Source organism: Humulus lupulus, chromosome 9 (assembly GCF_963169125.1).
Source record: "Humulus lupulus chromosome 9, drHumLupu1.1, whole genome shotgun sequence".
NCBI classification, from domain to species: Eukaryota; Viridiplantae; Streptophyta; class Magnoliopsida; order Rosales; family Cannabaceae; genus Humulus; species Humulus lupulus.
Genome location: NC_084801.1, coordinates 34,716,338 through 34,788,426, shown reverse-complemented (window position 1 = coordinate 34,788,426; position 72,089 = coordinate 34,716,338). Strand labels below are relative to the sequence as shown.

General features: G+C 37.3%; 2 protein-coding genes and 1 pseudogene across 16 annotated transcripts; 2 read left to right on the top strand and 1 right to left on the bottom strand.

Annotated features, from left to right (window-relative positions):
* The first annotated feature begins 25,673 nt into the window (after positions 1–25,673).
* On the top strand, positions 25,674–32,781 carry LOC133799607 (potassium transporter 11-like; annotated as a pseudogene).
* A 26,441-nt stretch (positions 32,782–59,222) lies between these two features.
* LOC133802118 (uncharacterized) lies at positions 59,223–62,610 on the top strand. 15 transcript variants are annotated; one of them, XM_062240378.1, is made up of 5 exons: positions 59,223–59,485; positions 59,634–59,685; positions 60,218–60,268; positions 60,417–60,470; positions 60,573–62,610. In XM_062240378.1, exon 5 carries the CDS (start codon positions 60,614–60,616, stop codon positions 62,489–62,491), a length of 1,878 nt encoding a protein of 625 aa, XP_062096362.1. In that variant the 5' UTR covers positions 59,223–59,485; positions 59,634–59,685; positions 60,218–60,268; positions 60,417–60,470; positions 60,573–60,613; the 3' UTR covers positions 62,492–62,610. The 15 variants fall into 15 exon arrangements, with proteins under 15 accessions (XP_062096362.1, XP_062096359.1, XP_062096364.1 ...); XM_062240375.1 differs by having other exon boundaries at positions 60,161–60,268; XM_062240380.1 differs by lacking the exon at positions 60,218–60,268.
* A 1,760-nt stretch (positions 62,611–64,370) lies between these two features.
* Positions 64,371–66,439, bottom strand: LOC133801926 (probable serine/threonine-protein kinase At1g01540). Its single transcript, XM_062240153.1, has 2 exons — positions 64,897–66,439; positions 64,371–64,813 (listed from the first exon to the last, which is right to left on the bottom strand). Exons 1-2 carry the CDS (start codon positions 66,140–66,142, stop codon positions 64,455–64,457), a joined length of 1,605 nt encoding a protein of 534 aa, XP_062096137.1. The 5' UTR covers positions 66,143–66,439; the 3' UTR covers positions 64,371–64,454.
* Between the last annotated feature and the right edge of the window lie 5,650 nt (positions 66,440–72,089).

The following is a 72,089-nucleotide window of genomic DNA, read 5'->3' as shown; positions in this document are numbered from 1 at the left end:
ACCCAAGTTCCAACCTGAACTCTAAATCTTAAAACCATGGTTCCTAGTTGACAGGGCGCTAAAAACGTCCCCTGAGCCCCTAAGCGGCCTCCCAAGTCAGATTCCCCGAGCCCCTAGGCCTAGACCTAATAATCAGAAAACTAGCATTTTGGGGCCTATGGCGCGGTCACGCCCCTCAACTCGAGCCCCCAAATTGAATTCCAATTCCCCTCTTTTTGGGACACTAGCACAGTCGCGCTAGGTTGCCAGAAACCAAAAATATGCCCAAAACATGATGTTCATCCCCAAATCGAAAACCCAGTGATTTCTCAATAATTCCAGACCCCAAATCGACCCAACACAAAGTTTCCAGTGGGTTTTTAGCCTCAAAAAGACTACACTAAGCTTAGCCAACAAAACCCACTACTCCAAACATCCAAAACACCCATAAACATGCAATTTAGAAATCAAAAACCATAAAACTCAAGAACACCACTTGAATAACGAAACAGGGGAACCTCACCTTAGAATTTTGAATTCCTGGGGATGAGGATGATCTTAGCTGCTTCTAAACCAAATCCCAAGCTGCGACTCTTCTAAGATTGCCTTCAATTTCCACAAAAATCTATGCTTAGTCTTGCCTTGGAGTATCTTAAGTGAGCTCTTCTAATAATGCTCCCAACCAAAGAAATGTTTGAACGTGAATGAGCCTTCTCTTCAACCTTAGCCCCTCATCACACTAGCTAGGTGATCAAAAGACCAATCTACCCCTAGCACTAAACTTAGCCCTAAAGTATACCCAATGGCACTTTACTCATTTGGCATAATTCCTACTAACCTCAAATCATCTTATACAATCCAAAATGATCTATCAAACCAATGTTCATCAATTAATTCTCGTTACTCAATAATTCCTGCTAATTTACCAAATTACCATAATACCTCTAAGCTCACCCCGAGCCGAGTATTTTACCCCGTTGTGACTTTTCCGCTAACTAGCTCCCTAGGATTGCCTCGTGCCGAGTAACTCAAAGATATCTATTGCCACTTTTCGGGAGCTGGTAGAGTGTTCTAACCCTGGTCATTACTTCTGACCTAATTCTCAGCGCCGGATGGCTCATTAGATTACCCTGGAAGCATACTTACAAGTCTATCTGCAATCAATGACTCGGCTTATCAGGCAGTAATAACAATATCCCATGTCAACCCACGGTTCAAAACCAATTGAATAAGCATTCACATGCAATAAGAATCCCAATAATTCACACATATGTTGTTGTCGACAAGAAAAAGAGGAGTTCGTTATGTTGTTGTCGCCATCGACTACTTCACGAAATGGGTTGAGGCCGAGCCTCTGGCAACCATCAAATCAAAGAGAGTCCTAGATTTTGTCGTAAAAAATATCATATGTTGATTTGGGCTCCCAAAGAAGATCGTGTCTGACAACGGAACTTAGAGAGACAGTGATCTCTTCACAAACTTTTGTAAAAAGTATGGCATAACCAAGAGTTTTTCATCGGTAACATACCCACAGGCTAATGGGCAGGTCAAGTGTAACACCCTGGTTAGCCAAGACCGTTACAGTGTGTATTTTAAATAGTACTAAACTCTCTAAATAAGTCATTAGGCCATAAACGTGCATCTAAGTGTGATTACTGGTCCAGGTTAAAAATTTCGATTAAAAGGAATGGATGTTTCATTAAAAACATTAAATTGTACATGGGATCCCCTAATAACGTTCACAAAGATGTTTACAGTTCCAAAAAGGTCATTATAATTCAAAAGTTACAACATGCCAACCTAAGCAGCAAAAATAGGGTTACACTCTAGTTCCTCTGAGAAACCTTGGTCGTGGTGGTCAAGCGACCGCATATGTACACATCGCCACCTAAGCTCTCTAGCTCATGGCTGGTCCATCTTTCCTTTCCCTTTACCTGCACCATGTAGCACCCGTGAGCCAAGGTCCAGCAAGAAAACTTAATACAAGTGCATGAACAATATATATACATATTCAGATGTATGTCTAGCATGCCCAGTAGTAATAACCTACTCATGCATGCATACAGGTACAAATAAATGATTATGGAATCATTATGGGGCTCATAGCCCTAATCTAATGACCATAGAGTCAACCTGGGGTCCTTTGCCCTGAATAGATGACCATAGAGTCAACCTGGGTCTTTTGCCATGAATAAATGACCATAGAGTCAACCTAGGGCCCTTTTCCTTGAATAGATGACCATAGATTCAACCTGGGATCCTTTGCCCTGAATAGATGACCACAGAGTCAACCTGGGGCCCTTTGCCCTAGCTATGTGACCATAGGGTCAGCCCGGGTCCTTTGCCCTAGCTCTGAGTAACTACCCATAGAGGTAGTCAAGCGCGTTGGTTTTCTACGACCATTGGATTGAACGAACATGTAACACTCTCTTGATTAGATCTAATCATATCGACCAACGCTCACCACGCTATTGTCGCCTTTGATTCATAAGTCAATGCTTTACTACCAACGCTCAGTGCTATTGTTGTCCTTGACTAACAAGCCAATGCTTTTCTCAATATATATAATGTAAACAAGCATTCATCATATAACAAATATCCATATATAAAGCACTCAACATGCTTCGTCAATAATCATTGGCATAATCATAATCATGCGCATTTACAGGGACCAATGGCCAATCAAAACTTTATTCAACATTCAGGCCAAGCCCAAATCATGTACATCACGTCATGGGTGCAATTTTCTTACCTCAGGTCTGAGTATAAAATAAATTAAGAATGACCCTCGAGCACGATCTTGATTTGAGCCCTTAGCAGTAACCTAGTCACAACAAAGTATAAAATCTCGTCAATAATTAGTAAATAAAGGCTTCCGAACCGAATCCTAGCCTCCGGGATGTCAAATCCTACAAAACTGGGTAGTAGGATCAATCCCGAGCCCATAGGTTTTAGTTCCTGCACTCAAAACCTCCCTAAGGCCAACTTTCCCCTTATGCATCGCGTCCCCACGCCCCTTAGCCGCGGCCCGCCTCAAGACAGAGGCCCTTGCCTCTTTCTGCCTGCAATTCACGTCGCGGTACACCTATCAGGCACCGCATCCCTAAATGCCCATCAGCCAGGTCCTCTTCTTTGTTAAGTTTGGGCCACAGCGCCCAAGAACAGGGTTGCGGCCTGACCTGGAACCCAACCAAAAACTTATATTTTTCCCATTTCAAAACCCTCCATAAACCTATCCAAACATATTCAAATCCCAAAAATAAAATTCCTAATCATCTCAATGGCCCAAAACCATGAAAACCCAAGCTTCAAACCATTCAAAAACTCCTCTAAACATAGAATCAAAATTCAAAACTTAAGAAACTTTAGGAAATGGAATCTCGAAAATTCAAAGCTTAAATTACCTCCCATTATGTCGTTTCTCACTAAATCATCCACCTAATAAGCTTATAATCTTTCCTAGAATCGATATGACTATATCCTTGCTTGAATCCAAGTCGTAAAACTCGAGTTTTCTTCGAAAATGCAACGAACGGTAAGAAGGGATAACGAGAGAAAGTGTTTCTAACGTATATTTGTTTCTGTCAGGTTACTTCGAGCTTAAGTAACCTTAAGTAAGACCAAGGCTTGGGCTCCCAAAAATGCCCCCGAGGGTAAAATAGTCAAAATTTCTAGAATTTCTTCCTGATCTCACTAACTCCCAATATATCCTCAAATATTCATTCCCATTACCCAATATCCTGGTAATGTACTAAATACCCATAATACCCCTTGACTCACCCCGAGTCAAGTATTAATTCCATTGTGACTTTCCCACTAGCTTGCTCCCTAGGATCGCCTCGTGCCGAATAACCCAAATATATCCACATAATAATGTGGTCCCACATATATATCACATACATGCCAAATATACCCATAACGGGCCAAATTACAAAAATTTCCCTTCTAATAAGAAACGACCCCACATGCTTATTTAATACACCTAAACATGCATATCAAGTCATATTATAATATAACTCACATAATCACATAATCACACACATATATAACACATAAACATATAATTTCCATAATTTTCCATCCTGGCTCCCTAATCAAGGCCCTAAGCCTTATTAGGTAATTTGGGACGTTCCATCAGGACTGTAAACAAATCCCTAAAGGCGAGCTTAAAGAAGCGGTTAGATGAAGCCAAGGGATTATGGCCCGAGCAGCTCCCGCAAGTACTCTGGGCCTATGATTCCTCACATCGTACCTCCACAGGGCATACCCCCTTTTCTCTGACCATTGGAAGTGAGGCTATGCTCCCAATTGAGGCACTGGTGATGAACCATAAACATAAAACCTTTGATCAAGATCAAAACCATGAGCTACTCAATGCATCCCTTGATCTGATCGAGGAAAAACGAGAAGCGTCACAATTGCAGCTCGCCCATTATCAGCAGAAAATCACTCGTTACTTCAACTCAAAGGTAAAAGGACACAGACTCAAACTCGATGATTTGGTTCTCTGGAAGGTGTTTTTGGCAAGTAAATATCTTAAGGATGGTGTGTTAGGGCCAAACTGGGAAGGACCATACCAGATCGTGGAGATCCTACATGAAGTAACTTTTAAGCTAGCTCGGCTAAACGGAGAAATAGTTCCACGGACCTAGAATGCCATACACCTCATAAAAGGACATTACTTGAATGCTACTGCAGGTACATGTGAAGAAATGATCAAAAAGGTTGTATTTGCCAATTGGGAGTTCCTTACTATCAATAATTTAGTTGTCTTTAATGTTTCTGGTATTATTGTTCATGCAAAGCTTATCTATAAGAGTCACTTCATTTTAATAACAATTGGATTATTACGTAATCGATTTTGTCATTTTATTATCGCGTGCTCACTTTGTAAAAGCAACCTAGAACATTTATAAATTCTGGTCGCTTGGGGGGCACATAACCCAAGAGAGTTTTAAAAGAGTTTATATAAAGTTTGAAACTTAGAATTTGGAAATTTTGATTATTCAATGGCTTTTTAAAGCTTGAATTTTCAAAATAAATTTGAATACAAACTAAGTTGATAAATTTCTAAGAAAAAACAAAACCTAGAAGACAACTAGGAAACCCTGAATATAACCAGGTCTGAGGCCTGATTATTAACAAGTACAATGCTATTAAGTAGACTAAAACTCCTAGATACGACCAGGTCTGAGGCCTGATTCTTAATAGGTACAATGCTATTGAGCAGACTACAACTTCTGGATACAAACAGGTCCAAAGCCTGATAGCTAACAGGTATAACGCAATTAGGCAGAAAAAATCTTGGATACAACCAAGATATCGACTAAGGAATGTTAGTCAAGCCATCAAAAACCAATCTCGATAAAAAAAAGAAACCCTAAGATTTCAAGTGTACAAAAATTCAAGATTCACAAACACAAGAAAGCAATAAACTAAGGGGAACACAAATAAGATCGCAAATTAACAAACATATATTCAAAAGTAAATAGCCTCAATGATCTCAGAGGATGTAACCTCCTCACCGTCCTCGTCAGCAGCACCAGAAGCCTCAATGATCTCAGAGGGTTCCTGTGAGAATTGAATCTTGAATTTGGCAAGATAAGTCTCCCAAAACCCTAGCAGCATGAAGGTGAAATCCCCATCCTGTTTGAAAGCCCAACACCGGTAAAGCATCTCCTCCAGAGAATTCGTCAACCTTGCAATCTCCAACCTCGCCCTATCGGCCTCCTCCTTGGCTTTGGTCTCGACCTTGTCAAGCTTTTTTTTGAGGAATTATTCTTGGCCTACAGCTGGTCCAGTCATCAGCTCACTTCCACAACATGGTCTTTAGCAATCTACTCACTCTCCTGGGAAGTAGCCAGGGCAGCCTTTGCAGATTGCTCGCTCTCCTGGGAGGTAGCCAAGGCGGCCTTTGCAGATCGTTCGCCTTCTTGGGAGGCAGTCAAAATGGCTTGGAGCTCATCACTCGAGCAATACCACGGAGTTAATCCAAGACAGACTGCAAAGGGAAAATGCAAGTCAAGGTTAGTAAAAAAAAAAGAGGAAAAAGAAAAAGAAGTACTATAGAGAGGAATGAAGGTGGTTCACAGTGAGGTTCATCCCCATGGCAGACTCGAGAACATCTTTGGGAGTACGCTCCTCCATGGCCCTCAAATCCTTGACATTGGCTCTATACGCATGGCCCACCATATAGCTCGCCATCTCATATACAGTCCCTCGAAACGCTTCGTGAATCCTTGCCAACTCAAGTGGCTTTATCGGGATCTGAACAGATGGGACCTGAGTGGAGGGAGCTTCGCCTTGAATTACCTGAGGAACTAGGGGAAGTGCATGTCAAGGAAGAGGAGGAGGAGCCTCGAGGACGTTGACTACTGTTACCGGGACTGGGGGTTGAGTTTGTTGTTTCTGCTCCTGGGTGGAGCTGGCACCTTTCTATTTGATTGGAGACTCAGTGGAAGGTCCAGTTTTGGAGGCATATTTCTTTGGAAATCTAGGCCTTTTTACCACGGGCGCAGCTCCGGTCCCACCAGCCTTGAAGGCAGCTTTTAAACCTGAGGCATCTGGCAAATCCATCTCTTCACCTGAAAAGGAACAAGTAGAAGCTTCAGATACAAGGAATAGCTAGTAAAAATAATGCAAAGAAAATAACAGAGCAAGAACCCTACCCTCCAAGCTACGGGAGGAATCTACTACAATCAGCTCGGGGCTATGAACCAATTTGGGTAAAACCTCTAACTCTTGGACTACCGGAGGTGGGGGAGAATCTAGAATTATTACATCATGGGTCCTAAGGGGTTCAGGCTCTTCTTCCGAGCTAGATTCATCTACGGATTACCTAAAATCAGGGGAGAATACACCTTAACGCAAGGAAGGCCATGTCTTACAATGCGTGCCATATTCCTCAAAAATGGTGGACCTAAAGTGGAAAGTATTGTCTCCCATAATGGTGCATCTGGTGTGTAGCTATGGTCATAACGTACCACCAGATGATCCACACATTAAAGGAGCGTTGTGTTCAGATCTGGGTCAACAGGATGTCGACTCACGAGCTGATGGGGATTGAATTGAATTAGCCTAAAACTAGCAGCAGCCCGATCTAGTTCTATATATGGGTTACCTTGGTCGGAAGTGTCGGCTGCTACCCCGGACTCAGCTCGCTCTGGGTCAGGACCCTACCCATCCTCAGGAACTCTCCTCTTGCGCACTAGCGGCGACACATCCTCTTCCTCCTTGGTGTCTTCAATGGCGGGCAGGACTTCTTGAGGAGGGGGAAGCTCAGGAAGTACGGGAGGTGGACCTCGGATTCTAATAGCCAGCATCTGATCTTTGCGTATCAGGTTGCAGGCTACCATGGTGGCATTGTTCACCACCTTTCAGAATTCATTCTTTTTCGAAGGAAGATGGGACAACGTCTCGTATTGACCTCCAAGGGTCACATATTGCCCTGTCCTCTTGAATATAGTTTCACAAATAACAAACTCAGTTAGGAGGATTAAACTCAATAAAAAATGATAAGGGAGTTCGCATACAGAGTTTAGAATGTTAGGAGACTTATGAGGGTTGTTGAAGTATCGGTAATTGCAGTTCTTGAACCCATTCGACATAAGAACTAGTCCTTATAGTCATTTGGATGGCTGGGGAAGTCAATAACGAAGGCTGAGCTGGGGAAGTGAGTGAGGTAGTAGAAGTCATCACCTCGCCCCTTCTGATCAAGACTAGCCTTGAGGCAGAAGAAGTACATAATATATGTCAGAGTGGGGACCTCTCACTCATGCCTTAGGGGGAGCTGGAATGCGGCTAGTTCGACGTAATTCAAGAAATCTATGAAGTATTGGTTGAAGGGGAGAAAAGTACCTGCCTTTAGGTGCTCATCACTCCAAGCCCCAAAGTCATCTTAAAGAGGGGCGTAGCTCCGCTCTCCTTCCAACGGAGGTCAGGCAATAAGGCCATCAATCCCCATCTCGATCCTGGCTCAACAATATCTTGTTCCCTTTCCCCTGAGTCATAATTCAGAACACGATGTGCTCGGCCTCAAAAAGGTGTTAAGTTTGACAACAATCTCTCTTTCCTCCACTGGGCTGAAGTGAGGAATTGCCCTTATTCTTGTTTTAGGTAGAGGAGCTTGTGATGTTTTTCTTTGGTGGGGCCATGATTTAGCTCATCTGACGACAAAGCAGCATATTAGTGGTGGCCTAAAATAATGACAAGCTACGGCAATAAAGGTACAGTAACCCAAGGGTTTGAGTGTGTTTTATTTTTGGGGATTCAAAAATAATACGAGCTAAGTTATGTCCTAGCATCAATGCTTGTTTTCACGCACAATCCTAGGCCACGCGCTATAGGCTCGGTAAATTCCCTGGTACTTCGGGATTCGAGTGTCAGACCTGTCAGACCCACTACTTTTCTTTTGAAAGTGGTTTAATGCAAAACCGCTTACGGAATTGTGGCCCTTAAACTACCCATAGCCAAACTTAAAAGCCTCTCAATTTCCATATCCAAACAGGTATTTTAATCGATTCATCAACAACATTCTTACAAAACTCAGAGAATTTACCTAGTTTTCCAAACACCTTACTTCTAAAAAAGTCTAATATTGTTCTTTTAGCCTAAATTGATCCTTATTTGAACTCATACATGCCTAGAACACGAAACGATACTGAAAGTAAAAAAAAAAACAACATATTTTTCGAAGTAAAAAGAACTCATTAGAAAATAAAGAGTGAAAGATTCAAACTAGAAAAGGAGATACTTACAGTTTATACGACTACTCGATGCGAAATTGATACTTCCACAGGCAGGAGCTTGAGAGCTTCTGAGAAACGAAAGGGTGATGAAGGATTTTGGAAAAAGTTCGAGAAAAGAAGGGGATTTTTGTTTCTAAAAGGAAAGTTTTTGAATGTGAAGGTGGTGAGGTTCAAGTCTGATCTCCCTATTTATATGTAAACTTTGGGAATCAATATGGGCCATCCGATCGGGTCAACTTGGGATCTAAAGGCCAAAATTGAATGACCCATGCGGCTGGAAAAAGTTGACAGGACAGTTATCACAGTCCTCGAAACCCGAACAGGCGCCAATTATAGATGGCCACGTGTTCAACAATCGAGTAGTGGGCAGGAAAAATTTCACATGACAGAAGCCTAAAAGCCCCTACTGTGCGTGTCAGAAAATGATGACGTCAAGCACGAGCAGGAGCTTAAGGGAAAATAATGTACCCTAACAAGTAGCATGGATTCAACCACTCAACTAGGGGTATAGCTGGCAAATAAACACGTAGAAATATCAGGCGAGTAGAACATCTAGCTAGTGCTGATATGATTAGCTCGAGTTAGGACTTAACATCGCAATATGCAAGTGATCTCCAGATCGCCTTGTGGGACAGTAACCTAGTTCAAGATAGAAAATCTCGAAGTCACCTTTATGAGGATGTGAACTTCACCCAAATCTGAGTCCATACATTCTTAAATCACCAGCTCGATGAAGATGTTTAGCTTGTGGAAAGCTGATCATGACACACAGTGAAGGAACCCGAAAGACTTGGAAGTCATTTATACGCTCATTAATTTCCAGCTTGTATTATACATTTATTGCCCAAGATAACAGGAGTAATCTTCATAGGCAATCATATCCCTATGTAAATGGGAATTATCTTGATTAATTATATACCATATTTGTGCACACGGTTATCCAAACCTGTCCAAGAAATTCCAATATAAATATCAGGAATAATGGATAAGAAAAGGGACTGCTTTTTGGATTACAAAAACTCTATAGAAATTGTGAGAGAGTAACAACATTGTCTCGTGGACTAGGTGGATTTTAACCACTGAACCACATAAAGTTGTGTGTGCGAGAAATTGTTCACATAGTTTATTACTTTTACAAATAAGCACTAATAACTTTCTTATTAGATTTCTTAATCTACTGTTGGCAAAAAATCGTGTCAACAGATACATTTAATCATCAATACCAACAATGAAAACCATAAGAGAATGATAAACTACAAGATTAGGGTTAGAGAGATACAACATTTGTATTGAGCAACTTGAATCTTCAAACTTGGGGAACTTCTAAGGCTTATAAACAATATGAATATTGTTGTCCAAAATCTATATTCCAAGCCTTCCCAATCGCTTGAAGCTTCAACTATGTAGAATGAGCTTTGGGATTGAACAAGCCTTGAAACTCATGCAAGTCAAGTAATGCTTGATGACTTTCTTGGAGAAAACTTTGATCTTAGAAAGCTAGAGAGAGAATGAGTTTAGAGAGAGAGTCGGAAAGTGTGATCAAGGCTTTTCAACTCTAATAACCCATATATATAGTGTAGGGATCATCATTGGTCTAACCAAATAGGATTAGAGCATTTAAAACACATCATTTGGAGCATTTTATGTAAATTGTACGACCCTAAAAGACCGCCGAGGCGATGTATCGCCTGTCAGGTGATACGTCATCTACTAGCAGGCGATGCATCGCCTGCTAGGGTTTTTGAAGCCCTTTGCATTTTGGCGATGCTACGCCACTTAGAGGGCAACGCATCGCCACCCTCTCTGACTTTGGACCCTTCCAATGGTCCTAAAATTGCTCCAAATTCTACCAAACTTTTTGGAAATGTTTGGATACCTTATTTTATTACTTTAGACCCACAAAAGACATTTTTAGATGCCTTCTACACAATCTCATGTTTTCACTTCTCTTTAAATGAAAATTGTTAAGTGTTTTGCACCTCAACGTGTAAACATCTTAACCATTATATTTGACCAATCTCAACATTCCCCCACTTGGTCAAATATAACCCTCTCTTCTTAGCTTAACAGTTTTGGTGCATAAAATAAAGTATCTTTCGATTTGAACTTTATCTTAGTGAAAGTATTACAAAGGCTTATCGAAGTCATTGGTGTCTTAAAGATTGAACCAAGTACTCCTTAATGATAAAACTGGTAACACCACACACACCTCCACTTGACCATTCATTTTCCCCCTTTTCTCGCTTAGCACTCATATGGCCATATGCTCATATGTTTCATGAACTTTCTAGGGAGAAACTCCAACTCCCCAGGTGGCACCACCTCTAAGTTCACATAGGTGAAGTTCTTATAGAATATTTGCTACCTTTAGAGATGTTTTTTGCTCACAACTAAACTTCATTAAAATCCTTAGGCTTAACCCTCACTCGGTAGCAACCGACACTAACCGTCCTTGGATGGAACTCATGACTTGTTAGTGTTGAAATAATTCACCCAATAACTTATTCTTACCCATTGAACTCTTGCCCTTGATGTTCACAAGTTTGGAGTTGGGTTTCCATTATTGGTGAATATATTATTCTAGGAGTTTTAGTCCCATCCTTTTCGAAGTAGAACTTACTAACCTCTTCGCAAGAGGTTTTGTAAATGCATCCGCTAAGTTCTCACTTGTCATAACATATGAGATTCATATGATTCCTCCACGAATTAATTGTCTCACATATTCATTGTAACGTCCCGTAAAATCTCTTAACATGATTTGCGGAAAACATAAACGTTTTCTAAAAATAAGGTAACCAAAAATCCATATAAAAAAAACTTTTCAAAACATGCAATAGTTCGGAAGTATGTGCATACTTAAAAGTAAATTACAGTGTCAAAATTTTAAAACATTCAACAAGCCGAAAATAATTTCTTAGTTATCATATGAGCTCTAGTCCCCAAAACATAAATTCTCAAAAGGTCAGTCCACATGTACATCCTCGCAGATAAACTTCAATGCTCACTGATCCACTTTGCCTTTGAGCTTACCTACAACATGAAACAACTAGGTAAGCAAAATGCTTAGTAAGAACAACTTAACAAACATAACCACATAACAGAGCAAGAATTTAACTAACTGTAACTAGGAAGATAATCAACCAAGAATAGGATTCTGATGAAACAGAATCCTAACATACATTTTAAGAACATTCGAACGTCTTGGCAAACTTTGGTCATGCCTCATAACCAAAATTTGTATCTTGAAAGTACACCTGCACGCAGAAAATCCCAGAGCATACATACAGTCTTAACTGGTAACATACATACTTACTTACTCAGTCGTATCATAACATACATACTTACTTAGTCATTCGTATCATAACATACATACTTACTTACTCATTCGTATCTTAACATACATACTTACTTAGTTATATCATAACATACATACTTACTTAGGGTTCCGGAGGAACCTTCAACATAGCTTAACATATCTTAGCATAGCTTAACATATCTTAGTACCTGTTAACATATCTTACCATAGCGTCGACGAGTGTAAACTAGTTACACCGGTTACCCAGACTCCTAGAAGGATTCAGCATACTTTCTTAGTCATAGAGATTTGATTGCGGAATTAACTTACTTACGTGTCATGGAGTTTAACTAGACTCTTATGTCACAGGTGTTAAGCCGAACTTCTTACATATTGTGGTGGCCAACCGGCCTTAGTCACATAGTCATCGGTGGCAATTCATTTTCTCACTTCGTTCCCTAGTGGCTAGCCAGAGTTCATAGTTGTCACGGTAGCTAACTAGACTTGGAATCAACTTACTTATGTGTCCCAGAGTTTAACCGGACTCTTATGTCATGGGTGTTAAGCTGGACTTCTTACATATTGTGTTGGCCAACCGACCTTAGTCACACAGTCATCGGCGGCAAACCGGTTTCTCAATTAGTTCCCCGGTGACTAGTTGGATTTCATAGTCGTCGCGATAGCCGGACTGCTTACCTTAGTCATGAGTATGCGAACCCTCTCAGACCACGGTCTCAAGTAAACCTTCTAAGACTAGTTCAAATTAATAGTTTATAACTTAGTTATCTAAACTAGTCATTAACATGTTGTAGCCAAACATATCATAAGTTGTCTTACCCGAATTCCTTAGCACTTGCTTGTGGAAACCTTCTATCCAGAAGCGAGCCTTCACGCTTAGGTAACACTGTAGTGAAACCACACAGTGACTCAGATTAAACTATGGCATATTCTTATAGTTAATATTTCACAATAGCTACATTTAATAATGTTCTCTTAGAGACTCTATACAAACATTTCTCTTATGCACTTTACAGTGTATAAGACCAGATTCCGCTTTAAATAAATTTACAGTTTCCTGAGAAAAATCATCCTTACCGTAACATGCTCTTCGTGTTGTGCATTTTAATATTCTATCTCTAGAAGACTCTCTCAATCGTATTATGCGTATTTTGGTTACTTATAAAAGAAGTTTTAAATGACTCTTAATCTTAGAAGACCACCCACTTTCTACTCAAGTACGGAGTTACCGTTTTCCATTCTTTACCCAAAAATATCGCGTTTCGACCTTTTTAAATTTATTATCTGTTAATGATAATAATTTTTTATTTACAATTTTATAAAACCTAACTCCCATTTTTACCATCTTTAAATCCATAACCTAGGATCTCTATTACGTCATTTTCGAAAAGAAAGGGCAATTGGACCCTGAGTTTAAAAAATGGTAAAAAATGAATTCTCAATAACTTTAAACTAATTTGGGAATTGTTTGATATCCAAAACTTTAGCTATTTTTGAAAACAACTTCATTTCCAATTCTGAACCTAACTTTCTCACTATTCATTGTAATGTGATAAAAAAACCCGCTTTTAAGCTCATATTCAATGTTAGGTTCTCTAACCATAACCCTTTAAAATCTCATTCATGTATTATGCGTTGAATGATAGGAAATAGGCAAAATCTCACGTCAAAAATTCAATTTAGGTTAGGAGAACTAACCTCCCAAAACTTGTTTTTTTGTTAAGGTTTGAAATTACTATTTTTCCCCGTTTTTAGGTAACTTAGAAAAATTTCTACTCTTAAACTATGACATATTTTAATCTAAAATTTTACCAGGGGCTTAATAACTATCTTAAAAAATTTCTCACCAAGTTTCAAAAATTTTGGGAAGGAAAAATCCATTAAACCATTTAAAGAAATATGGGCAGTGCCTGCTGCCCAAGAGTTTTTTCTCAAATTTTTAGGGTTTTAGAAAAATTATTTCTCTTACATCGTAGCCCAGTTTTTTCTAAACTTTTAGCAGGATCTTTAATCATATATAATTTATATTCTCTCAAAATTTCAGAATTTTTGGGATAGGGGAACCCATTCAAAAATGTAAGACAATCTGGGCAGTATTTGTTGCCCAAAAATTTCTTTTTCAGATTATTAGGGCAAACTTTTAAAACCCATTACACTTTAACCATTTTTCATTTTCCTCTAAAAAATTTCTATGATCCTTATACATATTTAAACTAATAGTTTACCAAATTCAAAACAATCTGGGCAGTGCATGCTGCCCAGAAATTTTCCAGATTGCATCAAGATGCCAAAAAGTTAATAACTTCAGTTTGAAAACACCTTTTTTCGATTTTCAAAAGCCTAAACTCAAATAATCATCTAGAAATATGCAAGCATATCCACAAACAGAGGTAGTAGGGTACGATCTTACCCATTGGAAGTCAAACCACAAAAACTTGGCAGCATGCATTTTGTAATGACTCAACTATTTCTAAGACCTTGGACCATTAAAACTACTAGACATAGCCACTATTTTTGAGAAAACATACATAAGGAATATTCATAACTTTATTAAAAACTCCAAAGTAAATATTGAAATACATAAATGAGCAGTATTGTAATGACCCAACTAATTCTAGACATTGGACCATTAATGACTACTACCCATAGGCACTAATCTTAAGAAAACATACATACAAAATAGTCATAACTTTATTGAAAATTGTAAAGCAAAGGTAAAATACATAAAAATTCAGGGTAGGATATGGGATCCCATTTTTTGAAAATAAAACATAACTTAAATCTTAAATAAATTCGTTACAAAATCAGGTGCAGAAAATACATAGAAAACATAATTAAAATGACAAAAAACAACTTCGTCCTCGAATCGTTCACGCAGTCCACCGAATCCATTCTTCTTCAATACACAATCCAAAGCTACTAAGAATCTTACCGCCGCCATAACTATTTTCCTGCACATATAAAATAAAGGAATGAGCCTAATGCCCAGGAAGGAAAATCTACTACAAGCATGAAACAGAAACATAAACTATAAACATATAACATATACTATAAAAATATGACTATACTAACACATACCACATAAGACTACACTATTAATGTCCATTATGACATGTGATAAACCATCTGTGTCCCCTGTCTAATATTTGACGTAGGTTAAATCACATGGTAATATAAGATAACTCATCTAAATCCCCTGTCTAATATTTGAGGTAGGGTAAATCATAACTATAAACATTAAAAAAATGATAAGCACTAGGGCACTAAGCAACTATGAGCCCTAGATAAAACATAACATAACATAAAATTGACATAACATATTATACATAAACATAACACATAACATATAGAAACTATCCTATTTTCCTTACCAAAACCGGGATGTGAGAACAAGGACGAGATTTCGGAACACTCCTAAAACCAATAGTAAAAAGGTGAGTATTTCTAAAAGATGAAAAGAAATGGACTAAAACCATCAAGAAGAAGAACTTACTGAAAAGAACCTCAAGTTCAAAGAACTTAATTGCCTAACCAAGAATGGAAAATATTGAGTTAGGATTTGAGTAGAGAAAAACTATAAGAACTAATGAAATATACAGAAATGAACTAGGAATAGGAATACCTTTGAATGCACTATAACCGAACTACACCTCGATATTGAAATACACACTAATAACCTTACTTCCCAAGTGTTTAATAAGCTTAAGATGATAAAGCCTATAACCCCAACCCAAGTGTTTAACATTCTAAAGTAAACCTAGCTGCTTGAAGGCTTTGAACTCAACTTGAAGAATGAAAGAAATGGCTGGGTACTAGGTCCTATTTATAGAGTTCAAGAATAAAAAGATCTTCTTTTAGCTTGAATAAAAATAATGACTTTTTAATTGAAAAACATTTGAATAATTGTCCAGCAGAGGCTTAAGACTCGGTCAAAATATTTTGAGGCTTATCAAGAGGTTATGGAATAAAATGAGCTCGGTTTCAAAATTATTTGAAAAACTTGCACTATAGCCGATATATCGCCCATGGTAGGCGATATATTGCCTGGGCTTATATTCCCGAGGCTCGTCGAAGTGTTCGTGCGAAGTTTCGTGTTTTACGTATTCCCCGAGTGGCGATATATCACCCCCTAGAGCTGCGATATATCGGCATACGCTGAAATATTATACACGTAATTACACTTTTTCAGCCTAATTTGAATTGAGTAAATAGCTTTGATTGAGTCCTATAACGATTTCAAAGTTACTGGCAGACTCTAGGATTTTTAAATATTACTCTTAATAAACTATTCCTCAAAAATACTTAATTTCTCAATAAACATGCACATGACAAGTGTCATTATCTTATTGGGTCTATCTAAACCTTATAGTATAATAAATATCATCTTCATAATCAGCTATATTAATCAAACCTTATGTTATAATTAATATTCTTAAACTATAGGTTAAACTTATAAAATATACAAGTGTTGCTACGAGTGTCCAACTAAGTCCCGGCTTGAACCAAAATCCACAGTAGTAAACATACTATAACTACTACTAGCTATTACTATTACTACTACTATCTAACTAGCTAAGTAAAGTTCTTGGACTCTACAGGTATGGGATCCCATTGTTTTAAAATAAAACATAACTTTGAATTAAATGAAGTTGTTTACAAAGCTAAATGCGGAAAATACATAAAAACATAATTTAAAGAGACTAAAAATAATGTCGTCCTCGAATCGTCACGGAGTCCATTGAATCCCTTCATCCTTAATACACAAGCCAAGCTACCAAGAATCCTTCCGCCTCCATATCTATTTTCCTGCATCACATTAAAAATAAAGGAGTGAGCCTAATGCCCAGCAAGGAAAATCTACTAACACATATAAGCATAAAACTATATCATACTATAAAACATATGACTATAAAAAAAAAAAATATATCCCATAGGATTACAATGGCCATCATTCTTCTTGGGGCTTGCTAGCTAGGCAATCATATGCCCATAAATTTACAGGGCTTGTTATCTAAACAAGTCATATAAATTTATGGGGCTCATTATCTAAACAAATAATATGCCCAAGGAATATATTATTGTTATCTAAACAAGTGATATGCTTGTTATCTAAATAAATCATATACTCAAGGACTAAAAACATATCATACATATACATATCATAGCATAAACATATCAAAACATAAAAGCACATAAAATCTATCCTATTTTCCTTACCAACACCGGGATATTTGAGAACAAGGACGGGATTTGGAACACTCCTAAAACCAACAATAAGAATGGTGCGTATTTCTAAAGAAAATAGATGATAAAGAAGAGACCTAAACCACCAAGAAGAAGCTTACCGAAAAGAAACCTTAAGTTCAAAGAACTTAAATACCTAACCAAGAACTGAAAACAACGAGTTAGGATTTGAGTAAAGAAAACTAAAGAACTATATAGAAATGAACTTAAGAATAGGAATACCTTTGGATGTACTAGAACTGATCTACACCTCAATATTGAAAACACATTATATCTCACTTCCCAAGTGTTTATAAAGCTTAAGATGATAAATCTTTTATCCCAAACCCAAGTGTATCACTCTATAGTAACCCTAGCAGCTTGAAGAATGAGAGAAATGGCTGGGTACTAGGTTCTATTTATAGAGTTCAAGGAGTGAAAATATATCCTTTTAGCATGAATAAAATAATGAATATTAATTGAAATTTTTTTGAATATTCGTTCAACAGGTGCCCAAGACTCGGTCAAAATCGTTCAGAGGCAAGTCAAGAGGTTAAGGAATGAATCAAGCTCGGTTTCTACGAAGTTTGAAAACAGGCCACTGGAGCCGATATATCGCCTAGGGTACGCGATATATCGCCCCTACCAGTATATCACAAGCTCGTGTTTTCGTTCGTGCAAAGTTGACGTGTTTTTCGTATCTTCCGTAGGCGATATATCGGCCCTTATGCTGCGATATATCGGCATACGTGAATATATTAAACACATAATTTCCCTTTTTCAGCATAATTTGAATTGGATAAACAACTTTGACTGAGTCATAATATGATCCTAACAGCTACTGGAAGGTTCTAGAGCTTCTAGATCTTTCTTTTGAATTAAACTATTCATCAAAATACTTAAATCCTTAATAAACATGCACACGACAAGTGTCATGATCTTATTGGTTCTATCTAAACCTTATAGTATAATAAATGACATCTTTATAATCAGTTCTATTAATCAAACCTTATGTTATAATTAATATTCTTAAACTATAGGTTAAACTTATAAAATCTATAGGTGTTGCTACGAGTGTTCAACTAAGTCCCGGCTTGAACCAAAATCTACAGTAACAAACATACTACAACTACTACTAGCTACTACTACTAGCTACTACTACTACTACTACTACTACTACTACTACTACTACTACTACTACTACTACTACTACTACTACTACTACTACTACTACTACTAGCTAAGTAAAGTTCTAGGACTCTACAATTCTCCCCTACTAAAACGAATTTCTTCCTCAAAATTTACTTACCAAACAATTCCGGATACCGTGCTAACATGCCTTCCTCCAACTCCCACTTTTCCTCCTGTTCAGAACTATTACTCCATAGGACTTTGACTATCGGAATACTCTTAGACCGTAAACCTTCATCCCTCATCTAGGATGCTAACCGGACGTTCCTCGTAACTCAAGTCTTTCTGGAGTACTATCGTATCATACTTGAGGACATGAGATGGGTCTGACACATATTTTCGTAGCATCGAGTTGTGGAACACATTGTGGCTATCTGCTAGAGCTGGCGGTAGGGCTAATCTATATGCAACTGCTCCCACTTTGTCCAATATCTCAAAATGACCTATAAACCGAGGACTAAGCTTGCCTTTATTCCCAAATTGCTTCACAACTTTCATAGGAGATATCTTTAGGAAGACTTGATCTCTGACTTTGAATTCCACATCATGCCGCTTGGCATCCACATAACTTTTCTGACAGCTTTGAGCAGCAAGCATACGCTTTCTAATCAGCGCTACTGCTTCCTGAGCTTCTCTAACAGCTTTGGGATCAAGAAGTTGCCTTTCTCCTACCTCATCCCTATGTAACGGTGATCGGCACCTCCTTCCATAAAGTAACTCATAAGGCGCCATCCCGATCGTTGACTGGTAGCTATTATTGTAGGAGAATTCTATCAACGGCAAGTACTTACTCAATGATCCTCTGAAATCAAGTACACAAGCGCGCAACATATCTTCTAAAATATGTATGGTACGCTCGGACTGTCCATCAGTCTAAGGATGAAATGTCGTACTAAGATTTAACTTGGTACCCATGGCTTGCTGCAAACTTCCCCAAAATCTCGATGTAAACACTGATCCTCTATCGGATACTATTGTCTTAGGGATTCCATGCAGTCGTACTATTTCTTGGACATAAACGTCTGCGTATTGATCTGTTGTGTACGAGTCTTGACAGGCAAGAAATGAGCTGACTTGGTTAGTCTATCTACTACTACCCAAGCCGAGTCATGCTGCTTATTTGTTCGTGGCAATCCCGTCACAAAATCCATGGCTATTTCGTCCCACTTCCATTCTGGAATACTAAGCAATTGCAAAAAGCCTACAGGCCACTGAAGTTCTGCTTTTACTTGCTGGCATACTAAGTATTTATACACATACTCCGATACATCCTTCTTCATTCCTAGCCACCAATACAGTGCTTTAAGATCGTGAGTCATCTTGGTCGACCCTGGGTGAACTGAGTATGGGGTATTGTGCGCTTCTTCGAAAATCTTCACCTTAACCCCTTGATCATTCAGCACGCATACTCGATCCTTATATCTCAAGAACCCCTATCCTGATATCGAGAAATTTATGGCCTTGCCTTCTTTAACTGCATCCATATGTGCTACTAATGTGTCATCATGCCCTTGCCTAATCCGTATATCTTCTAACAGACTTGACTGGATGGACAAGTTAGCCAGTTTACCAATGACTACTTCTATTCCAGCATTGATCATCTCCTCCTGTAGTGGCTGTTCTATTCCAGCTAACGCTACTAGACTTCCATAATTCTTCCTACTTAGCGCATCAGCAACTACGTTTTCCTTTCCCGGGTGGTATAGGATTTCGCAGTCATAATCCTTTACTAGTTCTAACTACCTGCGCTGCCTCATGCTGAGCTCCTTTTGCTTGAAGAAATATTTTAAGCTTTTTTGGTCCGTATAAATCTTACACCGTTCTCCATAAAGATAGTGGCGCTAGATTTTCAATGTAAAGACCACCGCTGCTAACTCCATATCACGTGTTGGATAGCGTTGCTCATATTCCTTCAGCTGCCTTGATGCGTAGGATATTACCTTGTCATTCTGCATTAGCACACAACCCAAACCTTGCTTTGACGCATCACAATAGACTACAAACTTGTCGTTGGGTGTCGGTACACAAAGTACTAGTGCTGAGCATAGCTTATCCTTAAGCAACCGGAAGCTCTCTTCACACTTATCAGTCCAGTTGAATCTTTGCTATTTCCGGGCCAAGTTGGTAAGCGGAGTGGCTATCTTAGAAAAGCCCTCTACAAACCTTCAATAATAACCTGCTAATCCCAGAAAGCTTCTTACCTCTGATGTGTTCTTTGGTCTTGGCCAATCCTTCACAGTCTCTACCTTAGATGGGTCTACTGCAACTCCGTCCTTGGATACAATGTGGCCAAGGAACGCTACTTGCGAAAGCCATAATTCACACTTCTTAAACTTGGCGTAAATTTGATGCTCTCAATCGTAACAAGGTCATCCTTAAATGTTCCTCATGCTCAGCTTCGTCCTTTGATTACACCAAGATATCATCGATGAACACTACGATAAATTTGTCCAAATAATCCTTGAAGACCCTATTCATTAAATCCATAAACGCAGCTGGAGTGTTGGTAAGACCAAAAGACATAACTAGAAACTCGTAATGTCCATAACGAGTTCTAAAAGCTATCTTGGGAATATCCTATTCCCGTACCTTGAGCTGATGATACCTGGACCGTAAATCAATCTTTGAAAACACGGTCGCACCTCAGAGTTGATCAAACAAGTCATCAATTCGGGGTAGCAGGTACTTATTCTTAATCGTCACCTTATTCAGCTCGCGGTAATCTATACACATCCGCATGCTTTCGTCCTTTTTCTTCACAAATAGAACTGGTGCTCCCCATGGCGAACGGCTCAGTCTAATGAAACCCAAGTCTATGAGTTCTTGTAGCTATGTCTTTAACTCCTTGAGTTCAGTAGGTGCCATCCAGTATGGTGCCATTGAGATAGGCTCGGTGCCCAGTACTAGTTTGATTGTGAAGTCAATTTCCCAAGTCGGCGGTAGTCCTGGTAAGTTATCAGGAATACTTCTGGGAATTCTTTAACAATACGGACGTCTCCAACTTTTAGGGTGTTTCCTTTACCACATCCATGACGCTAGCTAAGAATGCGTGACATCCTTTTTTGTCATCCTCTGCGCTTTGAGAGATGAAATAAGAAGTGTGCATAGTCCTGAAACTTGTCCCATAAAACATAGTCTCTGACCGTCAGGAGTCTCGAATATCACTTCCTTGCGTTTGCAGTCGATGATTGCACCATGCCTTGCTAGCCAATCCATGCCTAGTATCACTTCGAAGTCTTTGATCTCTAATTCTACCAGGTCTCCTTCTAGTTCTACGTACTCAATTTTGATCAATACGCCTCGTACTATCCGTGATGATAGGACTACTTCACCCGAAGGCAACTCTGTTACAAACCTAGTTCTAAAGCTTTCACAAGGTTTGTCTAGTTTTTCTATCATTCCTAATGAGATATACGAATGAGTGGCTCCCGAATCAAATAATACTAAACATACATTATTGAGGATAGGAATCTGACATATGACCACTTTATTGCTAGCTTCAGCTTCTCCCTAGGTTAAGGCAAAGACTCTGGCAGAAACCATCTTGTTGTCTCTTTTCTCCTCCTGCTTGAGCTGGTGCCTCCTTTGGTGACCTTCCTGACCACAGTTGAAGCATCCCTTGGTGTTTGCATGACACTCTCTAGGATGTTTCTTTTGGCACTTAGATCATTGCGGGTATTCTACATAACTCGTCTTATTGCCTCCATTGGTTTTCCATGCTTTTTATAATTGTCGGACTGCTTATTGTTAAGATGTCGTCTCTTCTTACCATTAGTGTTTTTGGACTGATGATTGTTGTGGTTGTTCTGACCATTCTGAGGTTGACTCTGTTGTTTTGGCTCAGTCTTACTAGCTTCCTCCTTACTAACATTCACCCGAAGCCTTTCCACTTCTAATGTTGTTTCTAGAACATCAACATACGTAGTAGTTCCTGGGTTTGCTAGCTTAACCCCTAGCTCAATCTTTGGTCTAAGTCCTCTAATGAACTTAGTAACCCTCAGAAAATCAGTTGGAACCAACTCTGGTGCAAACTTGGCTAATATGTCGAACTGCAGAGCATACTCTGCTACCGTCAAGTTTCCCTGCTTCAGACTAGCGAACTCCTCGACCCTTGAAGCGATGACTGCCAAGTTGTAGTACTTTTTGTGGAATAGCTCCACAAATCTGGTCCATGTCATGGTGGTGACGTCGTGAGTTTTCTGAACTAAGTCCCACCATATTCTAGCATCCTTCTTAAGCAGAGACGAGACGCAAGATATGCGGTCCGCGTTGCCGAGATTCATGTGCGCTAGGATCGGCTCTACATTTCTAAGCCATTCTTCCACCTCGAAGGGGTCGGTTGTCCCTTCAAAGTTTGGACCGTGTTGCTTATGAAACTACTTGTAGGTTGGCTCCATGTACTGAGCTAGGTAGGCCGCATAGTTCGCCATTGGCCATCCCCCATATGGACCAACTTGTTGGGGTACTGGAGCCATTTGCTGAGGTTGTGGTTGCGGCGGAGGCGAAGGCTGAGTCTGTTGTCTCTGTTGCTGCAGTAATTCCTCAACTTTTTTCGTAGTCTAGCAATTTATGCAGTGTTGTCAACCGGCGGCGGCGGCGGTGCATTTCGGTTGGCAGTAGCACGCACTCCCCTTCTGCAAACTAGAGGGGCTTTATTATTCTCAGGAGCAACGCTGGCGGCATTTGCATTGGTGCGTGCAGACCTTCTGAGCGACATCTTCCGTGGAGTTCTAATAGTTGAGAAAAACATGTTAAAACTTACCCTAATAGGCTCTAAGGCAAAAACTTAATCTAAGCAAATATAACTCGGACCTATTAATTATGATTTCTTATGAAAAATTATATAAGCCTTCTTTATCATTAGGGTGTGTTTCTATACTTAGAAAAATAAGCCATTTTTATTATTTTCTAAGTTAGTTTCTAATCATCCTATATGACTTAATTCTCAAGCTTGAAACTCGTCGTTGTTCCAAAGTTAACCATATTGAGGGAGGGCTAGGATCAGTAAAATTGTTCCCACTACTATGGCCCCCTAACTCTCAATATAGAACCTGGTTCATTGATTTGTATCCACCCTCACCGAACTTGGTCATTATTTATTAAATTTATTATTTATTATGATTATAAAAAAAATCAAACTCATACATGTCAACTAAAATAACAATGATATTTATTTGGAAAAAGGTTTTCACTAAGTACAATCATAAATGCAAAGATAATAAATAAAATAACAAAGAAACTAATCTAATCTAAAAATCAGGATCTTCTATATCCGACCCTTCATCTAACATATCATCATCTATCTCCTCATAATCGTCATTATCTTGAGCCTCAAAATTTCCTCTAGGAAGACTCGTAAAGATTCTATGTTTTTGCTCATTTGTGAATTGGAATTCCATCTTAGAGGTGAACCTAAGTATGAGAAAATAATATCTCATAGCTACCGGTAATTCATCTTCATCATCTATAGTCTCTCATATTTCTTCTAAAGCTGCAATTACAGTAGGATAATCTTTAAAAAGTTTAATCAATAAAACATATTGCTCCGTTGCTCTCATCATGATTTGCTTAGTTGTTTGGAGGTGAACTATCTCCCTGTGGAATAAGAGTAATCTCCGAGTGATTCTTTCTAGTAATCATACTGTATTTCTTGGCTCTCTAATTCTTTTCAAGGCCTTAATGGATCAGATATCCTCGTAGGTCAAGGTTCCATCCATTCTTAACTGAAAACATAAGGGCTAAAACGTTATTTATACATATAAACATAATAACTATAACATAAACACTTACATTGGCAGTTAGATTCGGAGCTTGAGCATGTGTATCAAGGAGAACTTCATGCAGATGAATCGTTGCTCTGATACCAACTGTAATGACCCAACTATTTCTAAGATCTTGGACCATGAAAACTATTAGACATAGCCACCACTACAACAATTTTTAGTATATATTACATTAAAAAATAACACTTATTTAAAAGTGCTATTAATAAGCAATTAAAAAAACACACGACCGAATATGTGAAATTTCATTTGGCGCCATATGAAATATATAACTAGGCGCCAAATGAAAATAAGAGACACGGAAGCACACAATAAACTAGTCTCAGCCGAACCCCTAAGCCTCCATTGAATCCCTAATTTCTGGTTTCGTTTCTTTGCCTCTCTTTCTTTCTTTCTTTCGTCTCTTTGCTTCTCTTTCTTTCTGGTTTCCTAGTCTCTTTCTTTGCTTCTCAGCTTCTCTTTCATGCTTCTCAGCTTCTCTTTCTTTCTCTTTTTTTTTTTCGTCTACACAACCAAGCAGAGCATCGCTCAACAACCCTTTTATTCAAACTTCACTATTTATTCTTCTATGTCGTCTAAAATTATGAAAAACCCGAAGAACCATTCTTTCAGGATCTGGGTTTTCACTTCCTCGCCTTTTTTCTTCATGGGTATGTCAATTTCTTTACTGGGCTTTCGTTTTTTTTCCATCTTCTTTATTGTGTTTTCTTGATCTTTTGTGCTCTGATGTGTTATGTATAGCTTTAGGTGAAACCCATTTGGGAATTTCACTGTTCAGGTTACATTTTTTTTCTTTCCTTTCTTTACAGCGTCACTGCATTTTTAAGCTCTTCAGTTTTTTTTTTTGGTTGAGTTTTTTTGAAATTGGACCAAGAGGTCTTGGGGGTTCTTAAAAGGTTCCAAGATTTGGTTTAGCTTTTCAAAAAATGTGAGGAATTTTTTTATAGGTGAAAGTAATTTCATTTTAATTTTGGAGCTGAGAAATTTTCATATTTGGCATCTTGATGCTTTCCATTCCTTAATTCCTTTAGATTTATTCTTTATTTGCTTGATCAGCCAATTTATGGTGTTACCTTTATTCAAGCTTATTGAATGCTAGTAAATTCCATGTCTTTATCATTTATTGACCATCACGAGTATTTACAATTTCTAAAGGTATGGTTGATTATTTTTGTCCAATATTTACATTATCAATCCTTTTATGCGGTAATTTACCTTGGTCTGTATGTTGAACAAGGAAAATCTCCATATAATTTTTTTATAGGTTAACATTTAGCTCAAAGCTGTTCCTTTAACCCTATTGATTTGAACTTGTTGAGTTTTATGGCTTTCAATATATGTAGAAAGCTGATGGCACAACCGAAGTATTGATGAAGAAAAAAACTTAGAGGTGAATTGGTTGAACTCTAAGGAATAGTTTGAATGATCAAGTTGAAAATTGCTACAAATATGACGACTGATCAAGGTCCTGATAGAAATGGTACTGTGTGGACTATAGATCAAAAGCTTGATCAACCCATGGACGAAGAGGCTAGAAAGCTTAAAAACATGTACACAGAAAAGGTATACTTGTTTCTTGTTCTTGGAGATCTCTTTCTCTTAGTCTTTCATCCTTTTGAAATACCTATCAAAGTCAAACTCATTATACCTGGCAAAATTTTTACTTCAAAAGCATTGGATTTTTCTCACAATATGGGAAATCGTCAAAATGGATATTACCGATATAGAAGGGATTGCTGCAATATAGTTGTATGCTTGTGCTCAGGGTAGATTACAATTCTCTAGGCCCTATTTTAATTTCCTGTGGGATGTATTCTGAAAATGGCGGGCAATGAGATTAATGAATTTGATGAAATTGAGCATATTATGATAGTTGCATGGTTCCTTTACTGAATTGCTTTTGTTTTGTTTAGAAAATATTAGCACTGATACTTTTGTATTTTTCACTTCTGAGCTAGATGTTATTTGTGCACATCTTACTTCATAGAAAGAATGTAGAAATACGCTTCTCTCAAAATTTTATTGTTGATTTGTATGTTCTACTTTAATTTGCTTGTGCGATGCATTAAAAATGGCCAGCTACTAGCCATGAGAGTAAACAAATATTTATAGAAATTTAGCATGTGATGCTACGTATTTAGTTCCTTTGTTGATTTGGTTTTGTTCTGTCTTGTCCAGAAGCTTTCAGCAGTAATGCTTCTGCAACTTGCATTCCAGACCCTTGGAGTGGTATATGGAGATTTAGGCACATCTCCGTTGTATGTTTTCTACAACACTTTCCCTGATGGAATTAAAGACCCAGAAGATTTGATTGGAGCTATATCTTTGATAATATACTCGCTTACTCTTATTCCGCTTCTCAAGTAGGTGCTAATTGTTTGTAGAGCAAATGATAATGGTCAAGGTAAAGTGTTCTCAACCTGGAAAGTTGATTTGCCGAAGTTAATCTTCTAATGCTTGCATATAAATTTTATATATTTCTTGTTAAAATAAATTGAAAAATGAAGATACAAAGAAAAAGGGATTATTTATGAATAGCATGATTGAAAAATGAAGATACAAAGAAACAGGGATTTAAGTATTTATGTTTCAGAGAAGAAATATGATAATCTAGATGTTGTTTATGTATTTTATGGTATTTTATAAGAAACAAAACTTTCATTAAATTTCAAAAAATTATGTATTTATAGTTACAAGAATGTGATGTAGTATCTTTAAATACAAGAAATCGAAAAAACTTAAACTCTATTTAAAGAAACCAAGTAAGAGTAATTAGAGAAAGGAGAAATCCTTGAATTTCATTTACTGAAGCTCAATGGTAAGTTGATAACCTAATCCTTTTCTACAATGATATCATATCTTTGATGACCTCAAAAGATGCATCATCACATTGTTCCACATTACAGCCACGATCTCGCTTTTACCAAAAACATATAGGTTCTCCATCTATACTGTCTCACATATTTTAGGTAATACCCAACATAATCAACTTCATTCAACAATTCACATCATAATGATCTAGCTTTGCTGCAATGCTGAACAGATGATCCAATGTTTCAGTTATGTTTATACAAAACACACCACAAAGGTGAGAGGGTTAAATGCAAACTAGTTCACAAGTACTAGTCTTATAATAAACTAGCCGAACAAAAGCGTCAACTCTGATTGGAATGGATGGTATTAAAATGCTAATAAAAATAAGGAGATTGCCAAAGAATATTAATGTCAGACTAAGATTTACAAGGATAAAATGCCCTGAATTTTCACATGTCCAACAATTTTTTATCTAGAAAGGATTCCCCAATGTAAAAACTTGCCAAAATATTCAGCAACAAAATTAAATTCCCTGTTTCTGTCGTTTAAATTATGGTTGATTAAATTTCCAGTTAGAATGCATTACTATTGAGTGTTTATGTCATTTAATATGCAATGGTCTGGATAGTATTACTGTATATTTTCTCTTGTACTTTTGAAGCCATTTGAATTTTTTTAATCTGTAAAAAGGTGGTAGGTTGTATTACTGTAGATTTTCTCATGTATTTCTGAAATTTGAATTTTTTAAAATTATTTTTAATGTGGAAAGGGGCTTTATGAACAGGTCATCTCTGCTTATGGAAATTGATTAATGGGAGAGTTTTCTTGAAAAAATAAAAATATGAAAGGGATGTTGTAGGAATTTGTGTTTCGTGGATATACAAATTTCTGGTTTCATGGAATTAGTCTGTTTTTGTTATTTATGGGAAATTTGGTTGGAAAGGAATAAGAGAATTTTTTAAGAGGTCTAATTTGATGAACTTGTTTGGATAAATTAAGAACAAGGTTTTCTTGTAAGTTTGTTCATTAGAAATAATTATATCTGTTCTATATGTAATATTGCTACCAAGGCAAGATAATTAGATCTTGGATTAGTTTCTTCTGCAATTTTTCAATGTGTCAGTCTTTGGCTTCTACAAAAGTTTAGATTTACTTTATCAAATTATTAACAATTCTATAAACATAGATATTCCTTGTAAGACAGGTATGCTCTCTGTTTGTTTTTTTCCCCGAATATTATGCCCCTTTGATATCATCTGCTTGTTTGATAATCAATTACATAGCAACTTACTCATTATGCAGGCGGAACTTTTGCTATCTATTCATTACTCTGCCGACATGCAAAATTGAGAACTATTCCTAATCAAGACCGAAGTGATTTGGAACTTACAACATATAGTCGTTCTACATTTAGTGAACACTCCTTTGCCGCAAGAACCAAGAGGTGGTTGGAGGGATATGCATTTATGAAGAACACAATGCTTATTCTTGTCCTTATTGGCTCTTGTATGGTAATTGGGGATGGAATTTTGACTCCAACCATTTCAGGTCTATATTTCTTTGTTCTGATTCTCTTCAGGAGAGAGCAGAAACCCATTTTAATAACTGTTTAAGGATACCTTCACTTAATTCCTTCTAATATTTTTGTCTCTTGACCAAAATTTATAAAAAGAAATTGATATAAAATTGTTGTCCAATCATAGTACCAGCTGTCAGCTTGCTGCCTTTTACTTTTTCCCTGAAAGCTCCTTTGCTATTAAATCTGCCATATATACCATACAGCTTTTCAAGGACCACAAGAGTGACAATTTGTATAGCCATGCCCATTCTTCCCCATATACATACACTATTCCATAGGCCACCTTTCAAAGCGTTTCACTTGACTATACTTGTTGATGATCTTCTTCCTACCCTTTCAAACAAGTCAAACTTTCTTGGTTCAATTAGAAGATACTTTTTCGATTAAAAAAATGTAATGTTTATGAGATACTTAATTGTAATGTTCTTTTGCAGTGTTGTCAGCTATTGGTGGGATTAATGTTGGCCACCCCATGATAAGTAATGGTATCTACATTCATCCGAGTTTGAATATTTTCTATTATTTGGTGCAATTCTATCTTTTCCAATTCTGAAATTTATTTTGTTTCCGTGTCAGACATAGTTGTACTTGTTGCTGTTATTGTCCTAGCCATTTTGTTTAGCATTCAACCATCAAAAAAGAGTGTGGAATAGATTAAAGGTTGAAAAGAAGTTTAAAACCTGATATTTTTACTGGTCTACTAGTCTGATATTTTTACTTAATCATTTTCAATCATGGGGTATCCAACAAATAATAATGCCAAACAAGGAGAAACTTGCATTATTTATATCCTTGGGTTATAGCAGCTCAAGATGACTTGGGGCCCTTTCTGAGATTCTTTTAGTTTGCTGCAATACTTAGCATCTAATGATGAAATTATGGGCTAACTGTGGTACAGGTAGAGCTTTATTTTTGGGAAGATGACACAAGCTCAACAGTTGACTTTTACAGTACCAGAAATGAGGTAGTTGCTTTGAATTCAATCAGTATTATGTGATCACATCAACCACTAGGAAAACATAATTCAGTCCAGTTATTCAAGTATTTAGAGATTGTTAAGCATAAAGAAATTCCTAGTTATGCAGTGAGAAAATATCATTCATCCTATGTATCAAGTTGTATTAAACTTTTATGACTGGCTAATTTAGCATAAGAGTTTCTCGATATGAAATATAGGTGAATGAATCCAAGGAAAATTTGTTACACATACCTAGTGATAATTTTTTTTATCCCCATCTCTATTTGGCAGTAATTCTTGATTTCTTGTTTGAATGAAAAATGTGCACCTGTGTTCTTTCTTTCTTTATTATGTTTTTCTCTCTCACTCTCTCTTGCCCCTAGCCCCTCTTTCCTGTGTGGTAACTTGTTGAATTTTTCAGTAATAAAAGAAATATATATATACCTCTGGCAGCCGAGCTACTGGTTTTATCTGTTTGAGACTTCCATCATCAAACCATCAATCTTCGATTTTTATTTCTTTTCCCTCAATCAATATTTTATTATTTTATATACTCTAGATCTTTAAAAGTTAAAATATATTGGATTTGCAGTCAAGTTACTAGTTTCGTTGGTCTCTTGGATTTCAATATCAAACTACCAAATTGTAATTATCACATCTCTGCATATTAACTTCGTTAGTGATTGACATTTGTTTTGCAGTATCAAATATTAGAAAAGAGGAACGAAATGTCCTCTGAGACAATGCTGTTGCTGTGGAGCATGAAGGAGAAGTACAATAATAATTCAAGATTTAAGAACTACTTTGACACGCTGCCAGAAGAATTTCATACAGGTGCTTAAACTTGTTGTAGAATGCTTAGATGCATATATGAAATTTCATTTCAACTTGTGATTATTCTTTTAGTTTTGTTCCTTTAGGAAAAAATATGATATATGGTGTCGTTACACAATATTTTATCAAATCCATTACTACCTCTAACATAAAGTAATGCTAAGTATATCTCACTGCAATCTAACCCAATCCGATCCATTCAACAAACCATAAAGTTGGTTGGCTTTTTGCTCCAATTGTGCTTCTTTGGTTTCTCTTAATTGGAGGAATTGGCATATACAACATATGGAAGTATGATAGCAGCGTTTTGAAAGCTTTTTCACTTGTGTACATATACCGGTATTTTAAAAGGGGAAAGAGAGATGGTTGGACTTCTCTAGGAGGCATTATGCTTAGTATAACAGGTAAACTAAAGTTTCTTGCAGTTGATGTGTTTCTCCTTTCCAAACCTAATTTTGGTCCATGAAACTAAAATAAAAAATCCTGACTGTTTATTCTGTACAATATACAGGAACCGAAGCTCTTTTTGCTGACCTATCCCACTTTCTAGTTTCATCTATACAAATTGCATTTACTGTAGTTGTATTTCCTTGCCTTCTTTTAGCCTACTCTGGACAAGCAGCATACCTTATGAACAATTCAGATCACATAGTTGGTGCCTTCTATCATTCTATTCCAGGTTCATTTTACTTTTAATTTTTAAAATTAAAGAACAGGAAGTCTAGGTTCTGCAATTTCGTGTTTTATCATGCAATATTAGTACAGACTCTTATCGTACTTTCTTTAGAGGCATTTAATAAAATCTTGCTTCTTGTGTTCGTCACAACACGAAGAGTACTTATCATAGGTCATTGCTCATTGAAGTTAGTTTCTCAATATTTAAATTTTGGTTCTCGCAGCCTTTAATCTCTAGAATAGTGGTAAAGGTGAAAAATGGGCGGTCTACTTGCCAACAACATTTTATTCAACAACCATAAAATCGATTTCCTTTTCATTGTCAAAAAAAATTAAATTCTATGTTATCCACTAATATTGATCAAAAAAATGATTGAGTTGGGTGTTGGGAAGTGTGTGTGTGTGTGTGTTTCTAGAAAGAAAAAACAAAGCAAAAAGGAAAAAGAAGGAAGAGAATTTATAGTATTGTAGGTTTGTACTAGTCAGCGTGCTTATAAAGATTATTTCATTATTCGTTTTGCAGATTGCATATATTGGCCAGTGTTTGTTATTGCAACTGCAGCTGCTGTGGTTGCAAGTCAGGCCACCATATCTGCAACTTTCTCATTGATCAAGCGGGCTCTTGCTCTTGGCTGTTTTCCAAGAGTCAAAGTTGTGCATATATCTAAAAGGTTCCTGAATCAGGTTTATATTCCAGATGTAAATTGGATCCTTATGATTCTTTGCATTGCTGTGACAGCTGGGTTCAAAAATCAAAACCAAATTGGAAATGCCTCTGGTAAGTCTTTTATATGATGAATTGTGAAATATGTTGATCCATTATCCATGGGACAACATATCTCTACTAGGAAAGCAGCATATAAGTTTAATTGATTCCTTGTGTCATTTTCCCATCACAGCATAAAATATACCCTCCTGATAGTTTTAATCTATTTATAGTATTAGCGTTTGGATGGTGATTTCATACCAATGGGTATTGTGCATATATTTGTAGATCCACATGTAGCGTAAGCTTATGATTTATATGTACATATAATCATGGAGACATTTGTATATACCTTTTAGTAAAAGCGGTAGCATAAACAAAATGATTCTCTAAAAGTCCATTAAGATTTAGTGTTCTCCTTAGCCTTATTTTTTTTCCCTTGGTGGCGGACTGGTTTGGTAGGGTGTTTTCATAAATCCAGCCTTCATTGAGCCATTTGGACTTACTTTAATTGAGGTGATTATTTTTAACTTTGGTTTCAGATATTGATTAATGTGAAGTCCAACATGATCTCTTTTATTTATTCTACAAAAGGGAAATAAATTACTAATACAGAAATAAAAAAGTTAAATAATGCAATTTGGTGGTGCTACTGTTTTGTGTTCTCATTAACTGGCCTTTTTTTTTTTATTTGCTCATAAGCAGTTGCTTCAACTAAATTGGGGAAGATATTGAACTCCTATGCCATTTTAACTTGTCCTTTCACTGTGAATCTCTCCTATGCATTCCTAGTAAATCTAACTTGTCCGATGCAATTGTTTAAATTCTGCAGCCAGACTTGAATGTGAAGGAAAAGATACTAATCCTAATTGACACATGGCAAGAAGCCTTTGGGGGACCTCAGGGGAGATATCCTCAATACTATGCAGCATATAATGAACTGAAGTTAAACACCACACTAGGATTAGACACAAGATAGATGCAAAATAAAGTTATAATATATAATTGCATGGTCACCTGATAAAGTTATAATTAGGTAATTAACTTTTTTTATGTACTATTTCAGTTTACTATAACTTTAAGTTGAAGCATTAATTATTTAAATTTTGTTGTAGCTAAGCAAATGGACTCACAACAAAGACAAGTGCACAAAGGATGATGAATTGAAGGATGGAGCAAGTTTGGTTTACATTTGTGTATCTTGTAATGTTTCTATTTTTCATTTTTGAAGTAAAAATTGTTCAAGATTATAAAACTTTATTATGTTATGTTTTCAAACTTAAGTTAGAACTAAGATCTCATGAAGTAGACACATTTATGGTTTGAATTAGTTATTGTTTAATGTAATATTTATAGTTTATCAATCTATTGAGAATTACATTTTATGATTAATTTTGAATTTTTTTATCAAAATACAATAATGAAAATATTTTAATTAAAAAAAAACCATATAAGTATACTTATCAAAATAAAATTTAAAATTTTATTACTATATGTTATGATTTAAAAGCATATTATAAGCGTAAAAAATCGTTATGGTTTATATAATATAACAAACTAAAAATGTTATCAAAATAATCAAATGTAACAGTTGAAAAGTGTTATGAAAAAAATACAAGATTAAACTTCAAATTTATAATCAAAAACTCTATCTAAATGTTATTATTTGAATATTATAGCACCTAAAAATGTGTTATTGAATAGTTTAAGATAACACCGAACATAACATTAAAAAAATGTTATAGAAAAGACTGGACTTTTAATAACAGGGGCTACGTTAGCATTTTCAGAAGTGCTATCAATAGTCCCAGATAACACTTTTTAAGTGTTATGAATACTGTTTTTTCTTGTAGTGCACTATTTTTTAGAAAACATACATAAGGAATATTCATAACTTTATTAAAAACTCCAAAGTAAATATTGAAATACATAAATGAGCGATATGGGATCCCATTGTTTTAAAATAAAACATAACTTTAAATTAAATGAAGTTGTTTACAAAGCTAAATGCGGAAAAAAAAACATAAAAACATAATTTAAAGAGACTAAAAATAACGTCGTCCTCGAATTGTCACGCAGTCCAATGAATCCCTTCATCCTTAATACACAAGCCAAGCTACCAAGAATCCTTCCACCTCCATATCTATTTTCCTGCATCACATTAAAAAATAAATGAGTGAGTCTAATACCCATCAAGGAAAATCTACTAACACATATAAGCATAAAACTATATCATACTATAAAACATCTGACTATAAAAAAAACATATATATATATCCCATAGGTCTACAATGGCCATCATTCCTCTTGGGGCCTGCTAGCTAGGCAATCATATGCCCATAAATTTACGGGGCTTGTTATCTAAACAAGTCATATAAATTTATGGGGCTCATTATCTAAACAAATCATATGCCCAAGGAATATATTATTGAGGCTTGTTATCTAAACAAGTGATATGCTTGTTATCTAAACAAATCATATACTCAAGGACTAAAAACATATCATACATATACATATCATAGCATAAACAAGTTAAAACATAAAAGCACATAAAATCTATCCTATTTTCCTTACCAACACCGAGATATTTGAGAACAAGGATGGGATTTGGAACACTCCTAAAACCAACAATAATAATGGTGAGTATTTCTAGAGAAAAGAGATGATAAAGAAGAGAACTAAACCACCAAGAAGAAGCTGTTAGGAAAATATGTATTTGCCTCAATGGAAATGGTAAGATAATATTACAACTCTATGCAAAAAATACAATGGACAAGATGATTGATTAAAAGGAGTGTTACAACTCTAGAACTGAAAATACAAACAAACAAAGAAAGGGAAAGGAAGAAAGAGAATAAGAGAATGGTGAAAGATACAACTCTAAACAAAAGATTGCAAGTAAAGGAAAGGTGTTTGAAACAAAAGAAAAGAAGATTACAACTCTAAACAAAAGTTACAAGTAAATAGAAAATGAAAATACGAAGAAAAGCAATAGAAAAAAAATGCAAGAACAAAACAATAGTAAACTCTCACTTACACAACCTAAGTGAAGAGGGTTGGGGATCACCAACTTGAACAAGGTTTAAAACCTTTGTCCAAAAGCTTATTTCCCCCTAACTCAAGCACTAAGGGATCTCTCACAAATTTTTGGAAATGCTTTCTGGAATAATCAAGCCTCAAGGTGTATTTTCAAGCCAAGTGCTTTGTGGATGGAAAATGGTGTGTCTTACAAGTGAGTATTAGGCTTCTATTTATAGAGTTTGAGATACCCCTTTGAATTTCAAATTCCACCAACCCCCATGGCTGTTACCAATGTTTAATTGGATGTTTATGGAATTAAAATGGAGATTTGGGAGTTATTTGGGATGTTAGAACTGTTCAATTTGGAAAAAACTAAAAATTGACATGGGCTGTCAGCCTCACTGGCCGCGGCCAGGATCATTAGTGGCCGTGGCCACTAGCCTCTGTCCTCCAAGCCGCAGCCAAGGAAAGATAGTGGCCACAGCCACAGCCTAGTTTCAGCACAAAAATTGTCATTTTCTAAATCGTTCCAAAATGTCCCAAATCCTTTCCCACATGATTTTGTAACCTCCAAACACCTATTGGGAGTTAAAAACATGTCTCCAACAGCCATATTTCATTATGGCTTTATGAAATCCAATCTCAAATGTGTAACATATAATATACACATTATTGAATAATATTTGGGAGTTACAAATTTGTAACTGATTTTGTAACTCCAATATATGTCACATTTGGGCACACACATGTGTCCAATTTTGTGACTCTCAATAATATGTTACAAGGTGTGACAAATCACATTTTGTCACATTATTTAATCTAATATTATATTATATGAAATAATATAACATTCCCCCACTAGATTTAATGATCAATTTTTGTAACACTTATTTAATCAATCAAACATTATATTAAAATATAATATTCCCCCACTTGATTAAATAATCACTCTCTATAGAAACATTTGCATTGGTGCATAAAGTAAAATGTCTCTCGACTTGAATTTTACCTAGTGTAATTATCACAAAGTTTGTTGAAATTTTGGTTGCCGAAGCATTGAACCACTATCCCTTGATAACAAACCGGTGATAACACACACACCTTTGCTATGTTCACTTGAGACCTCAATGTCTCGCTTTTGCACCGTTAATGGCCATGTGCACATTCCATTCATAGACTTTTCTTGAGAATGACTCCCAATTCTCATGAGGGGCAGCACCACCCCTAGGTCTATATAGGTAGAATTCTTACAGTATTTTGTTACCCTAAAATACTTGTCTTTTCAAGACTAAGTACTATTAAAAAAACCTTTCGATTTTAACCCTCATTTTGGTAACACACTAGTACTCTTATCTCAAATGGGACAAAATTTGAGTACTACTACTATTCACTTGATTGACTTGTTATTACCTATTGAACCTAATACTAGTTTGGTGACTAGTATTAAGATAGGTTACCATCAACCGTGAATCTCTTTAGGGAGTCTAAGTCCCACCCCTTGAGATGTAGAAATGATTCCATTTGAATCATTTCTTTTCTCATGTATGCATACTTAGACACTCTCATTATTTTATTCAAACTTTGTTGCTAGCCATAGTTTGATTAAAATAGTTATCCCTTTAAAATAGTGATTTTGACCATAGTTGTAATGCCCCAAATTTCCTAATGAGGTTTAGGACCTTGATTAGGAGGCCGGGAGGGCCATAATTGATTTAATATGCTATTAAATGATAATATGCATGTTTAGGTGTATTAAATATGCATGTGAACCCATTTCTGAGTAATTGGGTGATTTTCATATTTTGGCCATTTCGGGTATATTTGGCATATATGTGATATGTGTGTGGTGCTTTATTATTATTTGGTTATGTCAGGGTTACCCAGCACGAGACGATCCTAGGAGGTAAGCTAATGGGAAAGTCACAACGGGATATATTCTTGACTTGGAGTGAGTCAAGGGGTATTTAGAGCATCACCGGGTTATTGGGTAATGGGAATCAATATTTGGTGATAAATTGGGAGTTAGTAAGATCAGGGGGAAATTCTGGAGGTTTTGACTATTTTGTCCACGGGGGTGTTTTCAGGACCCCAAGCGTTAGGATTTGTTTGAGGCTACTTAAGCTTGAAGTAACCTTTTAAGAAATAAAAAGAACATTATGTACGTTCTCTCTCCCTCAAAGTTCCATTTGTGCCTCCCGATTGCATTTTCGAAGGTAACTTGAGTTCTAGGACTCGGATTCAAGCGAGGATCGAGGCATAGCGATCCTAGGGAAGATTAGAAGCTTATTAGCTAAAGGATTTAGTTGGAAACAACTCAATCAGAGGTAATTCAAGTTTTTAAAGTTTTTAAGCTTGAATTGGATTTTGTGTTTTGATGTGTTTTTGGGTGATTTGAGACTTGGGTTTTGTTGGTTTTGGATCATGGGGATGTTTGGGAACTTTGATTTTGGGATTTGGATATGTTTGGGTAGGTTTTTGGAAGGTTTTTAGATGAAGAAATGGAGGTTTTTCTGGCTGGGTTCGAGGTTGAGTCGCGACTCTGTTCTTGGACACCACGGCTCAAGCTTGTAGAAGCTAGTGGTTTGGGGCTGATGTGCTATTTGAGCTACGGCTCTAATTGCTATCAGAGAAGATTTTTGGGCCTGACTTGAGTGGGGCTGCGACTCTAATGTTGGGGGTCGCGGCCCAAAAGAGGAAAAGTGACCAAAGTGGGTTTTTAGTCATGGGAACTCAAACCTTCGACCTCGGGATCATTCCTAATACCTGGTTTAGTGGGATTTGATGTCTCGGAGGCTAGGTCTTGGTTCCGAGATTGGTTTTAGAACATGAACTCATTGGATCACCATTTATGGTTGTGACTAGGTTATCACTAGAGGCTTGAAGTAAGGATCGTGCTTGTGGCTCGTTTATTGGTAACCTGTGCTTGGAAAAAAGGTAAGAAAACTACACCCCATATGTGACATGCATGGTTATTCTTGATGCATGTTGGATGTTTAAATGTGAATATTGATAGCATATTGAATGCTTAGCAATCTTGCTCATGTGGATATGGTTATTATTGAGGTATGATGGATGATTAAGTGTGATGCATATGATGCACGAGAAACATGTGATTAGGGCATGCCATGAATATTGACTATGAGACTGATCAGAGCTTGAGTCTATGTGTTTGTGCATGATCATAATTGTGCTAGCAACTGTTAAGTAAGCATGTTGAATGCCCTACGTTTGAATATTCGACATATGACATATGCTTGGTAGCATTGCTTACTTGTGCATGGCACTGACTAATTAGTCAGAATTGGCAAAGGTGTTAGTATCAACTGTGAAGCTGTGACTCATTAGTCAAGTTCGGCAGTGGTACTGGGCACTGGTCACATAGTGCTGACTCATAAGTCGGGAACGGCCTTAGCGTGTTCAACTCAAGCCAACAAAGATTAGATCTAATCGACATCTGCATTAAATGACTCAGAAGAGCGTTAATGCCGAACCGACCTCAAGTTCGATGAAAACTAAAAGCGCTTGTGTGACTTACCCATCGATCACTCTTCTGTTTAAGCTAGTGACAATCCATCAGTCACTCATCTGATTAGAGCCATTGCATGAAAGCCCAGGTAACGGTTTCGTTATACGGCTATGGGCACCGAGCCCCATAGTGACTTGCTTGTCAGTCACTCAGTATGGTGAACAGAACCTCAAAGTGATATTCACTCATCTGTTCAAGGCTATAAGCTTTGTATGATCATTCTGATCATCATTTGCATGGCTTTGGGTACTGAGCCCCGTAGTGACTTGCTTGTCGGTCACTCAGTATGGTTTACCAGAACCTCAAGTGTTAAATCACTCATCTTATTAGGATTGACTTGATAGTCACCCAATCAAGAGAGCATGATTTCTTATCCTTGATTCCCCAATAATATCTGAGTTTATTTGCATGCTTGAATAGAGCTATGTTTGCTAGGCATGTCAGATATGATTTGATATCATGATATGACTGTTCATGAGCATATTGAGTTTTCTTGCTGGGCTTCGGCTCACGGGTGCTATGTGGTGCAAGTAAAGGCAAAAGAAAGCTGGACCACCCTTGAGTTGGAGAGCTTAGGTGACGATGTGTACATATGCAGCTGCTCGACCGCCACAGCCGAGGTTTGAAGGAGAGGAACTAGGGTTAAACCATGTTTTGCCGCTTAGATAGGCTGGTTGTAAATATTTTCTTGTAATAGACCTTTAAATTATATTTTTGGGATCCCAATGTATACAGTAAACGTTCTAGTGAAACGTTGCATCTTAACCAAAAAATTTAAATCCCTAAACTACTAATCATACTTAGTTACACGATTTTGGCAAAATAACTCGATTAGCGAGTTTAGCACTGTTTATAAGGCACACTGTAACAGTCCCTAGAGTTTATGGCATTACAATAGTCAACACCCCCACTATTTTATAGTTTTATATCCAAGATAAACATTTTCCTTGAATATTAATTCTAGAAACCTTTTTGTTTCTAAAATTCTCCTTTATGTTTTAAATTGATGCCTTCTTGAATCAAAATATTACAAACAATGACTTTAGACACCAAACATGTCTAGATTTTTTCAATCTATACATATATGGCCAATGTGATTTAGAATGTGGAATTCCAAATCACCTATTTGATAGAATGACCAAATTAATCAATTAATTAACAACTAAATAAATTGATTATCTTTGGAGCATCACCCCCACATTTCTCACATAGTGACAATAAAATATCACTTTAAAATAGAAATCTCTTCATTTCTAATAAGTCATTTATCCTCCAAGATAAATCTAGACCTATGATTCTCAAAGTTCATTGTGAGTCCTTAAGTTACATGATAAATACTCAATAGATCAAGATAAAAAAAACCTCAATGTTCATCTTGATTCATTTACTTGCTAAAGCAAGGCACACTTATTTGAAAGTAACTTTCACTTGGTTGCTTTCTTTTATATATTACACAAAATAAAATGTGAACACAAGTGTAATGTAAGAATTTCTCAAACAAATAATCACATTATGAAATAATAGGTCTACACTCTTACCTATTATTTTAACAAGTTCATTTTGAAACTTTGTTAATGTCTCACACAAATGTCTCATAGCAAAATAAAGAATTATCATAGGATAATACTTTAATTTTATTGATAGCTTTCAAGAGTACAAGCTTTATTACAAAATAACAATTTTCCCAACAAGGCACATAAACATGGTAATCATGTTAGGATCTCTTCTTCCTTTTCTATAGCATTTACCTCATTCTCATGTGGGTCCTTTCGGTACCTACATAATCTAGCATAGTGCCCGGGTTTTCCACAAACAAAACAATGACCTCTCACGTCTTTGAATTGTCCATGATCTTTCTTTGGACCTAAAGGGTTCCCACTAGTCCTTTTGTTGTTGTTGTTGCCCTTTGGATGCTTGTGTGAAACTGCATTGGCCTTGGAAGTCTCATCTTTAGACTCATTTACACCCTTGTCTCTTATTCTCGATTCCTCTTCAATTCTAATGTGTTTTTGGATCTCTTCCAAAGTGTAATCCTCATTCCTATGGAGGATTCTTTTCCTTTAGCTCCTCCAAGTTGGTGGTAATTTTGCCACTATTGCACCAACTTGGAAGGCATCGGGAAGCTCAATCTTGAGAACTTTCAACGTGTTCACAATCACTTGTAACTCATGAATTTGAGGTGAAAGAGTTTTCTCATCAACGAAAGAAAATTCAAAATATTGAGAAATTAACTTTCTTGTACCTTCTTCCTCAGTCTTGTACTTACTCTCCAAGGCATCCCACATCTCCTTCGCGGATTTGGTATTAGTATAGAGATCATATAGGCTATCGGATAGGGCATTAAGGATATGACCCCTACAAAGAAGGTTTTCCTCTTCTCTCTTTCTTCTTTTCTCCACCTCCTCGGGAGTGTCTTTGTTGGATGGCTCGGCTAGAGGTGCCAAGGATGACTCAAGGATGTAGGCTATCTTGAGTGTTGTCAAAAGGAATTTCACCTTGTCTTGCCACCTAGTGAAATTGGATCCATCAAACCTATCCAACCTCACTAGGTCTCGGTTCATGATCTTGATGGTCTCCCCTTCCATTGAAACAAAGAGGGATAAGCTTTTGATTGTTAGGAAAATATGTATTTGCCTCAATGGAAATGGTAAGATAATATTACAACTCTATGCAAAAAATACAATGGACAAGATGATTGATTAAAAGGAGTGTTACAACTCTATAACTGAAAATACAAACAAACAAAGAAAGGGGGAGGAAGAAAGAGAAGAAGAGAATGGTGAAAGATACAACTCTAAACAAAAGATTACAAGTAAAGGAAAGGTGTTTGAAACAAAAGAAAAGAAGATTACAACTCTAAACAAAAATTAGAAGTAAATAGAAAATGAAAATAAGAAGAAAAGCAATAGAGAAAAAATGCAAGAACAAAACAATAGTAAACTCTCACTTACACAACCTAAGTGAAGAGGGTTGGGGATCACCAACTTGAACAAGGTTTAAAACCTTTGTCCAAAAGCTTATTTCCCCCTAACTCAAGCACTAAGGGATCTCTCACAGATTTTTGGAAATGCTTTCTGGAATAATCAAGCCTCAAGGTGTATTTTCCAGCCAAGTGCTTTGTGGATGGAAAATGGTGTGTCTTACAAGTGAGCATTAGGCTCCTATTTATACAGTTTGAGACACCCCTTTGAATTTCAAATTCCACAAACCCCCATGGCTGTTACCAATGTTTAATTGGATGTTTATGGAATTAAAATGGAGATTTGGGAGTTATTTGGGATGTTAGAACCGTTCAATTTGGAAAAAACTCAAAATTCACATGGGTTGTCAGCCTCACTGGCCGCGGCCAGGATCATCAGTGGCCACGGCCACTGGCCTCTGTCCCCCAAGCCGCGACCAGGGAAAGATAGTGGCCACAGCCTAGTTTCAGCACAAAAATTTTCATTTTCCGAATCGTTCCAAAATGTCCCAAATCCTTTCCCACATGATTTTGTAACCTCCAAACACCTATTGGGAGTTAAAAACATGTCTCCAACAGCCATATTTCATTATGGCTTTATGAAATCCAATCTCAAATGTTTAACATATAATATACACATTATTGAGTAATATTTGGGAGTTACAAATTTGTAACTGATTTTGTAACTCCAAAATATGTCACATTTGGGCACACACATGTGTCCAATTTTGTGACTCTCAATAATATGTTACAAGGTGTGACAAATCACATTTTGTCACATTATTTAATCTAATATTATATTATATGAAATAATATAATAGAAGCTTACCGAAAAGAAACCTTAAGTTCAAAGAACTTAAATACCTAACCAAGAACCGAAAACAACGAGTTAGGATTTGAGTAAAGAAAACTAAAGAACCATATAGAAATGAACTTAAGAATAGGAATACCTTTGGATGTACTAGAACCGATCTACACCTCGATATTGAAAACACACTATATCTCACTTCCCAAGTGTTTATAAAGCTTAAGATGATAAAGCTTTTATCCCAAACCCAAGTGTATAACTCTATAGTAACCCTAGCAGCTTGAAGGCTCTGAACACAGCTTGAAGAATGAGAGAAATGGCTGGGTACTAGAACATATTTATAGAGTTCAAGGAGTGAAAATATCTCCTTTTAGCTTGAATAAAATAATGAATATTAATTGAAAAAAAATTGAATATTCATTCAAAATCGTTCAAAGGCAAGCCAAGAGGTTAAGGAATGAATCAAGCTCGGTTTCTATGTAGTTTGAAAACAGGCCACTGGAGCCGGTATATCGCCTAGAATAGGCGATATATCGCCCCTACCAGCATATCACAGGCTCGTGTTTTCGTTCGTGCAAAGTCGACGTGTTTTTCGTATCTTCCATAGGCGATATATCGGCCCCTATGCTGCGATATATCGGCATACATGAATATATTAAACACGTAATTGCACTTTTTCAGCATAATTTGAATTGGATAAACAACTTTGACTGAGTCATAATACGATCCTAACAGCTACTGGAAGGTTCTAGAGCTTCTAGATCTTTCTTTTTAATTAAACTATTCATCAAAATACTTAAATCCTTAATAAACATGCACACGACAAGTGTCATGATCTTATTAGTTCTATCTAAACCTTACAGTATAATAAATACCATCTTTATAATCAGTTATATTAATCAAACTTTATGTTATAATTAATATTCTTAAACTATAGGTTAAACTTATAAAATCTATAGGTGTTGCTACGAGTGTTCAACTAAGTCCCGGCTTGAACCAAAATCCACAGTAACAAACATACTATAACTACTAACTACCTAGCTAAGTAAAGTTCTGGGACTCTACACATTTTTACACATTCTAGCAAAACTAAACACAACGACCAAAACCCTAGCCACATGTATGCATGCAAATCAACCAAGCTAACCTTAAAGCATAAAATAAACTCCAAAAAAACCAACAAAACAACCTATACAACCAGATCTATATCAATAACCAAAAATACTCAAGAACCAACCAAAAATCTACATTTGATGGTTCTAGCTTGGAGATAAGGTTCCCTTAGCCTTTGAAACTTCCTCCTTGTATTCTATACAGTCAAATCGAGCCCCAAGGTTCCACATGCAGATTTTTAATAAAAGAAATGTTAGGGTAGAAGACGGAGATGAGTGGAAAAACATAAAAACTCTAGAACCCTTACCTTTGTTTTCACTAGATAACCAAAAAGCCTCAAACTTTTAGATCCTCCTAAAACCACCTCTCTTGAACCATAGAATATAAGATCCATGCCATACATGGCCATTATAATCACATGCATGCATAGTAAAACCCCTTAGGATTTTGGGTTTGAAGAGGAAAAGAACATAAAAACAGAGTGGGGTTTGAAACTTACTCTTCCTTAGTGTGCTCTTGAGCTTCTCCCCTTCTTCAATGGGGAGGGAGTGCTCTTGCTCCTTGGAGAGAAAATGGCAGCAATGGAGAGGGAAGAGAGGGCTAGATTTCGGTTTTGGGGGAGAGAGAATGGAGACAATCATTTTCTTGTGGAAAAAGAAATTTTAAAAAAAGAAAATGATTAGATATGTAAGAGGGGATGATTGGAGGTTTAGCCAATGGGTGAGGTAGCCTCTTACTCTTCCTAGGGTAGGTCTCATAGACACTTGAGTACACTAGGGCTTTAGCTAGCTGCCCATCACACCCTCTCTCCTCCTTTGGAAATGACTAAAATGCCATTTCCCCTTTTAACTCACTTTTAATGCACTCAAGGGCCTTTTGGTAATTTCACTTTCCAAATTTAACCAAATTTTACCATATAGTTTTTAAATATCTCCAAGCTAAAATAAAATAAATGTGACCAAAAATAAATTTTGTCACATAACACATAATTTTGGTAATTTACTCAATTGACCAAAATGCCCTTAAAGGCTCGGGCAAGAATTTCCATTCTTAAACCCAGTAGATTGGAATTAAATCCTCAATCAACTTTTCTTAAACTTATTGGCTCGAATATAAAGTCCCAGTACCAGACAAAAATTAATATATGTCATAGTATTTCCTATTTACTTAATCCGAGACTTTTACCCGATTAGGATTTTTGACCCGATCCACAACCAAAGGTCTCGATTTCTAAAAAAAATCACACTTACTACAGCATGGCTAGCATTCAAACATCACAACTTCTTGTAACATAAAATGTTCCCATGACATACTACATAATACAGAGAATTAAAATACCCAAACTAGGGTTTACCCGGTGCCCTAAATGCGGGGATTTACACTCATGTCTTAGACTTATATGTCTAGACTTCTCGTTATATATGTCATTATATGCTCTAGCCAATCTGGCTTGACTATCACAAAGTATCGAGATCGTCGATACCTCATCAGCGAAAATTGGGATCTCCATCATGAGATCCCTAAGCCACTCAGCCTCTTTACTGGTTGCCGCTAGAGCTATAAATTTGGCCTCCATGGTTGAGTGTGAAATACATGTTTGTTTCTTATAACTCCAAGAAATTGCTCCTCCTCCGAGCATAAACACCCAACCACTTGTGGAGAGATTATCTCCTACACTTGATATCCAACTCGCATCGGAATATCCTTCAAGTATCTTCGGCAACTTTTAATATTGGAGGCCTAGCTGCTTGGTCCTTTTGAAGGTACCCTAGAACTCTCTCAACTGCTTTTCAATGCTCCATACTTGGATTGCTAGTAAACCCACTTAGTTTACTAACCACACTTCCGTTGTTCTTTTCAAGCTTTATGATTTAATCAAATGGTGTATTCACCTCTTTGATTTTGAGATGACTAAACTTGTCAAGCACTTTCTCAACATAGTGTTCTTGACTTAAGGCATAACCCCCACTATTTCTTCTCACTTTTATACCCAAGATGGTATCAACCTCTCCAAGGTCTTTCATCTTGAAAGTGGAAGATAGAAACCTCTTCCTTTCTGTTATGCCTCTCATATCATTACTCAAAATCAACAATCATCAATATATAGACACATCAATATGACATAGCCATCACAAGTCTTAGAGTATAAGCACTTGTCCATTATTATGTCTACACCCATCCGAAACAATAGCTTTATCAAACTTCTCATGCCATTGTTCCGGTGCTTGTTTTAAACCATACAATGATTTAACAAGCCTTCACAATTTATGTTTATTTTTCTTTAGAACAAAACCCTTTGGTTGTTCCATATAAATCTCCTCATCGAGATCTCCAGTTAGGAATGTCGTTTTGACATCCATTTGATGAACATAAATGTTATATATTGATGATAAGGAAAATAAAACTCTTTTTGTGGTTGTCCTAGCAACCGGTGCATACGTGTCAAAGTAATCAATTCCTTCCTTTTGTTCAACCTTTTAGCTACTCATCTAGCTTTGAAGGATTGTATGTGCCATCGGTGTGATATTTCCTATGAAATACCCACCTGTACCCAATTGGTTTTGAACCTTGTGAAATGTCTACCGATTCCTATGTGTGGTTTTACATAATTGAATTTATCTCATCATTTATTGCCTCCTTCCAAAATACATAGTCTCACGAAGAGGTTGCTTCTTGGTAGGTTTTGGGATCATCCTCAACTTGAAGAATCATAGGAAATTTTCATGTGACTTCTTCAAGTCTACCATATAGTATCTCTACTTGAGAACATTTCTCAATTGATCCCAACTCTTTAAGCCTTTGGCTTCTCCGAGGCAATATAGGTTGCTCATCAACGGCCCTTGGACCCAACTTGGTCATTTTAGGCTCCATGCTCTTGCAATAAGCAAGGCACCCCCACACTTTAAGATAGCCTAAGTTAGGCTTCTTTCCTCTCCATAACTCATATGGAGACACATTGTTCTTTTTCATAGGAATTCGATTTAATTTATGACACGCAACAAGCAAGGCTTCACCCCCACAAATTATAACGCAATTTAGCATGTAAAAGCATAGAGTTAATCATCTCAAGATAAGTCATATTCTTTCTTTCAGCTATTCCATTTTGTTGTGGAGTGTATGGTGCAGTGCATTCATGTATAATGCCATGTTGTTCACAAAACACATTGAAATCATTTGAAAAGTATTCACCACATCTATCACTTCTAAGAGTCTTTATTTTCCTTTCAATTGATTCTCTACTTCATTTTTATAGATTTTAAATGCATTAAATGCCTCATCATTACTCTTAAGTAAATACACATAAGTATACCTAGAGCATTCTTCTATAAAATTCATGAAGTATCTATTTCCTCCTCTAATCAACATGTCATTCAATTCACATAAATCACTATGTATTAAATCTAGCAAGTTTGAACATTTATCTACACTTGAAAAAATGTTCTTTTACCATTTTTTTTATTTAATAATCACACTTATCATGTTCATTCACATCACAATTAATTAATCCACATTTAACAACTCTCTTAATTGTGTTATAACCTATATGAGCAAGTCTATTATACCACAAAGTAATAGAGTTTGAATTAATCACATTGCAAGATTTAGATGCCATTTAATAATTGTCACTATCAAGAGCACAAAGTTTGATCATTCCATCACATGTATAACCCTTTCCCAAAAAAGTGCCCAATTTAGTCAAAGTGAGTTTACGGAATTCAAACTCCATTTTGATACTGGATTTATTCAATATACTTCCACTCATAATATTTCTAGATGCCTTCTACACAATCTCATGTTTTCACTTCTCTTTAAGTGAAAACCGTTAAGTGTTTTGAACCTCAACATGTAAACATCTTAACCATTATATTTAACCAATCTCAACAATAAGCTACCTTTTTCTCAATCCACTATTGTTTCAACTACTCTGCTTCAAGTTATTTTCTCTGATGTGTGGTTGTCTCCTATTCATTCCATTTATTGTTTCAAATACTATGTCATTTTTGTTGACCACTATACCCATTACGTCTGGTTATACCCTCTCACCCATAAATCAGATGTTTCCATAGTTTTAACCGTGGTTCAAAGCCTTAGTTGAAAACTATTTTAAACCAAGATTGTCACACTCTATTCTGATAACCGGTGGGGGGGAATCCTTCTTATCCACTTCTGGCATATCCCATCTTACCACCCCTCCACACACACCAAAACATAATGGCTTCTCTGAGCGTCGCCACCGTCACATTGTCAAAACTAGTCTCGCCTTGTTATCCAAAGCTTCCCTACCTCTTACTTTCTTGTCGTATGCATTCCTCACAACTACCTATCTTATTAACCGTTTGCCCACCACCACCTTAGCCATGAAATATCTGTATCACGAGCTTTTTACCTTTTACTCAAACTATCTTAAATTTCGTGTCTTTGGTTGTCTTTGCTACCCGTAGCTATGTCTGTACTCGACCCACAAGTTAGCACCTCGCTCCACGCCCTGTGTCTTTCTCGAATACTCACTCACTCAAAGTACCTATTTGTGTTATAAACCCAACTCCAAGAAATTATACACCTCTTGACATGTTCTCTTTATTGAAACTGTGTTTCCTATGTCAAGTTTCTCACCTCACCTAGCTCGCCCAGATGATACCACTTACACATTGTGGCTTTCCCTTCCTCTTCTTGCTCCGACTTCTAGCACACCATCTCTGGCTCCATCTCCCAGCACACCTCATCAAGTAACTTCTTTCATCCTCACATGGCTAAAACAACCCAATCTGATTGTACCACGTGGCGATAATATCACATCACCGGAACCACCCTCTTTGCCCAATCCAGATATCACTACACCTAGCCTTCACCCCAACCAAAGCCCACCTTCGCATACTCATCACAGAGAACCTTCGACTTTGCCACGGCGAAACTCTGACCACCCAAAAAATCCACACAATCACAATCTTGAACTTAATCCACAACCTTCACCACCCACCCGAACCTCAACAATCATAACCCACTCCTGCAAAAACATTATCAAGCCTATCACCAAGCTTAACTTTTTTGCTCTCCTTGCCTAAGAGGTAGAACCCACTTGTGTGACTCATGCCATCAAAAATGACAAATGGCGTCAGGCCATGTCTGCGCAGTTTGATGCTCTTATTCGCAACGGTACTTGGGAGTTAGTTACTCCAGGTGGGATTCATAATATTGTCGGTTGCAAGTGGATTTTTCGCATTAAATGGTTCTATTTACTGTTATATTATATAATATAATATTAGATTAAATAATGTGACAAAATGTGATTTGTCACCTTGTAACATATTATTGAGAGTCACAAAATTGGACACATGTGTATGCCCAAATGTGACATATTTTGGAGTTACAAAATCAGTTACAAATTTGTAACTCCCAAATATTACCCAATAATGTGTATATTATATGTTACACATTTGAGATTGGATTTCATAAAGCCATAATGAAATATGGTTGTTGGAGACGTGTTTTTAACTCCCAATAGGTGTTTGGAGGTTACAAAATCATGTGGGAAAGGATTTGGGACATTTTGGAACGATTTGGAAAATGACAATTTTTGTGCTGAAACTAGGTTGTGGCCGCGGCCAGTGAGGCTGACAGCCTATTTGGTTTTTCAGTTTTTTCCAAATTGAACGGTTCTAACATCCCAAATAACTCTCAAATCTCCATTTTAATTCCATAAACATCTAATTAAACATTGGTAACAGCCATGGGGGTTGGTGGAATTTGAAATTCAAAGGGGTATCTCAAACTCTATAAATAGGAGCCCAATGCTCACTTGTAAGATACAACATTTCTATCCATTAGAGCACATTGCTAGAAACACCTTGAGGATTGATAATTCCAGAAAGCATTTCCAAAATCTGAGAGAGATCCCTTAGTGCTTGAGTTAGGGGGAAATAAGATTTTGGACAAAGTTTTTAAACCTTGTTCAAGTTGGTGAACCCCAACCCTCTTCACTTAGGTTGTGTAAGTGAGAGTTTACTTGTGTTTCTATTCTTCATTTTATTATATTGCTTTTCTTTTTATTATCTTGTTCTATTTACTTGTATATTTTGTTTAAGAGTTGTAATCTTCTATTTTGTTTCAAACACCTTTGCTTTACTTGTAATCTTTTGCTTAGAGTTGCATTCTCACTATTCTCTTCTTCTTCTTCATCTTCTTCATTTCTTTGTTTGTTTGTATTTTCATTTATAGAGTTGTAACACTCTTTTTAACCAATCATTATTTATTTGTAATATTTTGCAAAAAGTTGCATTATCTTATCTTTTCCATTGAGGCAATAACATATATTTTTCCTAACAATCAAAAGCTTAACCCTCTTTGTTTCAATGGAGGGGGAGACCATCAAGATCATGAACCAAGACCTAGTGAGGTTGGATAGGTCTGATGGATCCAATTTCATTAGGTGGCAAGGCAAGATGAAATTCCTTTTGACAACACTCAAGATAGCCTACATCCTTGAGTCATCCTTGGCACCTTTAGCCGAGCCATCCGACAAAGACACTCCCGAGGAGGTGGAGAAAAGAAGGAAGAGAGAAGAGGAAAACCTTCTTTGTAGGAGTCATATCCTTAATGCCCTATCTGATAGGCTATATGATCTCTATACCAATACCAAATCCGCGAAGGAGATTTGGGATGCCTTGGAGAGTAAGTACAAGGCTGAGGAAGAAGATACAAGAAAGTTCTTAATTTCTCAATATTTTGAATTTTCTTTCATTGATGGGAAAACTCTTTTACCTCAAATTCATGAGTTACAAGTGATTATGAACAAGTTGAAAGTTCTCAAGATTGAGCTTCCCGAGGCCTTTCAAGTAGGTGCAATAGTTGCAAAATTACCACCAACTTGGAGGAGCTATAGGAAAAGAATCCTCCATAAGAATGAGGATCACTCTGGAAGAGATCCAAAAATACATTAGAATTGAAGAGGAATTGAGAATAAGAGACAAAGGTGTGAATGAGTCTAAAGATGAGACTTCCAAGGCCAATGCGGTTTCACACAAGCATCCCAAGGGCAACAACAACAACAAAAAGGGTAGTGGGAACCCTTTAGGTCCAAAGAAAGATCATGGACAATTCAAAGACGTGAGAGGTCATTGTTTTGTTTGTGGAAAACTCGGGCACTATGCTAGAGTATGTAGGTACCGAACGGACCCACATGAGAATGAGGTAAATGCTATAAAAAAGGAAGAAGAGATCCTAGCATGATTACCATGTTTATGTGCCTTGTTGGGAAAATTGTTATTGTGTAATAAAGCTTGTACTCTTGAAAGTTATCAATAAAATTAAAGTATTATTCTATGAAAATTCTTTATTTTGCTATGATACATTTGTGTGAGACATTAACAAAGTTTCAAAATGAACTTGTTAAAAAAATAGGTAAGTGTGTAGATCTATTATTTAATAATGTGATTATTTGTTTGAGAAATTCTCATATTACACTTGTGTTCACATTTTATTTTGTGAAATATATAAAAGAAAGCAACCAAGTGAAAGTTACCTTCAAATAAGTGTGCCTTGCTTTAGCAAGTAAATAAATCAAGATAAACATTGAGGTTTTATCTTGAGAGTTTATCATGTGGCATAGAGGACTCATGATGAATTTTGAGAATCATAGGTCTAGATTTATCTTGGAGGATAAAGGACTTAATAGAAATAAAGAGATTTATATTTTAAAGTGATATTTTATTATCACTATGTGAGAAATGTGGGGGTGATGCTCCAAAGTTAATCAATTTATTTGTTGTTAATTAATTGATTAATTTGGTCATTCTATCAAATATGTGATTTGGAATTCCACATTCTAAATCACATTGGCTTTATATGTATAGAATGAACAAATCTAGACATGTTTGGTGTCTAAAGTCATTATTTGTAATATTTTGATTCAAGAAGGCATCAATTTAAAACATAGTGGAAAATGCTTATCTTGGATATAAAACTATAAAATAGTGGGGGTGTTGACTATGGTCAAAATCACTATTTTAAAGGGGCAACTATTTTAATCAAACTATGGCTAGCAACAAAGTTTGAATAAAATAATGAGAGTGTCTAAGTATACATACATGAGAAAAGAAATGATTCAAATGGAATCATTTCTACATCTCAAGGGATGGGACTTAGACTCCCTAAAGAGATTCATGGTTGATGGTAACCTTGTTGGTATTTACTGATCAAATCAGAGATTATGCGCAGCGGAACAACAATCAAATTGTTAGATTAATCCCATAAGATTTCTAGATCTACTTCTTCACACTCATATATATATATATATATATTGAATCAAGGACAAGAATAGAAAAATTACCTCAGGTCCTTCCTTGCTGCTATCTTTTCGTATGGTTGAATCCTTGAGATCTCACACCAAGATCTTCCAAAATGTTCTCAGGCACACAAAGAACGAGTGTGGGCTCGCTATAAAAATAATAGGCAATAACTATTTATCAGATGTTCTCAACACATGAGATCTGATAAAGTTTGGACCTAGGTTTTGTGAAGAACAATGACTTTTGTTTTTGTCACTGTTCTCTTTCTCTGAGAGAGATTCCTAGATATTTTTCTATCCCTGAAAAGTTAAGTTTTGTAAAAACTGATATCCAATATTTAATAATATCCAATATATTAAAATATTTGTTATTCTAAACAAATTCAAAATAACTGATCAATTATCAGATTTTTGTTTAAATAATAATATTTTAATCATATTAAAATATCTCATTATTTATTTAATATTTAAATAACTAAAATTGTGGAATCAAGAGACTCAGTCCATCTCTTATGCGTGTAGCACAGTGCATGTGCACTGTGCCACACGTGTACCACATGCATGTGCAGGCATGTGATTTTTCCCAATTTTTATTATTATTTAAATACCAAAAATCCCAAAAAAAAATTAATTCAAAATTAATTATATTTTTTTTAAGTCAAATAATTAATTAATTACACATAATTAAACAATAATTATGTTTGATACATAGAAAAATATTTTACTTATCACATAAGTCATTTTGCCCATTTTTTTGTATTTGCATTTGACAGTGATTGTTTGAGCTATTTCGGGGACCATGGACCTATAACATTAAGCTCCAATAAATTGAAACTAATTAATTAAACTCTTTAATTATAATAGTTAATTTATTAATTATGATATTACTCCACTATAAATTCAGAATTGCACTCTTTATGTTATAGATATACTTTTACAGAAATCTTTTCTTAAGTCGTCCATTGATATAACCATCTTACAATAGTTCAACCCTCTAATTAATTAGTTCATAAATTAGAATGGTAGAATTACCATTTAACCTTTCTAATTTACTTCTTATTCCTTAAGTACCATTAATTCACTAGTGAATAATTAATCTATAATCTAATTATAGATTTGAGCTCAAAATCATTCAGTTCCAGAATTAACCCTTAAGGGAACTAATATACGATCCGTTAGGAAAGATTAGATTCTGCATTGTTGATACATGTTCCCAGCCATCCATGATATTAAATCTCCAAAACAAAAGGCATTAGCCTCATTATTTGAAGGGACCTTAACGAATGAATCAAAATATTTAATAAACATGAACAGAAGTTCATGAACACTCAGGATTTAGGTTGATCTATAAATGATCATCAGTTATGATATGAATTACAAGTCTTTATTGTTAAATGGTTTTTGGATAAAGACTTTAATTCATATCGGTCCATGTCATATATAATCATATTATATAAAGCACCTTTACCGAGATGTCTTCCCACATCAATAATCTGAATCTAGATTATTTGTATCATTATGATACTCAGTAAACCGTACTTACAACTCCAATTAAAGAATTCCATAACTTTAATTTGTTGTTGTTGACTATTTTTTTATTCATTCATGTGATCTTAATTCTCTCGTACTAATACAAGATCACATCCTCAATAATGAATATGGAATTTTTCTGATATTTACAAAATTATTCAAACAATAATTTAACAATCTAAATATAACAATAATAATAAACCATTGTATTTATTTATTCATAGAAAATCAAATGTCTTTACATGCTTTTAGGACACACTCCTAACAATCTCCCACTTATACTTAAAGCAAGTGAGGCATTTCTCTCAATCTCATATTACGTACATGACCCTCGAATTGCTTTGCAGGAAGCGTCTTCGTAAATGGGTCTGCAAGGTTGTGTTCTGATACGACTTCAGAATGGACACATCTCCTCTATGTACGATTTCTCTGTCTAACTGGTATTTGCGCTCTATATGCTTTCCCCTCTAATGGCTTCTTGGTTCTTTAGAATTAGCCACTGCACCACTGTTGTCACAGTAAAGAACAAGTGGTTTCTCTACTTCTGGAACAACTTTCAGATCGGAGTAGAACCTTTTGAGTCACAGAGCCTCCTTAGCTACTTCACAAGCCGCTATATACTCGGCTTCTATGGTGGAGTCTGCAATGCTGGTTTGCTTAATGCTTTTCCAAACTAACGCTCCTCCTTCAAGAATAAGCACTGATCCAGAAGTCAATTTCTGTCTATCTCTTTCTGATTTAAAATCAGAATTAGTGTAACCAATGGGGTTCAGGTTTTAAACCTTGTTCAAGTTGGTGATCCCCAACCCTCTTCACTTAGGTTGTGTAAGTGAGAGTTTACTTGTGTTTCTGTTCTTCATTTTATTCTATTGCTTTTTTTTTTATTCTCTTGTTCTATTTACTTGTATATTTTGTTTAAGAGTTGTAATCTTCTATTTTGTTTCAAACACTTTTGCTTTACTTGTACTCTTTTGCTTAGAGTTGTATTCTCACTATTCTCTTCTTCTTCATCATCTTCTTCCTTTCTTTGTTTGTTTGTATTTTCAGTTATAGAGTTGTAACACTCTTTTTAATCAATCATTATTTATTTGTAATATTTTGCATAGAGTTGTATTATCTTACCTTTTCCATTGAGGCAATAACATATATTTCTCCTAACATTTATAGGTATAAAGCTCGTTTGGTTGCAAAAGGTTTCCTTCAACGCCCCCGTGTAGACTATCATGAAACCTTCAGTCCTATCGTCAAACCTAACATTGTTCATCTTGTGCTTTCCATTACAATCAACCATATTTGGTCTCTTCACCAACTAGACGTCAAAAATGCCTTTCTTCAAGGCACTCTCACTGAAAATATCTACATGACCCAACCTCAAGGCTTTGTTGATACCAACTATCCCTAGTGCGTCTGTAAGTTGCAGAAGGCCATCTATGGCCTCAAGCAAGCACCCCAGACTTGGTACAATGAACTTAGGAAATTTCTTCTTTCCTCGAGCTTTATCAACTCAATTGCAGATTCCTCCCTATTTATATTCAACAAAAACAACGTAATACTCTATCTACTTATTTATGTTGATGACATTATTATCACTGGAACTGATTCCACCGCAATTCAAACTTTCATTGCCTGCCTTGCTCATCAGTTTTCGCTAAATGATATTAGACCTTTAGCATACTTTCTTGGCGTCGAAGTAGTTCCTCACACTCAAGGTTTCATCTTGGCAGTATATTTTTTATCTTCTTGAATGTTCCAAGTTGACTGATGCTCGACCGGTTGCTGTAACGCCCTACTAATCATGAACTGTTACAACGTGTGTTTAAAATAATGTTGGACTCACTAAACGAGTCATTTGGATTAAACACATGTGATTAAGTAACTAATATCTCAGGTATTAAATATTTTGGACAAAGGAATAAATATTTTCATTAAAAAGTGTTAGTCTTTACATGGGATCCCAAAATAGAAGTTTAAAAGTCGTTTACAACTCAAGGATTACAAAATAAGCCGACCTAAGTTACAAAATAGGGTCCAACCCTAGTTCCTCTGTGATATCTTAGCTGTGGCGGTCGAGCAGACTGCATATGTACACGCTTCTCCTAATGCTCTCAAACTCATGGCTTCCTAAGCTTCTCCTTACCCTTACCTGCACCACATAGCACCTGTGAGCCAAGGCTCAGTAAGAAAACTTAATTAAACATATTCAGATAGTCAATAGAATATATATATAGCCTACTTAGCAGTAATAACTATAACCAAACAAACACATTATACAAGTATGCGACCATAGAGTCACACTAGTGCATATCACACTTCCATTTATTCAAGTGACATCTGAGCCAGATAAGTGCATAATGCACTCCCAGGGTGGCCTAGCCATAGCGGCCTGCGTTTTGCAAGCATGGTTCTGACCACAACTTTTAAGTCGAGCTTCCAATTAGGAATAATCATACATATAGTATATTCATCATATAAACAAATGCAGCGCATTCCAGTATATTTAATCAGATATTCATAGGCATAATTATAATCATGTTCATTAACAGGGGCCCGTGCCTTAATCAAATCTATATTTAATGACCAGGCCAAGCCCTAATCTCATATCTCATGTATTGGGTGTAGTTTTCTTACCTCTGGTCCAAGCACAAGTTAATTAACAATGACCCCCGAGCACGATCCCGTCCCGAGCCCTAGCGGTACCCTAGTCATAACACAAGTATACGTTCATCAGGAATAAACCCCAGTTCCCGAGTTCCAATCAGGACTCTAACTCTCAAAACTACTATTCCCAGTTAACGGTGCGCTAAAAATGTCCCCCGAGCCCCCAAGTGGGCTCCCAAATCGGATTCCCGAGCCCCCTGGGTCTTCCTCTAAAATTCACTAAAACAACTTTTCGGGGCACTTGGCGCGGTCGCGCCCATAGAAAAATTGGGCTTTCTAGGGCATTGGCGCAGTCGCGCCCCTCAACTTAAGATCCAATCCCAATTCAAATTCCACCTCTTCTGGGACACTAGCGTGGTCGCGCTAGGTTGCCAAAAACCCAAAAATTGCCCATAACATAAGTGTTCTTCCCCAATTTCCAAACTCGTGATTTCTTTACCTAAATAGATCAAATTTCGACCTAAGAACAAGTATTCCATTAGAATTTTGACAACAAAACACACCACAAAGCTTAGGCAACAAAACCCAATGCTCATCTCACCACAAAACACCCATAAACTAACCACTAGGAATCAAAGTTAAAGGTAACTCAAGAACACCATTAGAATGCCAAAAACAGGGTTCTTAACTCTGAAATTTTGAATTCCTTGGGTTGACGATGACTCTAGTAACCTCTAGTCCCAATCCAGAGTTGGTAATCCACAAGAATTCCCTTCAATTTTCACCAAGAATCCAAGCTTGGCCTAGCTTTGGAGTACCTTTGAGTGCTCTTCCAAAATGTGCAAAAACCCACTAGAATATGCCTTGAACGTGACTAAGTGTTCAACTGCCTATTTGCTATCTAATGTGGTCAAATGACCACATTGCCCCTTGCCCCATTTAACCTCAAAGGTTACTCCTAAGGGAAAATTAGTCTTTTGGCATAATTCCTGTTAATCTCAAATTACCCCACATAATCCCAAATAAATATATGAAACCAAATATTCATCAATTAATTTTCGTTATCCAATAAAGCCTAGGAATTTACCAAATTACCCCTAAGCTCACCCCAAGCCGGGTATTTACCCCATTGTGACTTTTCCGCTAACTTGCTCACTAGGATCGTCTCGTGCCAGGTAACTCAAATATATCAACATAATAATGTGGTCACAATTATAAATCACATATATTTACATTTATACCCTCAACATGTCAAAATTACGAAAATACCCTTCTATAAGAAACAGACCCACATGCATATTTAATACACTTAAACATGCAAGCATATTCATATCATTATACCATTCACATAACAATATACTCATAACACATAAACACATAATTAATTCAATTATTGCCCTTCTGGCCCCCTAATCAAGTGACTAAGCCTTATTAAGGAAATTAGGACATTACAGTTGCCACCCCTTTAACCACGACACCCACTCTCACTCTTCATTCAGGCATTGCTTTATCAAATCTCACTGAGTTTCACACTATTGTGGGCAGTCTCCAGTATCTCTTATTGACTCGTCTGGGCATTGCATATGTGGTCAACAAACTTTCTCAGTCCATGCATCGTCCCACTACTGATCACTGGAATGCTGCCAAACGTCTCCTCAGATATCTTTGCGGAACCATAAATCAAGGTATATACTTCTCTATTGTTGCTCATCCCTTGATCTTCATGCCTTTTCTGATGCTGATTAGGCTGGCAACAAAGATTATTTCACTTCTACTAGTGCATACATTGTTTATCTCAGACAGAATTCCATTTCTTGGAGCTCCAAGAAACAACGTACGATCGCTCAATCTTCAACTGAAGCTGAGTATCGTTTAGTTGCTTCTACCGCTGCCGAATAGCGCTGGATCACCTCTCTCCTTAATGAGCTTGGTTTCTCTTCCTCTCAGAAATCAGTTATATACTGTGACAACGTGGGTGCAACCAGCTAATGTTCCAATCCAGTGTTTCATTCTCGTATGAAGCATGTTGCTCTTGACTACCACTTCATTCATGAACAGGTTCAGCACGACACTCTTTGAGTGACACATGTATCCCCCATGGATCAGTTAACAGATGCACTCACCAAACCACTACCTCGCACATGCTTTCATTAGTTGCTACTCAAGATTGGACTCTCTTCCTGGAGTTCCAACTTGCGGGGGCATATTAGAGATATCAAAAGATAATCTCTCCTTATTTAGAATATTGTACACTTGTAATTTGATTTGGTATAGCTGAGTTGATTGTATTTCCTAAATTAGAATTAGTTTCCCATTTCATTTAGTTTCTTGATTATTTTGTACACTATTTATTCTCTTCTTGATTAATGAAAAAATATAATCATCATTTTTCACAATTATTTTATCTTATACAAAATATGTAACCTAACAATAATAAAAAGTAAATCATACATTCAACTAGGAAGTATTGTAACAATTTTTAAGAAAACTATTGTTCTCAATTTTTAATAAAGCAAAACTAAACTGAAAATCTAGGTTTGTATAAACACTAACATTGATTTTGAGCTGAAATGGAACTGTATGAAAAGATTCGCGTGTGAGAGAAATAACTAAGGACGTATGAAATTACATGATGAAAACATCATATTCGAACTTGCTTACCATGTTTTTGAAGCTAGAAGATTGAGACATAGTTTATGTTTGGTAAAGAAGAAAAGAGAGTGGAAAGAAAACTTTAGAGAGAAAAGTGAAGAAAAACATAAAAACAAACGCATGTTTGGTACGAGAGAAAAAATGCTGGAAAGGAAATGGAAGTGGAAATAAATGAAGTGATTTTTCTCTTCAAATTGAAGAGGGAAAAGTGATTGATTTTTTGTTTGTTTAAGTTGATGATAAGTATAAATTACTAAAATATCCTTATTTTTTAAAATTTTAAAATAATAGATTTAAGGTATAAAAGTAAGGAAAATTCTCCAATGTACACCCTATTTTTGGGTGTACCAATACAAGCCTAGTGTTTTCGGCAGGTAGATAGTTATAATCCTAATTTTTTATTATCATTGCGTACATTGTGGTTATTTTATACATCCTGTAAATTTTTAGAAAATTCTAAATAATTTACAATGTCAAAAGTAAGATTCAAATATGCTACTTCACACATGTATAAAAAAAATAATCACATGTGCAACAAATTATTTGAACTTTGTTTTTGATACCATAAATTATTTAAAATTTCTAAAATAATTTCAAGATGTTATAAATAACTACCATGTATACTTTTATTAAAAAAAATTGAGATTATGCATGTATCGAAAATATCACTTGGTGGACTAATACACCTAAAAATAATATATGCACGGAAAAGCTCCTAAAATAATTAACAAATAATTTTATTTTATTTTTCTTAATAAATATTTTATTTTTTCTTATTATTTATTTAGAAATTATTTTTTGTATCTTATTATATTTTGTAAAATAGTTTATATAAAAAAGAAATAAACCCTCTTTCTTTCCATCCTTATTTATTTCCTTCTCTACCACACGTAGTGTGAGCGAGAGAGCTGGGGTTTTGACTTTTGAAGCTCTACAGAAGAAGAGGATGACTGGAAGGCTAGGGTTTTGTAAAGATATCCTTTTTGAGAAATTAGAAATATGTCCCTAATTTTGTGCTATATTATGATTAGTCACTGAACTTTTATATTATATATTGTTATTTTTACCCCAATGCCTTCCGGCCATCCGCCACTGCCACTACGGTTTTTGGGATTTTTATTATTCATATCTTGTTCTTTTTTCTTGTTTTAGTGTTTAGCCTTGTCTTGGAGAGTACAACCCCACATCACTGGTAATGATAAGATTTGATTTGGTTGTTTATTTAATCTAGGTTTGTGTTAAGGTATATGATTCGGGGATTTTGATTTTTGTTTTCACTTGCGTTTATGGCTTCGGCGTAATGCATCTCCTCAATTTATTCTTTCTTGTACTCAATCAAGCCTTGGAGGAGAAGCCTTCATTCGCCTCTTTGCTCCACCGTATCACGATTATGTATGTATGATAACAAGATTTTGTTTTTGGCTTTTTAAATGTCTCTGCACTTTTTTCTATTTAATTCATTCATCTTATTGTGAATCCTTTTTATTCATTGTATTATCTTAGGATTGAATGTTGTATATTCTTTCTTACAACCACAAATTTTCTGACTGAATGTTTTGAAGTCAAAAAGACATGATATAGTAGAAAATTCAAATGTGGTTTTTCTTCAACTAAATTTGTTATGGAATTAAATTTGGTGTAGACATTGCTAAGTCCATTTAGTTGTTAAAGTTTCTTGTGATTCTTCATGTCTAATTGCATAATATGTAAGGGGATCCATGCTCCTGTTATGAAAAACAAGCATTTTTTACTTAGAAAATATGTGCATAGCCGATGTAGACATGTAAACAAGCATTTTTTTTACTTATATTCAACAACTATTGCTTCCTGCTATTGGTACTCAAATCCTATAATCTTCCTTGTGCAGACATGTAGTTATATTTTCTTCGTTGGTCTCTCTGACATGTATTTCCATCATATGTAGAGCACCAAGTTAAGAATATCTTCATCACCTACTTGGCCATACTACCAGATTGTATGTTCTTACTATATATTTATAGGTGACCTTGAACTATTTTTTGAAATTTATTCGATTGGGTCTCGTCATGCATTTTATGTTTTAATGCAACTTTAAATTTATATGCTAAGAATAAAATTTCTTGTGGGTGACCATAATATCGCAGCCTTCACTGGAAAATACTAAGCATAAACTCTCTGATCAATTTTGTCATGTTCCAGTAAGTTTCTAATGAAAATACAAGCATAGTAATGGGTCCCTTTATGCATTATTGTTTTTTATGTGAATTATATCCGTTTTAAGTTTCTTTGTTTTTTTTAAGCTTCAGAACATACATTTAAGACTCATTTGGAAGCTCTAGAAATGGAGGACATAGAGGATTTGTTTGCCGGAAGCATTAGTGGAGCTCCTCCTGGATTTCGATTGCCACTGACTTCAGTTGGATTGAACCCAAAGAAGTCAAAAAAGACACATCTTCTCGATTATGCTAACAACAATGGTTTCACTCCTAAAATTCCTGGCACTCAGACAATTTACATCAAGACCTTCGGATGCTCGCACAACCAGAGTGACAGTGAATATATGGCTGGTCAGCTTTCAGCATTCGGTTATTCATTAAGTGAAAACCCTGAGGAAGCAGATTTATGGCTTATAAACACCTGTACAGTTAAATCTCCTAGTCAGTCTGCCATGGACACTATAATAACTAAGGGAAGAAGTTCAAAAAAGCCGCTTGTGGTGGCTGGCTGCGTTCCTCAAGGAAGCCGAGATCTGAAAGAATTAGAAGGGGTCAGTGTAGTAGGAGTCCAGCAAATTGACAGGGTGGTTGAAGTTGTTGAAGAGACTCTGAAAGGTCATGAGGTGCGGCTTCTGAACCGCAAAACTTTGCCTGCACTTGACCTTCCAAAGGTAAGAAAGAACACATGTGTTGAGATTCTTCCTATTAATGTTGGTTGTTTAGGGGCCTGCACTTACTGCAAAACAAAGCATGCTCGTGGTCACTTGGGCAGTTATACTGTTGATAGCCTTGTAGGACGTGTAAGATCTGTCATAGCTGATGGTGTTAAAGAGATTTGGTTGAGCAGTGAAGATACCGGAGCTTACGGTCGAGACATTGGGGTCAATCTCCCAATATTGTTGAAAGCTATCGTTGCTGAACTTCCTTCTGATGCAAGCACAATGCTTCGCATTGGTATGACAAATCCTCCTTTTATTCTAGAGCACTTGAAAGAGATAGCAGATGTTTTGTGCCACCCATGTGTATACTCCTTCTTGCATGTACCAGTTCAATCTGGTAGTGATGCAGTCTTGAATGCTATGAATCGGGAATATACTGTGAGTGAGTTCAGGACTGTGGTAGATACCTTGACTGAGCTTGTGCCTGGGATGCATATTGCAACTGATATCATATGTGGATTTCCTGGTGAAACAGATGAAGATTTTGCTCAAACTGTTAGCCTCATTGATCAGTACAAGTTCTCTCAAGTTCATATATCACAATTCTATCCTCGACCAGGGACACCTGCTGCGAGGATGAAAAAGGTTCCTAGTACTGTAGTGAAGAAACGGAGCCGTGAGTTGACTACAGTCTTTGAATCTTTCACACCTTATAGTGGAATGGAAGGAAGGGTGGAAAGGATATGGATAACAGATATTGCAACCGATAGAGTTCACTTGGTTGGCCATACCAAGGGATACATACAGGTGCTTGTAGTTGCTCCACAGAGTATGCTAGGAACTTCAGCCATTGTGAAAATAACATCTGTAGGAAGGTGGTCCGTTTTCGGTGAAGTGATTGAGACTGTTGAGGGTAGGAGTTCCAAAACAGCTTCATCAACCATGGGGGCTTCTTCTACCGATGACAAGTGTAGCCCTTGCTCCAACGCTTGCAGCGAGGGTTGTGAGTCTTCAATAGTGCAAGAAGAAACATGTGATTGTGGACCAGGAGGCTGTGCAGGAACTACTGTGGAACAAACTGCTGCCTCAAATAATTCCATTTCTCAAAATGATGGAAGCAGCAGAAATCTCGTCGGATGGTTGCTTAGGAAGCGAAAAAACCATGTGCAGAAGCAGATGGAGACTGAAGTAACAACTGGGTCTGATAAAAAACAAGAATGGGCTGAACAAAGTACTGCTTTGTGGAACACGGTGGATAGAGTTCTTCTTGGTGGAATGCTTGTGAGCTTCCTGACAATCGTTGTGCTACTTATACATCTTGGATTTAGGACTTTGTCTAACTAGAAAGCAATTTTGTTTGAAGGATGCTATTATGCAAAAAAAAAAATTGCTATTTCCATTTGGATGCTTCTTTTTGATATGATTGTTATTCAATTACTACACTGCAAAACACTTGGAACTCATTTCACTTTTCCATTAGAAGCAATATGCTAGACCCAATGAATCTTTCTCATTTAAAAAAAAAAACATGTAAGACTCATCTGCAACAGATGTAGAGTTTTTAGCATAAAATGCATCAGTGATAAATAAATTTTTTAGGTTGATTCCTATTACTATATCATGCATAATCTTCGTGAGAAATTTACAAAATATCAGCTTAGAGTGCTTGAGTAATTCTTTACATTCTGTTAAGTGGAGATTATAATTTAATGAAAATTTAATTGGTCATTACTCATTTGAAATTGTGAAGTTGGGCTTAGAGATCAATAATCAGAGTCATTTATTGCTTCTGTTTCTAACTTTTTATGATGGGAATAAGGACACCTTGCATCTGTTTTCTTTTTCTTCTTGATAACTAAATTACTTTTAGACTTTTAGTTGTTCTCATATTTTTGAGATATTTGTCACTTTTCCAAGATGATAATTAATTTTGTTGCTTTGAGTCTGTAAGTTGAGTAAATCTATAATGCAATATTAGATTTAGTGGTCAATGGTCAGTGTTCACTGTTACATTATTTGTGAAGTAAGCTAGCTATGATTTGATGCATTTCATCTTGAGTTTTCATGTTCTGTTCTGTTTGAATTTTAATTTTTATTCTAGTGTCTCATTTTTAAATATATGTTTAGTCTTCCACTTTCCAAAAAAAGTGTGGGTCGAATTAGTTAAGGTTGTCATAACTATTAACATATTCTAATGTGTTTCGGAATGCTGAAATGCCCAATTAGGCTTAACATATTGACAGTTCATATCTTTGAAGACTAGATGAACTGGATAATCTTTTGAAGGATTAGGTATGTGTACCTATCTTATTGCTCTTACTTGCCTAGTATGAGATGCAGCTTTTGTTTACGTATTATCATTTATTGGATTGAGGTGAGGCCTCATGGAGTTACTTCTGGTGTAAATTTAAACTAACCGTACCAAGCATTAGGTCAACATAGCCTAGAATCTATTTTACATCAATTAGTGATTATTAGTTTTGTTAAACTCTTGTACATTATTCTTTTAGATAAAAGCACAAGGAACCAGGAACTTGAAGAAATGCTAATCTCCGAAATTTTAGAGTGGCATTGTTAGAGCTACTGCAATTAAAGAAATGGAAACAGAGAAATCATTGATTGAGAAAGATTTAGTAATGCTAAGTTTCTTTCTCGTGATTACTTTAAGTGTAGCAGATTTTCATTGTATCAAAATTTAATCATTTTATAGTAGTATATATCATTTGCTTAAATACTCATTGCAAGTTCATTTACTAATAATTTTTCTCCAAATGATTATTTATTTTGTGTTGTCATGATGTCGTAACATTGTTTTTCTAGGTGAAGAAACTTTCACAAAAAGAACTTCATTTTGTTTGTGCTTGCTGATATATATATATATATATATATATATATATTTGTATGCAATGAATAACTAATAGTTAAAGCTTATTTCATTGTGTTAAAATCTAACCCTTGTTATGTGCCTACTCACACTCAGTATCTTTGAGATAGGGCCTGATCTGCTAATAATAAAGTTTGTACAAAAGTTTCTTTATAATTACATTAGCATTGTCAAATTATCATGAGTGGTCTAAACTATTCAGTCTTATATATATATGGAAAAAACAGAGAATAGATTTCTCTCAAATAGATAAACATGACTACTAATTTTCCAAGCATTATGCATCTTAAAGACAAAAGAAATATCAGTTTCATAGAATGAAGGCTACACACTAGAATCTAATTTCCAGCAGATACACACTAGAATATAGAGATATCAACAGTAAGAGGCTCATGGATGTTCAGAGTTTCACAAAACAAAGGTTCATCTGAATTGAATTCGCTTGCTCTCTTTGTCTCTATCTCGGTGTGATCTTTTCTGATCAGGAGAAACCAAAACGGTGACAGACTCGTAGGCTCTACTAATGATATCAAAAACCTGTTTCAAGCTCAATTGTTTGTAGCTTGTTTGATCTGTGCACATTAAGCCTAATCCTATTATCTGTTTCGCTTGATCGAAGGCATTCTCTGTTAGTTTCATCTTCTCATCCAAAACCTTGTGCAGGTTTCCAGGATAATGCATTCTGATATGGTCAATCAAACCAGTTTCTCCTCCTTCGAATTCTTCCAGTAATTTCTTGTTCACTATTATCTCCAGCAGGAATTCTCCAAGCTTGTAAATCTCTGAAAAGTTTCTAGCGTAAGAGGTGATCAAATTTACAGGAATGTAATATTTAATAGATACTTAAATAGTTTGTAGTACTTACTTCTTGTGCTGTTCTTTTGTTCTCCAATCTGAAACCTTGAAATTAGTGGCTCTAAATTGCTAGACAACAACACACTACTTGCCTTGAGATCATAATCGACCTCTGGCCAATTCTCGTGAAGATAACACACTCCTTTCACAATCCCCATCATTAGTCTTAGCCTATGCTTCCACGGAGGATTTGAACACTCTATCAACATCTCAACATTTTGCCCTTCAACCCATTCGGTGACAACAGCCCTGAACCGGCGGCGATTGTTACACCAGCCCAGTACTTGAAGTATGTTCTTGTGGCGTAACTGGACCAGAACCTTGCATTCGTTGATGAACTTGTTGTAGTTTTCCCTTGAGATGTCATCACTAATGTAGATCTCAATCCTTACTTCAGTGCCATCTCTCAGAGTCCCTCTGTAGATATTAACTGCCTCACTCTTCCCCACCAAATTCTTCTTGCAAAACCCGTTGGTTGCTGCCTTGAGCATTGATGGAGTAAACTTGTGTTGACTTTGAAGCATTCTTGGGAGAAAATCAGGCCTGTTGAGACAAGCCCATCCAAGGCATCCCACCACAAGAATCACAAATATTGGAAAACCAACCAACATGGACATAAGTTTGATACCAAACATCTTGTGATCAGGGAGTATACCCGAATGAAGAAAACCAGAAGCATTAAATCGTTTGAAGAACTCAGTTTCAGAGACTATTCTCTCCAGAAAATGATTGTATGACAAATTAAGAACTGTGAGGTTGGTTAGTGGAGAGAAACTCTCTACTGGGAACTCCCCAGAAAGTTCATTGAAACTCAAATCAAGAGCTTGTATTTGGGTGCAATGGAGGACTTCCATTGGAAAACTACCCTTTAGAGAAGCATTGGACAAGTCAACGGAGAGGACATCTAAAGGGCAATACTTCCAAAAGAAGCTGAAAGACAAGTAAAGTGGAGCAATCATTGGGCGGTTTTGGAGGTCTATCTTTGGAAAGGACTCAACACAATTGGGATTCTTGGATTCCTTGCAGAGATGGCTGCCAACAATGGTGAACTTGAAGATTTCATCGAGATCCATGGGAGAGGAACTGCAGTATCTAAGAGAAGGGTTATTGTGGCAGTTGTTGATGATGGTAGAGTTGAAATCTAGAGGTGGGTTAAGGTTTTTAAGGTCATCTATTACAGATGCTGAGAATGTTATGGAGACCAGAGTTGATACAATGAACTTAAAAACCAAATAATTTGCATAAATATAAGCCATGGTTTTTCGCTGTTTCTTCAGAAATTCAAATGACGAGTGTTTCAAACGGTTTGCAAATGACTAACTAATGGGGTGGTTATAAAGGCTTTGTATGTAGCAAGTAATGAAGTGGGTCTTTCTAGTTTTAATGTTTATGTGCATGTACTGGGCAAACTTGGCGGTTACAGCTTGTAAACTCACACTCTTCATCAGAACTTGCGGTTATTTTTCACTTTCTACCAACTGAGATTTTTCGGTCTTACATTATTATTATTATTATTTCAGTGATATAGCGAAAGAAGACATCCATGTTTTTTTCCTTTTTCTTTTTCTATAGTTTAGTTTTTTTTTTCATGCTTTTTGTGTTGAATTTGGTTTTGCTCTCAGTTTTTTAGGTTCACAAATATGATGGATAAATTGTCAAAAAATTGTCATTTTGCAAAATAATATTAAAAATGGTATTTTTTTTTACCCTTTGGAAAATTCTTAAGCAGGGACATATTGATGGATAAATTAGTTTTGTTATTTTATTAATTTCATAATTATAAGTGGAATGGCTTGGCTAAGTGGAATAGCCGAACCCAAAATAAATATTAGATATTGTTACACCCAGATTTCGATCTATGCAAATTATGACCTCGAAAGTTGGATTCGTAAATAAGTGGACTCATAAGGTTGGAAACATGCTCCAGGATCGAATGTCGAGCCTGCAGGACATAGACGACCTCGAGTATGGTGACCTCGAAGTATTCATGATCTCGAAAGGTAGCTCCGGGGACGCATTCATCTCCAGGGATGACCTCGGGTCAGGGGTTCCGAGCTCGACGCACATACGATCTCGAAAGCCATGTGACCTCGGAAGATGTCTCCAGCTCGAAAGGTGATGGGAAACCTGGGAGGCTAAAGCCTTAGAGATACGTGATAACCACCTTGAATATCTACAAATGTTATAAATATGAGATGTAATCCTCATTTATTATTGTAAATCCCCTAGAATCATGGGATGTTATTTGGTCAGTTATACGTCTCTTGGTCTTCAGGGGACGTTTCCTTTTATATCTGATTATAGGCATTTAAAGCCATTAATTTTATTTATACAAAAAGAGTAATTACCCAAAATATGTGGGATAGTATTCTGCAGCCTTCTCTATAAATAGAGAGGCCATGCGCCATTGTAGAGGACCGAAATTCTGATCCTTGAGAGAAAACTCTGGAGAATTCATTCTTGAAGAATTCCTAGAGATAATCTTGAGTTTAATAACAAAGACTCGTGGACTAGGCAGATTTAACTGCTGAACCACGTAAAAATCGTGTGTTTACATTGTTTTATTTCAATTGGCCATTTTCAGTTATTGTTTACGTGCTCTTCTTTCACTGCTTGACGAAAAACGGCGTCAACAGTTTGGTGCTTTCATTGAGAGCCTTAAGCATTCATCCCTGAGAAAATCATGGCCATAAACAATCAGAACACCCCTGAAGAAAATTACCCAAGACATCCTGGAAAACAACCAATGGAGAACCCGGACGTTGAGGAGAGGAGTGGGTCTTCTGATTCCCGGGGACCTTCGCCTCCACCAAGGGATAAGGATATGTACTACAATCCTGAGCGTTACGTTCCTATTGTAGAACTGGAAAACCAGCAGTTGAAACAGCTGTTGGCAGAGACCAACAAACGGAATGAGGAGTTGACTAGGATAGCCGCAGAGGCGCAGGTGGCTCAGCCCCCGCCTCCGCGCGAAAACCAAGTCCCTCCTCCAAGGGACGTGCATGTTCCTCCCCGGAGGCCCCGTGGGCGTCCGCGAAAGGATGCTGCCACAAGAAGGCCGACTCATCCCTCGGCGCCAGCAGAGCCATCTGCTCCTCCTAGGCCCCAGAGGAGTACCCGAGCTCGGGTCCCACCTAACCCGCCTGTGGAAGTGCCTGCGGGAACTGAGAATAACCGAACCCCTGCAGAGGCTCGGACTCAGGTACCTGGGAGCGCACCGAACGCGACTGACCCATCTCGGGCAAATTCTGGACCCTCTAGGCCGCGACAAGGGTGGCAGCCACCGTCGCCTATACGGTTCCCTCCGTCACCCATAAGATATCCTTCGCCACCCCGCAGAAACGCTCAACCTGTTCGAGATCAGGATCAAGGGCGTGCAGGGGATGGACAAGGAAACAGGGAGACTTTCCAGGAGCGGAGAGGCGCTCCATCTGAGAGAAGTCAAACGTCTCGGTCTCGCACCGCGGAGACGAGGCGACGTGGAAAGAATCCATCCCGAAACAACCGAGCAATGAGTCTCACCAGTGACGAATCCGGAGAGACCAGGTCTGTCAGCAAACACGACCGAGGTCGTAAGAATACTGGGAGTCGCAAGAAACGTCCCGACCTGCGCAATCATCTGAATCAGAGTCGGGGGAATGGAGATCAAACAAATCCTGACCTGAGGGATCGCTTGAATAAGTGTAGAGATCCCTTGCGAAGACGCGAGCCTGGAATCACTATCAATGACAGTCAATTCCAGAAAGCACCTCCTACTGACGCAGTCCAAGAAAGAATCGATCAGCTCGAAAGAGCCTTTAGGCTTTTGAAGAATGAACGAGGATTGAGTCGATATGAGGACTCAGATGAGGAGCTCGAACCGTTTGCTCCCCATATTTCTGACACTCAATTTCCTCAAGGGTTTCGGATTCCTCACGTCCCAACGTTTGAAGGAAAGATCGATCCATGTAGTCACCTGAGCACGTTCAACACTATCATGAGAGCCAGTAACGTGGGTTATGAGCTCAGGTGCATGTTGTTTCCAACATCATTGGCAGGACCCGCCAAAAGTTGGTTCGAAAAATATAAAAGACACTCAATAACTTCGTGGGAGCAGTTGTCTAGAGACTTTAAGAAGCAGTTCCGAGCTATGATGGGAGTCAGACCAGAGGCATCCACCCTAACTAACGTCCGACAACAGCTGGGCGAAACACTGAAAAGTTACCTGACAAGATTTAATCTGGAAGTCGCCCGAGCTCGGGACGTGGATGACAGTGGGCACTTAATGGCTATCCGAGCTGGTGTTTTACCCGGAAGTGCCCTTTGGGATGACATGCAAGGGAAACCGATGAGGTCGATAACCGAGTTTAACAGACGTCCGCAGAGATTTGTCAATGTAGAGGAGGCGAGGTCAACGCTCAAAGCGACCTCGCAGATCGAAACTACAACGATAAACATCAACTCTGCCTCAACCTCGGCTGACCCAGCAGCTCCCCAGCCTACCTCGGAGAATCCCTCCAAGAGGAAAAAGAACGAAGGAAATAATCCCGAAGCTGAGGGAGGAAAGAAAAAGAAAGGGGAGAGGTATTTCTCCGTGTATAAAGTGCACACCGAGCTCAACGAGTCTCGGGAAAACATATACCTGGCTAATGAAAACCAGGTCCCCTTCAGGCGTCCGGACCCAATGAGAAATCAAAAATCCAAGAGGGATTCCAGTAAGTATTTCCGGTTCCACAGAGACACCGGACACACAACTGACGAATGTCGACAACTGAAGGACGAGATCGAAGGGTTGATCTCGAGAGGTTACTTCCGGCAGTATGTCAAAAACCAGAGTACTGGACAGACTACCGCGAGCTAGAGAGTAGTCGCGCCTCCGACGACACAAAACAATAATTCCCGATCTCGGGAAGAAGACAGACCCCCACCGATAGATGGAGAGGACGTAATAACCATCTCGGGAGGGCCTCATCTCGCAGGAGGGGGCAGGAATGCCCAAAAGAGATATGTTAACGAGCTTAAGACAGGGGACGGGTCTCCTTATGAACCCGAACCTAGGGCACCTAAAAGCCAGAGGATTGAATCACAACCCATAACCTTCACTGAGGAGGACGCCTCCCATGTTCAGTTCCCACATCATGATCCGCTGGTTATTACTCTTCAGCTCGCCAACAAAAGAGTCCACCGAGTTCTCATAGATAATGGGAGCTCAGTCAATATTCTTTACAAAGCGACCCTCGAAAAAATGGGACTCTCCCTTCGCGACCTGAAGGCATGTGCAACTACTTTGTACGGCTTTTCAGGAGAAGGAACTGCCTGTATGGGATCCATTGAGCTCCCCATAACCTTGGGAGACTATCCAGTCTCGGTGACCAAGATAATGGAGTTCGTGGTAGTAGACTTGCCATCTGCCTACAATGTGCTGCTCGGGAGACCCGCCCTGGTCGGGCTGGGGGCAGTTTCATCAGTAAGGCATCTGGCCCTTAAGTTCCCGACCCCTAGCAAAGTCGGGACATTAAAAGGAGACCAACTGGCAGGGAGGGAATGTTATAGCATCTCCATGAGAGGAAAGAAACAAACGAACGCTCAAGCACTCGTCATCATACAAAACAAAGACGGAACGGTCTTAGAGGTTGACGAAGAGATTGATCCGAGGATTGAGGAGAAAGCTGACCTCGAACCTTTAGAGGAGCTCGAAGAAGTTCAGCTCGAAGAAGCTGATCCCTCAAAGAAGGTGAAGGTCGGAAAACACCTCCAAGACGAGGCCAAATAGCAATTAATCTGTTTTCTGAAGAAAAACCAGGATGTCTTCGCATGGTCGCATTCCGACATGGTGGGGATAAGCCCGAATGTAGCAAGCCATGCCCTAAACATAGACAAAAGTTTTCCCCCAAAGCAACAAAAACGAAGACAGCTGGACGAAGACAGAAAGAAAGCATTAAAGGAGGAAGTTGACAGGTTAAAAGCAAACCATTTCATTAGGGATGCCTTTTACCCTGACTGGGTGGCCAATCCGGTGTTGGTCCCAAAGCCCAATGGGACGTGGAGAACCTGTATTGACTACTCGGATCTCAACAAAGCTTGCCCAAAAGACTGTTTTCCGCTGCCAAGGATTGATCAGCTCGTGGATGCCACGGCGGGGCATGGCCTGATGTCGTTCATGGATGCCTATTCTGGATATAACCAGATTCCCATGCACGCCCCCGACCAAGAACATACGAGCTTCATCACGGATAAAGGGCTATATTGTTATAATGTCATGCCATTCGAGCTCAAGAATGCTGGAGTCACATACCAGCGGCTCGTAAACATGATGTTTTCGGAACAAATTGGGAACAACATGGAGGTTTATGTTGATGATATGCTTGTAAAGTCTCAACTCAACAAGAACCATGTTGATGACCTCGAAGAGTGCTTCGGCGTGCTCAGAAAGTATAACATGAAGCTAAATCCTTAGAAGTGCACTTTTGGGGTATCTTCAGGAAAATTTCTGGGCTTTATTGTGAACTCCCGTGGAATCGAGGCTAATCCCGACAAGATCAAGGCCCTGATTGACATGCCCTCACCTCGAAGGCACAAGGATGTCCAAAGTCTGACTGGCAGGATGGCGGCCCTAAGCAAATTCATCTCGAAATCTACGGATCGTGGTCTTCCATTTTTCAACTTACTGAGAGGAGGTAAGAAATTTGAATGGACAGAGGAATGCGAGCTGGCCTTTCAGGAGCTCAAAAAGCACCTTGCGGAACCACCCATCCTGTCAAAACCTGAAACGGGGGAAATACTGTACCTATACCTTTCAACTACCGAACACGCGATAAGTGCAGTGCTCGTCCGAGAAGAAGAAAGGGTGCAAAGACCCGTTTACTACATCAGTAAAAGATTACTGGGGGCAGAGTCAAGATACCCACTGATGGAGAAACTCGCGCTCAGCCTGATTCATTCATCCCGTAAGCTCCGCCCCTACTTTCAGGCACATCCCATCCATGTGCTAACTGATCAACCACTTAGACAAGTCCTATCTAAACCAGAGGCTTCAGGTCGACTCCTTAAATGGGCTGTTGAGCTCGGACAGTTCGAGATCACCTACCACCCGAGAACGACCATTAAGGCACAAGCATTGGCGGACTTTATAGTAGAATGTACGGGTATAGCCGACGGCGAGGTAATAACCACGGCCCACGAGCTGTGGAAACTTTACGTCGACGGCTCGTCAAATGAAAACGG

Excerpts from the sequence above, each read along its gene's own strand:
- LOC133802118 (XM_062240379.1), top strand. The coding sequence starts at position 60,614 with ATGGAGGACATAGAGGATTTGTTTGCCGGAAGCATTAGTGGAGCTCCT.
- LOC133801926 (XM_062240153.1), bottom strand. The coding sequence starts at position 66,142 with ATGGCTTATATTTATGCAAATTATTTGGTTTTTAAGTTCATTGTATCA. Across the intron at positions 64,814-64,896 it reads ACAAAAGAACAGCACAAGAA|AGATTTACAAGCTTGGAGAA; the intron begins GTAAGTACTACA and ends GAAACTTTTCAG.